The sequence below is a fragment of the Dromiciops gliroides genome, chromosome 6 (assembly GCF_019393635.1).
Source record: "Dromiciops gliroides isolate mDroGli1 chromosome 6, mDroGli1.pri, whole genome shotgun sequence".
Taxonomy (NCBI): domain Eukaryota; kingdom Metazoa; phylum Chordata; class Mammalia; order Microbiotheria; family Microbiotheriidae; genus Dromiciops; species Dromiciops gliroides.
This window is the reverse complement of record NC_057866.1, coordinates 86,269,456-86,341,544: the sequence shown is the minus strand read 5'-3', so window position 1 is coordinate 86,341,544 and position 72,089 is coordinate 86,269,456. Positions and strand designations below refer to the sequence as shown.

General features: G+C 42.4%; 1 protein-coding gene across 1 annotated transcript; it reads right to left on the bottom strand.

The window, feature by feature from the left end:
- Nucleotides 1–38,228: 38,228 nt before the first annotated feature.
- Nucleotides 38,229–42,231, bottom strand: MSX1 (msh homeobox 1). The gene is made up of 2 exons (XM_043971607.1): nucleotides 41,521–42,231; nucleotides 38,229–39,345 (listed from the first exon to the last, which is right to left on the bottom strand). The coding sequence occupies exons 1-2, from the start codon at nucleotides 42,029–42,031 to the stop codon at nucleotides 38,909–38,911; spliced, it is 948 nt and encodes a 315-aa protein (XP_043827542.1). The 5' UTR covers nucleotides 42,032–42,231; the 3' UTR covers nucleotides 38,229–38,908.
- Between the last annotated feature and the right edge of the window lie 29,858 nt (nucleotides 42,232–72,089).

Sequence of the window (72,089 nt, the reverse complement as noted above, 5' to 3'; positions counted from 1 at the left end):
GGGGACTGAGGCAGCTAGGTGGTACAGTGGATAAAACACTAGCCCTGGATTCAGGAGGACCTGAGTTCAAATCCACTTGACACTTGCTAGCTGTGTGACCCTAGGCAAGTCAATTAACCTTCGTTGCCCCACCAAAAAAAAAAAAAAATGAAAAGGGGACTGAGATCAAGAAAGCTTGAAAACTATTTGTCTAAAGTAAAAACCTTCCTGATCCTGAAGAGATTAAGAGGAGAGGAGGGGGACTGGAATCTAAGGGAGTGCCCATAACTGAGAAAATTGTTTTACATGAACATAATGGAATAAAATTGCAATGTAAGAAGTGAGGAACAAGAAATTATTTCAAGGAATCCTGGAAAGTAGGAAGTGAAAGTAGAATAAAATGAGCAAATCCAGAACAATTTGTATGTGAATGACATTTTAAATAAAGCCAACTCTGAACTCTGACCAAAGCAAGGACCAACCAAGCCTCCAGTGATCCTTTATGTTACTCATCTCCTCTTAAGAAGGATGGTGATACAGAAGGAGGTACAGAGATATTTGGAGCCATGGTGATTGTGTGGATTTGTTTAGTTTAACTATGCTTATTTGTTTGAAAAAACCTATGCTTATTTGTTACACAGGACTTTTTGTCCCCCTAAATTTAAGAGAGAGGGGTTGTGAAGGAAAAGGAGAGGTTAGCAATAGTGATATCAAAAGGAAAGGGTTAGGGGCAGCTAGGTGGCGCAGCGGATAGAGCACCAGCCCTGGTGTCAGGAGTACCTGAGTTCAAATCTGACCTCAGACACTTAAAACTTACTAGCTGTGTGACCCTTGGCAATTCACTTAACCCCAATTGCCTCACCAAAAAAAAAAAAAAGGAAAGGATTAGAGAAATTTTTTTTTCTTCCCTAATGCCCAGAAGAGAACAAAAGGAAATTCAGAAGGAAGGACAGACAGGCTGGAGGGTTTTAAAAATAAGATGTGAAATTTATTATTTTTTAAAAAGCACATCTCTTTTTTAATTCTGTGGTATCTACGGAAAAGTTCTTTTGTTTATGTTTAAAGCTCAGAATAAAAAATTAGTTTTTAAAAGTCTGGTCAAAAGTCAGCCACTATATGTCAGAGTTGAGACTTGAACACAGGTATTCCTTGCTTGTAGGCAAGCTCTTTATTCACCATTCCTTGTTGTCTCTCAATAACCACAAAAATGTAAATGAAAAGATAAATTAAAAGAAATTAAACTCCCAAATTACTTGCATGTGTTTTATATATACTAAGTTGACATGGCTACGTTGTCTCCTTCTATAAAGTGTAAACGCCTTAAGGACAGGAATCATTTCATTTTTTCCACTGTATCCCCAGTGCCTCAGTAGCAAAGTGGATAGAGAGCAGGGCATGGAAGGCCCGAGTTCAAATCTAGCCTCAGACACTTACTTAATTTCTGTTTTCTTCAATTGCAGAATAAGGATGAGGGCAGCAGCTATCTGTCAGGGTTGCTGTAAGGCTCAAATAAAGATGATATTCATAAAGCACTTAGCACAGTGGCTGGCACATAGTAAGTTACATATAAATCCTTATTCCCTTCCCTCTCTGTCTAACAGTGCCTAGAACATGGCAGCACTTCAGTGTTCATTGATTGACTGGTTGATCAGAGGAAACTAAAGAACCAATAATGATCTTGCACACAAGACAATGAAATTCACCACCCTTCTCTACATAGATATCATTTGGGTTGTTTTTGCTTATCTGTTTTCTTTCGTTAGAAGGGAGGGTTTGGTTCTGAGGTAACAAGATTTGACATGAAGGGAAGAAGCTAGTATGGGGAAGAAATGATACTTGCTGTGGGTTCTGGAGATGGCTGATTTCTGCTTCCTCTTCCCTGCTCGATGAGGGTTTCTTTGGCCTTTCCTCTCACCTTCCTTGCAGGGTGGTTTAGAGTGTGATCTTTTAGCAAATCACCACTCCACTTTTCTATCACTCTTCTCTCAAATCAGTCGTATCTAATTACAACAATTAGCTCTTTTTAGCCTAGGGACATTATAATGATCTTCAGGTGCCTGGTCCTTTCTATTTTATGGATTCCATAACTGATGAAAAGTTATTCATATCAGCTCAATCGTTCAGAGGCCTCAGTTAGGAAAACTATTTCTAATTAGATTCTCTGCTCTAATTTAAATGTTTGCATACATCTAGTCCACTACCAGGTGGTACAATGGATAGAGTCTGGGCCGGGAGTCAGGAAGACCTGAGTTTAAACCTGGCCTTAAGACACTTTATTAGCTGCCCTCAAGGAGCTTACAATCTAATGGGAGAGACAACATGAAAACAAATATATACAAAGTAAGTAAACTATACACAGGATAAATAGGAAATAATTAACAGAGGAAATAAATTAGAATTAAGAAGCATTGGGGATGACTTTCTCTAGAACATGGGATTTTAGTTGGGATTTATTGTTTTTTGTTTTGTTTTTGTTTTGGTGAATGAGAGAGTATCAATATGTATGTTTAAGGCTAGGAGTGGGGAAGACATAGAGGTTGTGAGGCACACACTGAAGTCACTGAGAAAAGAAGGAGAGTGTCCTAGAGGTCAATGGCTACCAGAATTTTGACTGAGTAGTTGACATGGACTGAGTGAACCTCAAAGGAAAGATTACTGGGGGCAGCTAGGTGGCACAGTGTATAGAGCACTGGCCTTGGAGTCAGGAGTACCTGAGTTCAAATCCAGCTTCAGACACTTAACACTTGCTAGCTGTGTGACCCTGGGCAAGTCACTTAACCCCAACTGCCTCACTAAAAAAAAAAAAAAAAAAAAAAAAGGAAAGATTACTGAGTAAGTATCAAGGAATGCTCCAACTCTTCTGCCTCCTCTAGCCTCTAGCTAAGGAGGCTGTATCATGAAGGAGGGATTCAGATATCAGTCAGGTATCGACCAGAAGATGGAAGGATAGGTAAAGGCAAAGATTTAAGATGAAAGTAAATTTGTTATTTCTGGAGCAGACATTCCAGAGAGCAGAAGGGCTGGGGAGCTGTAGAATGGAACATTATGGCATTTGGGTTGAGAAGGATGATAATAGGGGCAGCTAGGTGGTGAAGTGGATAGAGCACCAGCCCTGGAGTCACGAGTACCTGAGTTCAAATCTGGCCTCAGACATTTAACACTTACTAGCTGTGTGACCCTGGGAAAGTCACTTAACCCCAATTGCCTCACTTAAAAAAAGAAAGAAAGAAAGAGAAGGATGATAATAAGGGGCTCAGCAAACTCCCAAACTGCTGGGAGTTTATTCATCTAGAGGCAATTCAAGCAAGAAGACCAGTTTGGGGAGCCAATAGAATAGCCTTTCTCTCCTTTCCCTGCAGGCAGGCCAGGCCAGGAGACAGGGAGAGGAAACTGGGGAAAGAACAGATTTGGTTTTTTGTCTTTTTTTTTTTTTTTGGAGAACTTCATTAAGTTCCTGAAAAAGTTAGTACACTCTAAAACTGAATCTTTTCAGGATCCTATAGCCCATATTGATATCTTCCTTCCTTTTCGTACCTCAGTCATATTTTCAGTTTCTCCTTCCAATTATTGCCCTGTACTACTTTCTTAGTTCCCTAGGGGCAGCTACGTAGCACAGTGGATAGAGCACTGGCCTTTATTTATTTCCCCTGACCTATGCTTACACCCCACCTCATCTACAACAGAGATGGCCATACCTTAATTGTGTGAATTGTAATGGTGACTTCCATGTTCATGGACTTTGATGTTTCTTTATCTGATTAGAATCTGTCAGGAGTCAGGAGGACCTGAGTTCAAATCTCACCTCAGACACTTAATAACTGTGTGACCCTGGGCAAGTCACTTAACCTCAATTGCCTTAAAAAACCCAGGGCCAGGGGCAGCTAGGTGGCACAGTGGATAGAGCACCAGCCCTGGATTCAGAAGGACCTAAGTTCAAATCTGGCTTCAGACACTTGACACTTACCAGCTGTGTGACCCTGGGCAAGTCACTTAACCCCAATTGCCTCACCAAAAAAGAAAGAAAGAAAGAAAGAAAGAAAGAAAGAAAGAAAGAAAGAAAGAAAGAAAGAAAGAAAGAAAGAAAGAAAGAAAGAAAGAAAGAAAGATAGATAGATAGATAGATAGATAGATAGATAGATAGATAGATAGATAGATAGATAGATAGATGCAGGGCCATCTCTAGTTATCCTGATCTATATCTTGCCACTGGACTCAGATGTCTCTGGAGGAGAGAGTAAGGTTAGTGACCTTACACAGCCTTCCCTCACTTAAATCCAATTCAGTGGAAATCATGACATCACCCTGATGTTATGGTCCTCTACAAGAATGAAGGACAAACAACAATCTTAATCCCAGGCAGGGTTGGGATTCCATCTACTACCACTATAGGTGCTAAACCTTTTGTAGCCCCCACCCATTCTGGTCTCTTTCAAGGTTTTGTGGGCCCTTCTAAAATCTGCTAGATGTGACTCAAGTCCTCTTTTCAGATCAGGGATTACAATTACAATAGTGAAACTCAGTCTCTGGGCTAAGAGAAAACACTTGTCCCTCCAAACTACCCAGAATGCCATCAGTTTCCAAACCACTAAAAACAACAGTCATATTAAAAGAAAAAAAAAAACAAGCATAAACAAACCATTGGGAGGGGAGGGGAGAAGACACCTGCCCTGCCTACCTAACAGTGTTGTGAAGAAAGAGCTTTGAAAAATGCAAGACTCTCTGTAATCATAACATACTCTTAGAGTTTAGGAGAGTATCTTTGAATACAGAAGTCTTCAAGATACAATGGAAAGAAGCTACAAGGAAAAGCGGTGAAATTGATATTTGATGCAAGAAGCCCTACCTAATGCCCCTTCCAGTCACACCATGTGGCCAGCCAACTCTACTCATTAGACCAACTGTGAAAGAACATTTGACTGCATTTTTCCAAAGTATATATTCAATTCTGGGATCATGTTACCATTTCTGATCCAGGACTCTGATCATTTTTTGAAGGAGACGAACTTATTTTTCTTTAATCTCGATTTAGCATTCTTCTCCGAGTTGTAGATTTGATACCATGAGACCTAGGATTTAAACTCTTGCTTTAACATTTACCATCTGGCTGAACAGGGACAAGTCATTTGAACCACTCTGAGTTCCAGTTTCTTCATCTGTGAAATGGGAATAATACTATGTATACTTCCTATCCAACAAGGTTACATGAGAAAAATTCTTTGAAGTGCTAATGAGTAAGAGTTTGCATCATAGTCATTATTATCCACAGCTAAGTATTCAAGTTTGGAGAACTTCAGCACCTAAAATTAAAATTCTAAAGATTTTCCCTAGAAGGCCTTGAAGCTGAATTTTTTTAATGGCCTGAAGGATGGAAAAAGTCTCAGAAACAGAGACTGGCAGAAAATACTGGCCCATTTCTGTCTGATATTTCTTTCTCTATTTTCTTGGCAGCGACTAGCTCTTTCAGCGCCAATGGAAAATTCCCAAGTGCCAAGCCATTTTCAGATAATCTGTGCACACACATACACAAAAAGGCTTTCAACTGGTATAGCTCATGGGGGATTAAGACACAGCCTCAGCCAAAACATATATTTTTAAAGATTCCTAACATCCTTTTCATGCCAATTAGACAATTCACACTCAGCCATTACCCATAACTAACTTCAAGATGTCACCGAGACAGGGCTGGGGCCAACCAGAGTCAGGCCTCCAGGAAAAGAAGTCACTCAGCCTACTGAGAGTGTAGTCTTCCCTCCTCCAAGACTGGAATCCACCCTAGGGAATAAATTAAAGGCCCCCAAATACTGGAGATGAGAATATTCTCCCATGATCATCTCCAGTTTGCTGGCCCTTATGGTTACTGACCAGAACATTGAAATAAATGAGTGTAACTTTCATACAAGCTTTTAAAACAGTTGGTAAGAGGGTGAAAGAAAGACAGAGATTGAGACAGAGACAAATCTACAGAGAGGTTAATAAAGATAAAGAAAGAGGGGAGGGAAGAGAAGGAGGGAGAAAACTTTGGAACTAGAAATCTTATAAAAACAAATGTTAAGGGGCAGCTAGATGGCACAGTGGATAAAGCACTGGCCCTGGATTCAGGAGTACCTGAGTTCAAATCTGGCCTCAGACACTTTAACACTTACTAGCTGTGTGACCCTGGGCAAGTCACTTAACCCCAATTGCCTCACCAAAAAAAAAAAAAGACTCGTGATTTTTATACATGTAACTGGAAAAAAATAAAATACTTTTATTAGAAAAAAACAAATATTAAAGACTATATTTAGGGGCATCTAGGTGGCTCAGTGGATAAAGCATTGACCCTGGATTCAGGAGGACCTGAGTTCAAATCCGACCTCAGACGCTTGACATTTACTAGTTGTGTGACCCTGGGCAAATCACTTAATCCTCATTGCCCCACAAAAAAAGAAAAAACAAACAAACAAACAAAAAAACCACTATATTTACATGTAACTGGAAAATAAGAAAATACTTTTATGATTTTTTTTAAAAGATAGAGAAAGAAGAGGATGGTCAAGTGTCTTTAGCTGACATTGATGAAACCTGGTATGTTTTTTTTAAAGTTCTTATGATGACCATGGCTTTGTAGCCTATAAAAATTGCCCATGTAAAATTTATTTGGAGAAAGGCAAAGGATAATCATCTTAAGCTTGCTCTTAGTAGTAAGAGGACTACATTCCAAACATTGCCTTCAGAGGTAGCCCTTTCTTAAAGACAAAGATAAAAAGGCATGTGGATAACTTAGAAGATCTAACCTCTTAGATACCATCTCCAGAATTTATTAGCTGTATGACCTTAGGCAAGTTCTTCCCCTCTTCAAGTCTCAAGTTCCTACTCTATAAAATGGATGTATTAACATTTGAACTAGCTCCTTCATGAGGCTATTATAAGGAAAGTGCTTTGTAAACCCATAAAGTACTCTCCAAATGTGAAATGTCCTTCGAATTCTTATTCTTTGCAGTTCTGGGTCACTCCAGCTCTGATATTCCAAAGTCTGTCCCAAAAAAGAATAGAAAGCCAGTTTAAATGGAAGAAGAGAAGAGATACTGAAGGGGACTCTGGAAGGAGAGAACAAAAGAGACAAGGAGGAAGACAGTACAGAAAAGGAAGGCAAAGAAAAGCTTTCCCCTGACATAATTACCAACTTCTGTAACCATGACTACTAACATAATCTTCTGTTTTTGATCCACTCCCAGCCACGAGGTAAGAAGTCCAGACATATAGGACTAGGGGAAAAGAAAATTGAGTCACAGGATCATGGGCTTGAAGGGATTGGCTACTTCAACACCCTCATTTTACATATGAGGAAACTGAGGCCCAGAAAGAGGCAATAAGTAGCACAACTGGGACTCAAGATAAATCCTCTGGCTACAATTTTGTCATCTGGCTAAAATTTCAGTCATCTCCAAACTCTTTGTGACCCTGTTTGGGATCTTCCTGGCAAAGATACTGAAATGATTTACCATTTCCTTTTCTAGCTCATTTTACAGATGAGGGAATTGAGGCAAATAGGGTTAAGTGACTTCCCTGGGGTCACACAGCCAGTAAATGTCTGAGGCTGAATTTGTACTCAGATCTTCCTGACTCCAGGGCCAGGGCTCTATCCACCGTGCCACCTAGCTGCTCCCCCCCCCCCTGCAATACACCTTTAAACTTAATGTGTATTATTTATGTTTCCTCAATTACTTACTTAAGTCTAGACCAAAGCTTCTTAAACTGTGGGTCTTGACCCCATGTGGGGTTACATAACTGAAAGTGAGGGTCATGAAAAATTTGGCAGTGTTTGATTTCTATACCTATTTTGTATACCTATTTACCTGGGGCCACGGAAAAATTTCTCTGGCAAAAAAGGGGTGATGAGTGGAAAAAGTTTAAGAAGCCCTGGTATAGATAATCAACAAAACAATAAATCGCAAGCTGATTTGTACCAATTTGCTAATTTTGGAGGTGTAAATGCTCACACTGAATATTTAACTATCGGCCCAGTCCAAACTGGCTCCATGCATAACCCTGTGTTTCCAGACTACCAAAGGGTACAGCACCTAGAATCTGGGTGTGTGTGTGTGTGTGTGTGTGTGTGTGTGTATGTGTGTGTGTGAGAGAGAGAGAGAGAGAGAGAGAGAGAGAGAGAGAGAGAGAGAGAGAGATAGAGAGAGAGAGGAAGGGTCTTCTATCCCTGAAATAACAATAATAGCTAGCCCTTATATAGCACTTTGGCAGGGGGGGGGGGCAATGAAGGTTAAGTGACTTGCCCAGAGTCACACAGCTAGTAAGTGTCAAGTGTCGGAGGCTGAATTTGAACTCAGGTCCTCCTGAATCCAGGGCCAGTGCTTTATCCACTGCACCACCTAGCTGCCCCTATATAGCTCTTTTAAAGTTTGCAAAGCACTTTATAAATATTATCTCATTTTATCCTTACACAACTCTGAGAGGTAGGTGCTATCTCTTTTTCACATGTGAGGGAATTGAAGAAGATGGGGTGGGGTGGAAAGCATGTTGTGCTTTTTTTTTTCCTTCTGGGGAGCTGTTTGTTAAACATTTTGTAGCACACCCCTGTGGTGACATCCATGGATCCCTTATCAAAATGATGTTTTTTTTCATGTATAAAATAAAATGCATTGAATTCCAAGAGAAACCAAAGGTTAATGAAAACAAAGATGTAATTTTTCTCTTCCAACCCCATGGGCTCCCTGAAATGTATCTATGAATTCACCAGAGCTGAGAGAGGGAGGGGGTGTTGCAGACTTCTGCACTAAGTGGAACTCTAGGGTTCCCTTCTACCTCTAAAATTATAATCCTATGATCCTGGCTAATGAGGTCATGATACCTGCCCTGTGGGGATGCCTGAAGGATAAGCCTACATCATTCCTGTGTGGTGTTGTTCATCCTTCATTCTCAAAGAGCACCAATGACAACAGGAGGGTGATGTCTTGACTTGCAAGTGAATTGGATTTAAGTGAAGCAGGGCTATGTAAAGTCATCAACCCCACTCTCTCCTCCAGAGTCATCAGATATTATTCCTACAAAAGAAGGGAGGAGGAGCTGATTTCTAAGGTCCTCTCCAGGTCTAACATTCTCAGTGATCTGGTGGGCTGGTGATGCATCGGGCCAGACTTTCCAATTGCACCCACTGAAACCACACTCTCCTGAAACTACACAGTGCATGACATCTCATGCTCTGATCATATCTCCTCTTATATCCAGGCAGTGGAGTGCAATGGAATATATACTAGATGGGGGGGGGGGGGGCGGGGAGGGTTAACCAGAACTTGTTTTTTAGCACTGGGACTGAAGTCAAGAAGACATGAGTTCAAATCCAGCCTCAGACACTTACTAGATGTGAGACCCTGGGCAAGTTACTTAAACTTTGTCTACCTCGGTTTCCTCATCTGTCAAATAGAGGTCATAATAGCATCTACCTCCCAGTTATGTTGTAAGGATCAAATAATATAATTTTGTTAAAGCACCTGGTATGTAGTAAGTACTATATAAGTGCTACAAATTATTATTAATCACCATTAAATATTTGCTAATTTTATTTCAACAGAGCTATTTCTTTTATAACACTATATATTTTATAACATGCATTTTATTTATTTTTGGTTTGGTTTTTGTAGGCAATTGCGGTTAGGTGACTTGCCCAGGGTCACACAGCTAGTAAGTGCCTGAGGCCTCATTTGAACTCAGATCCTCCTGATTTCAAGGCCAGTGTTCTGTCTACTGAGCCACCTAGCTGCCCTTATAACAGGCATTTTAAAACATTGTGGGGGCAGCTAAGTGGAGCAATGGATAAAGTATCGACCCTGGATTCAGGAGGACCTGAGTTCAAACCCAGCCTCAGACACTTGACACTAGCTGTGAGACCCTGGGCAAGTCACTTAGCCCTCATTGCCCTTCAAAAATAAAGTAATAAAAATAAAACATTTGGGGGGAGGGTCCATAGAGTTCACTGTCTTAAAAAGTAGTACATGACACAGAAAATATAAAGAAACCTTATTCCAGACTCACTACCAGGAAACACAGATGCTAGTCTGAGCTGTACAACTCATTAGCCAAACAACCTTGGGCCACTGACCTGACTCAGTTTCCCCATCTGTCAAATGGAGTTAGTCATCTCTGCCCACATCATAGGGGTCTTGAGGCAGAATGGTATAGAAATAAGAACACTTGGCTCTGCCACTTAGCACCATGGTGACAATTTGAAAGTTGTCTAACCTCTGATCCAAAAAATGATTAGGGTAGGGTCACTGAGACTTCACTGAAGGCAGTCAAAATTTAGAAGGCACCGAAAGTCTCTCTTTCTCCCCCATCTGAGGGCTGGTTTTCAGTTGTCCTCCCTCTTCTCCTCTCAACCCAGAGCACAGACTCCTTACGACTACGTTGCTAAGCCTGTTTCTTCATCAGTTCATCAAATGATAGACCTCTGTAGAAGTCTCTGCCATTCTCTGATTCCATAAATTAGGTAAAATATGGGAAAATTAAAAATTACTATGCACCTGCATTGTGCCAGACTCTTAGGATACCAAGAAAGGCAAAAGCAATCCCTGACCTCTGGGATCTCATAGTCTAATGGGGCAGCCAACGTAAGTTCCTAGGGACATATAGACAGAGCAGGTGGAAAGTAATCTCATGGAAAGATACTAGTACCTGGGGCTGGGGAGTGGACAGAGAAGACTTCCAGGAGAAAGTGACATTTGAATTGACTCTGGAAAGAAGCCAGGAATAGCAATAGTAGCAGCAGCAACAGCAGTACTAGACACTGTGCTAAGCACAGATAGGAAGGGGCCATGGAATGAAATTGTAAGGCATTATTATCATAATTTAGCCAAATAACCAGGTGTCAGGAAACAAGTGCTATCAATTAATCAACAAACATTTGTATTGTTTCTTTTCTTTCTTTTTTTGTGGGGCAATGAGGGTTAAGTAACTTGCCCAGGGTCACACAGCTAGAAAGTGCCAAGTGTCTGAGGCTGGATTTGAACTCAGGTCCTCCTGAACCCAGGGCCGGTGCTTTATCTACTATGCCACCTAGCTGCCCCCAAACATTTGTATTGTAATAGTATTCTATGCCAGTTTTATTAAGGCATGCTCACATGGGCTCTGGATGAAGGATGATACTCTCGCCCTTTCCCAGTCGTCAATAGAGTAAAGTAGGTCTGTGTGCTTGCTCGTATGTTTTTTAGCTTGATGTTTTCAATGATGTTGTTGGACACCTTCAACAAGGACAGAAACAGCATCAAGATCAGCCACCTTAATGGTGGTAAATTATTTAACTTGAAAAGGCTAACAGCCAAGACCAAAGTGGAGGGACAATTGGTGCATGACTTTTTATTTGCAGATGATTGGTCTCTCTGAAGTCTTTGAGGCTGAGGTGCAACAAAGTATAGAATCGATTCACTACCACTTGTGCTAATTTTGGCCTGACAATCAACACCAAGAAAACAGAGGTCCTCCACCAACCAGCACAACACCATCTGTATGTGGAACTATTGGTTAAACAGTAAATGGAGAAATTTTGAATGTTGTAGATAAATTCACATACCTTGGCAGTATACTTTCCAGGAATCTCCACAAAGTTGATGAGGTTGGTGCAAACAATATCAGAGAGAGCTAGCTCATCGTTTGGGAGGCTCCAAAAGAAAGTATGGGCAAGAAAAGGGATTAGGCTGCCTACCAAACTGAAGGTCTACAGAGCTATTGTTCTGACTCCACTGTTAGATATTGGTAAAACCCGGACAGTCTTTCAGGGCTATGACAGAAAACTGAACTGCTTCCACTTGAATTGTCTTAGGAAGATCCTGAAGATTATCTAGCATGATGAGGTACTGGGCCCTGGGGTCCTCCCTCAAGCAGAACTGTCAAGCATTCAAACTCTACTGCAGAGAGCGAAACTTTGATGGGCTGGCCACATACCCAACTGCCCACAAGGCAAGTGCTTACACAGAGGTCAGAAGAAGCCCTACAAGGACACTCGTCTCTCTGAAGAACTTAAGGATCAGTTGTGAAACATGGGAGATGTAGGCACAGGATCACCCAGCATGGCGTGCCTGCATCAAGGAAGGTCCTATATTCCTTGAGCAAAGTAGAATTGCAGTGTCACAAAGGAAACATGAGCTGCTCAGATCCAGAGACATCTCCAGCCCAAATACCCTAATGAACTACTTGGGTCCAACCTGTGGCAGAGTCTTCGCAACTTGTATTGGATTGATCAGCCACAGCAGAACACTGCACCCTGACCCCAACATCTCCATGTCATTGGCCCTCTTGGAAAATGAAAGACAAACAATAATGTTAAATTCCTAATATATGCCAAGAGTTGTGCCAAGTGCTGGGGGTACAAAGACAACAGCAAATTGGTCCCTGCTTTCAAGGATCTTACATTCATTTGTGTGTGTGTGAAGCAATTGGGGTTAAGTGACTTGCCCAGGGTCACACAGCTAGTAAGTGTCAAGTGTCTGAAACTGGATTTGAACTCAGGTCCTCCTGAATCCAAGGGAGCTTACATTCTAATGGGGAAGATGGCATACACAGATATAAGTATATACAAGCAATATGCTAGTGAATGTTTAACTGCCAGCTCTACAGGGGGAAAAGATGTGGGCACAAGAGACTTTTACTCCACATTTTAGCATTTCCCCCATCACTTGCTTAAGTCTAAATTAACAATAGAACACTAAATCAAGCTCTCTGGTTACCCCAGCACACCCCTAAATACATATACAAATGTATATACGAGGTCAACTTGGGAAGGAGAGGCATTAGCAATTGGGCAGGACCAGAGAAGGCAGAAGATGCTGCTTTAGCTAATGAATGTTGAAGGAAACCAGGGATTCCAAAAAGAAGGAAGTGCTTTGAAGGCGTAGAGTATGGCCAGTCCAAAGGCGAAAAGACAGGAAATGTCATTTGTGAGGAAAAGAGCAAGTTTCTGGCCCATAAAGTGATGAAGAGGAGTAATATATAAAGCTGATTGAGCCAGGTGGGAAAGTTTTAAATGCCACACAAAGCAGTTGATATTACCTGGAAGTAATAGGGAGCCACTGGAGTTTACTGATCAGAGGAATGACATGGTCAAGCCTTAAGAAAATAACTTTGTCAGCTGTGTGAATGTCAGATTGGAGCAGAGCAAGGGAGACTTGAAGCAGGTGCAAGCAATCTTTTGACAGTGAAGAGAGACCTGTAGATTCTCCACATCTGCATTTCTTCGAATGGGTAGAAAGTTTCTCTTACAAAAATATTTTTTCAATCCTTTTCCCTTACTAATTATTTCATGAATCAAATGGAGAGAAATGAGTGCAATTAAAAAAAAAAACCACCATCCTTGAAAATTCTACCTCATGCCTGATGGTTATTTTTAGCATGGGGCTTGATGACATAAGCTTCAATAACAACAGTACATATTTGTAGAACACCTAGGACTCCCCGGGGATATGTGTTACAACACTCCTAAGCTTGGGGCTGGGGAGGGAAAACTAAAGAAATCTCAATTAAAGTGGGACAACTTCCTTCTATAAATCACAGCTAGAGGAAACCTCGGCTAAGATGGGAGAGTGGTCACCTGCCTGTGTGAGGACCTACCCAGACTGCATTTTCTATGCCCCCAAGAAAAAAATTTAGCATTCTAGAACTGGAAATGGATTTATGAATTGGGGGCAAGATTCATGTCCTCGACCCTACTCATTACATCTGGAGAGACAGCTTTGAGAGTAATAGAAAGGATCAAGAGCACTGAGTTTGTATCCCAGCCCCATTCTGACTAGCTACTTGACTTCTGCTCCTTCGAAAACCACCTGTATGAAAATCAGTTTCTTCATCTGTAAATTAGGTGCAATAATTCTTTCACTAATAATTTCCCAAGGTCATTGTGAAGGAAAGCTCTTTGCAAATATACTTTTTTTGTGGAGCAATGAGGGTTAAGTGACTTTCCCAGGGTCATACAGCTAGTAAGTGTCAAGTGTCTGAGGCCGGATATGAACTCAGGTCTTCTGGAATCCAGGGCTGGTGCTTTATCCACTGTGCCACCTAGCTGCCCCCACAAATCTTAATAGTGCTAGTGGAATGGGAGTTATTAAATCTGAAATATGATATTTCCCTCCAGGTACCACATTTCAACAGGGAAAATGTCTTCATTTTCTTGCAGAAAGAAGGACTTTAAGGCTTGAAGGAAACCAAGAAGCAGAGATGAGGAAGGAGAGAGTTCTAGGCATGGGGAATGGCCAGTGAAAATGCATGACATCTGAAGATTGATCATCTGATGTGAGGGACAACAAGGAGACCAGTGTTACAGGATCAAAGGGTATGTGGAAGAGAATCAGGTATAAGAAGACTAGAAAGGTAAGAAGGAACCAGATTTTGATGGGTTTAGAAACAAAACAGGATTTTCTATTTGATCCTTAAGGTAATAGGGAGCCACTGGAATTTATTGAGTAAGAGAATGAGTGATATCATTAGACTTGCACTTTAGGAAGATCACTGGGGGCAGATAGGTGGCACAGTGGATAAAGCATTGGTCCTGGATTCAGGAGAACCTGAGTTTAAATCCAGCCTCAGATACTTGACACTAGCTGTGTGACCCTGGGCAAGTCACTTAACCCTCATTGCCCTGCAAAAAAGAAAAAAGAGAAAAAAATCTAGACAAAGTCCTGGGGAAAACCCATTCTAAGGTGGCAAGAGAGAGATGATAAAACCAGCCAATGAGACTGAGGAGTGTTCAGAGAAGTAGAAAGTGAACCAAGAAACAGCAGCGTCACAGAAGCCAAGGGAAGAAGAAAGTATACAGGATTGAATGGTAAGTCAAGAGTATTAGAAGTCTTGTAGATGTCAAGAAGGGTGAGAACTGAGAAAGAACCATTGCATTTATCAGTTAGATGATCATTAGCAACCAGGGAAAAAACAATTTAATCAAATGGTAGTGAAAGAGATTAAGAAGTAAGCAGATAGTGAGAAATTAGAGGTAGTCAGTGTAGATGATTCCTTATAGGAGTTTAATGGTAAAAAGAAGAGCTAGATGGAATGGTAGTGCCTAGTGAATATTTTGTTTTTGTTTGGTTTTTTCGCCTAGCATACCATAGGCCTTAGTATATTTCCAAAAATCATGGGAAAGAGCTAATAGAGTGATAAGTTAAGGAGAGGAATTGGTTGGTGGGGCAAGCTACTACAGGAAAAAGAAGGAAGTGGGATTATAAATATTATAAATATATTATAAATATTATATAATTATTATATATTATATTATATAACTATAAACAATAGAGGGGTTAACCTTGGCAAAGCCATGTGTTCCTCAGAGATAGGATAAAGGAAGAGAAAATGATGAAGATGTAAAAGGATTTTGAAGTATGGAGTAGAGAAGAGGAGGGAGCTCAAGTCAAATCAACTAATTTCTTAATAAAGTAGGAGGTGAGAATGCCTCCTAAGAAAAAGGTATTGGTGGAGTCATTGAGGGTTGGAGAAAGAAAGAATAGATTTTTAACAGCCACTGAAGGAGGTGACTTAGAGCATCAATCAAAGAAAAATAAAAATTTTATTTTTCTGAGCAACATAAAAGGAACAATTGAGATTATAGTGTTCCTAATTGGCACTGAGGTCTGCCTTCCTCCATTGGAGATAAATAATCAAGAGTGCAAGCGGGGAAGGGAGTGTGAGATGATATAGTTTTAGGACAAGCAGGACCAGAACAATGGTGAAATGAGGGTTCATAGGATATTTCAATAATTTAAGGACCTGTGTGCTACCTTGGGTAGCTCCAACCTGGCAGATCCTAACCCTTGACACCTTAGTACATGGTCTTCAAGAAGCTTACAAATCTATTTAATAGCAAGCATGAGGGGCAGCTAGGTGGCGCAGTGGATAAAGCACTGGCCCTGGATTCAGAAGGACCTGAGTTCAAATCCGAGCTCAGATACTTGACACTTACTAGCTGTGTGACCCTGGGCAAGTCACTTAACCCTCATTGTCCTGCAAAAAAAAAAAAAGGAGGTGAAATGAAAACAAAAAAAAATTTCAATTAATAGCAAGCATGAGCATGCAAAAAACATAGGCCAGTAACCTAGGGCATGCAACTGACCCACACTCAACATACTTGCAAATACCAATAAGGGTTATATACATCTTTGTTAGGTCTTTATGTTGCATGTGGGAAGATAAGATACATGAAGAAGGTAAATATATGAAAGTACATAGTCCCACCACTAACATGCTCATCCAATGATTCATAATATAGAGAATATACCATGTTATAGAGTTTTGGAAAAGGACATGCCAACCTATGGAAAGTCTTACCAAATGGGAAAGGCTTCAATCCTAGCAATGGACTGAGTCTGTCACCTGAAGCCCAAGCTAAGTTTGGAGAGGCTCATCATCTCTTCACCAGGTAGGCCACCAGGTGACAATTTTCTCCTTTTTTGACTATGACAATTGATGAAACCATCTAAGTCAGGTTTTTGCTGGTAGAAAGAGCCTCCATGGGGGATGAGACCATTAATCTTTGGGGAAAACAACATATATCAATTTAGGAAAATCTGTGGCCCAGATGGCTTGGTATAGAAGCTGAAAACAAAGAATTCTATATAGATTGCAGAAAGTTTTCCTACAAGAAATGGGACTTGAATTGGGCTTTTAAAAACATGCAGAATATGGATAGGCAGCAGGGAGGGCATTCTGGTCTGGGAGAAAGCAATAAACATTTGCTCCCTAGTAGCTGGCAGAAAACTCATCACTCATAAAATGAATATGATGTTCAACTTTGGAAAATGTATTTTTTCATCCCTAATTTATTTTTTTAAATGGATGACTAAGAATTGTTCAAAATTAGATTTTAACAAGAAAGAAACTAATAACGTTTCATTGGGATTTTTATGGGCACATTATTAACAAGTGTTAGTAACTTGTTTTAAGAGGCTCTATCCTATTATATGATGTCTCCAATGACTGAGAGGCATAAAAACCCAGAGAAGGTTGTGGTGTCTTCTTTTAGGCATATATGTACACATGTATAGATATACGTGTACATAGATGTACACCTAAAGATGTATACATATATACTCACAGTCATGCACGTATTATATATATTTTGTGTATGTATGTATATATGTATGTATGTGCGTATGTATGTTCCTGTTTATTCCAGTAAAGATTTTACATGACTTCTATATTTTTAAAAAGATTCCAAGGTCTTTTCAGAATTGATGAATATGTTGAAAAAGCAGATTACACTGGCTTAGATCTGGCTTCTTTGTAAACTCATCCAATGCAGCTATTTCCTGCTTATATTTAGACCCCATGTCAGTGAGTCTAACAACTTGGATGGAAAAAAATCACATTTTTATTTCAATATAATTTGTTTCCTTTGTAATAGTCTTCTATATTTCATGCTTATATATATCTATATATATCTATATATAATTTTAATTAATGTTAAATATTTTTATTTATAGTTTGGGGTTTCAATTTTTATCCCTTTTCCCTCCCTTCCCTCCCCACTCCCTGAGGTGGCAAGCAATCAGATATGGCTTATACAAGTATGATTATATAAAGCATTAACATATTTGTCATTTTGTACAAGAAAACTTGATTTTTTAAAAAATGAAAGAAAGTGAAAAATAGCATGCTTCAGTCTGTGTTCCATCAATATCCGTTCTTTCTTTGGAGGTAGATATTATGTTTCACCAATAGTCCTTTGGAATTGTCTTGGATCATTGTATTGTTGTGAATAGTCAAGTCAGTCATTTCTTCATCAAACAGTATTGCTGTCTCTGTGTACTATATGCTCTTGGTTCTGCTCACTTCACAATGCATGTCTTTCCAGGCCTTTCTGAAGTCATCCTGCTTGTCATTCCTTATAGCACAATAATATTCCATCACCATCATATACCACAGCTGGTTTAGCCATTCCCCCAATGGATGGTTATTCTTTGATTTCCAATTCTTAGACACCAAAAAATTTTAAAACACTATTCTAAAAGAATTTTTTTAAGAATTTTTAAAATTTTAAAAATAAAAAAAAAACATTGTTCTGAGAATAGGCTTCACCCAACTGCTAAAGAAGTCCACGTCATAAAAAGGGTAGGAGGGGCAGCTAGGTGGCGCAGTGGATAGAGCACTGGCCCTGAATTCAGGAGGACCTGAGTTCAAATCTGGCCTCAGACCCTTGACACTTACTAGCTGTGTGACCCTGGGCAAGTCACTTAACCCCATTTGCCTCACCCAAAAAAAAAAAAAAACAACATAAAAAGGGTAGGAATTCTGATTCTAAGTGGTTTTCCCATAATTGCATTCAAGTCTAATTTGATTCAACTGCATTTTAAATTCCCAGAAAGACTCATTAATAGTCATTATTAGAGACTAATGATGCAGATGAAGGTTTCTTTAAGAAATGAGTCTTGGAGACTGCTTCTTGAAGAGTCTGGCAATGAACTGAGTCACTATTAAAGGTAATAATAGTAACCATTGACATTATAGAGCATTTTAATAGTTTGCAAAGTACTTTTACATCTATTATATCCTTTTGATCCTTAAAACAACCCACAAGGGGGGGGGGAAGGGAAGTATTACTTCTCCATTTAAAAAAAAAAATGTTTATTTGCAGGTGAGGAAATTAATCTAGGGGGAAAGTTCACCATATTTTGTGACAGTGATTTAGATACAATTCTCAGCTCTGCTACTTATTTCCTATGCTCCCTAAAACAAGTCATTTCACCTCCTTGAGCCCCAGCTTCCCTACATATAAAGTGAGAGGTTGGAACTAATTAAGTACCTTGCTGTTCTAAAATCTGTGATGGGGAAACTTTAGTGAATCTCAGTGAAGACCGAGCTGGACTTTGGACCTGAGCTGAAACCCTTGTATCAGACACTGAACTGGCTGCATGATACAGGGCGAGGCACTAGCTAAGCAAACACAATATAATCAAAGACATTAATTTAAAAACAAAAAACATCCTTCAAAATGGCAAAATGAATGAAAAGTTCAGGATCCACCTAGGCATCAAAAAGGGGATTCTAGTTTGTGAATATACTTCAAGGTCCATTTCCAGGCTAATGTCATATGATACACTTCCTAAATACATTGTTTCAACCAAACTGAGCTCTTCTCTATTCCCCTTTCTCATGCTACCTTCTTCAGTCTCCATATCACTCATCACTGGAATGAACATCCCTCAGCATCAAGTCCAGTCCTTGCAGAGAAAGTTCTTTCCTTCCTAAAAGGCCTAACTCAAGCACCATTTTTTTCCATGAAGCTTTCTCTCCCTGTCTTCTTCCTTTCCCCCATTCCAGGGGAGTAGTTTCTCTCTAATTTCTTGTCAGTCTTTGCCTGGTCAGCTAGGCAACATAGTGGAGAGAACCTTGGGCCTGGAATCAGGAAAATGAGAGTTCAAACCTAGCCTCAGACACTTACTAGTTGTGTGACTTAACCCTGTTTACCTCAGTTTCTTCATCTATAAAATGAGCTGGAGAAGGAAATGGCTAACCACTGCATATCTTTGCCAAGAAAAACCCAATGGAGTTATGAAAAGTCAGACGTGACTCAACAACAGGCCCTAAGCAATGGAGTAGGCATTGATTTCTGCTCTGTGGAATGTAAATTCCTTGAGGGCAGGAATGGTTTTATTTTTGTACATATATCTCTAGCACCTAGTTCAGGGTCTGGCCCACATAAGTGCACTAAGTACTTTTCCAATTATTAAGTAAACATGAACTGCCTTAAAGTATTAACATCTTTCCATGGTAGTGAGTCTCAAATCATTCTCCTTTCCCCCTTCCCCATTAGTTTGAAAGTTTGACTGCAGGATCAGTGATGAGTCTACCTTTATGTTTATGACAGGGTCTTGTATACAGCAGGCACTCAACCAGTGCATATGGCATTAAAAGGTCCTGCTACTCTCTCCGGTCAGCATTGGGAAGCTCTATGCCAGACTATAATAGTATGTTTGGCAGGACATGGCAGCTGGACTCCAGTTGGACAGCAGATGGTGTCATTCCATAATTCTAACCATAGGTCCCAGATGGAGGTGGGGGGGGCGGGGGAGAAAGAAAGAAAGAAAGCTTTGAGGAGTTTCTGGACTGTTCCCATTTGTGTTTAACTTCATTACACAATGAAAATGAATAATCCCCACATCAGCAAATAAAATTAAACTGTTTGTTTTCGGATCCCATCATATCCTCCACAGTGAGCTCAGTACCTTATTGTCTTAACAGGGAAAAACAGAAACCACATGGGCAGTTCTCAGAGGAACATAGCAAAACTTTAGCATCTAGCATTTCCCACTTAGCATTTCAGGACACTTGTATTTAATTTCCCAACATCCCCAGTCAATACATCTTTGCAATACCACTGCTTTAATTTGAGCTCTAACACTAGCCAGCTGTTTGACCTTTTGCAAATCACTCAACTTCACTGATTCGTTTCCTCATCTATAAAATGGGAATAATCAGATTTGGACTATTCACTTTGGGGTTTTTATGAAGAAAAAGTTTTGTAAACTTGAAAGCACAATATAAATGTAATTATTATCATGATTGCTGTGAGCTATTGATGCATAAATATATACATCTATATAGAAACATCATTTTAAATTCTATTTTCATTTGTTGAAGTGAGCACTCAGTGTAAATAAGAACATGGTGAAAGCAGTTTGTAAGCAAACTGTTGTCTCTTCTTGTATATTACACATTAAGCTAAGTGAAGCACCCATCTTCTGCAACCAGCTCTTAAATCCATACCCTGGGCCTGAAGTTGGATGGAGAAAACACTATTATAAGCTAAAAACTGGTGGCAATTTGGGTGTGTTCTTGCAATGCTGGCCCTTGACTCCACCACAGAAATCTGTTTACTTGCCACGCGTACCTCATAGGCTTTCTATAAGCAATGCACTCTATATACTCTAGGTAACTACATAAATAGGAATAATGAGGAAGAGAAAGAAGGGGATGGATTAATGTTATTCAGATCCCAGGATGAAGAAATTTAAAATTGATATAAATATTTCTGACCCAGACACTCTTCTGTGGAGCAACATAGCAAAGTCTGACAATAGGTACATACTCTTGGACTTATTAAATGACACTAATAATTGTTGATATCCAGATAGCTTATGAAAGGGGTTTAAATACATCTGAGGAAAGAATCAAAAGACCCTCCATGGGCAACACCAACATGAACTCAACCAATAACATTTTGGCCAAAATGTACTGAACAAATGACTGCATCGTTGAGTCATGTTAAAGAAACAGAGGGTTTTATGATCATGATATGAAGTTGTCATTGCTACCAAAAATTATAGAAATGACATCCTTAAGGAGCTCATAATTATTGACCGATGCAAAATTTGCAAGGAAATGATTGAAACTGTACACCATGGGGGGCAGCTAGGTGGCACAGTGGATAAAGCACCGGCCCTGGATTCAGGAATACCTGAGTTCAAATCTGGCCTCAAACACTTGACACTTACTAGCTGTGTGACTCTGGCAAATAACTTAACCCCCACACCCCCATCATCCAGAAAAAAAAAAAAGAAGAAAGAAACTGGACACCAGAGATTGCCAAAATTTTCACACCTACTGAAAACCTACCAAGATACAAACTTGTGGCCAAAATTATCCTTTATAAATTAACAAATGACAAACCCCCATACAACAAACACTAAACCCAAAATATCCTTAAGAATTCAACAAACAACTGTATTGGAATTTCAAGCATAATCACAGACAACAATGTTGCATTCAATCACCTGGTTATGACATCTATACATTAAAGTTTAAGAATAATGTTTTCCATAAATCTTGCTATATTAGATGTTTATTTATAACTTCTAAATTATACAGAATGAAAAGCTTTCAGAATATAGAGACCTAGCAGAAGAAATTGAAACCATCTTAGACCAGGATGAAGTATATATTTTCTCTATCCTCCTATCTGCTACTGAAGTTGGTCTGAAAACTTTTTTGTGTGTGAGTCTACCAAGGATGAGCTTATGTTCCCACACTTTGATTCAATTACCAAAAAGCAAACTTTGTTTCCATCTATGCAATGATGCATCTGTGTACCTCACTTTCAACATAAAAGAAACAGTGAGATAGTGACTTGTCCTAGAGTTGTTTCTACCTGAACTCCATTGAATATGAAATAAAGACAACAACAGTAATCTTAGAGTAGTGGGTTTAGTGTTGGCCTTGGAGTCAGGAAAACCTAAGAACAAATCCTGGCTCTGACACAAGGTATTTGACCATGGCCATATAATTTAATTTCTGTGGGGCTCAGTTTCTTCATCTGTAAAATAATAATAATAATAATAATTAGAACTGTGATACCTACTTCACTGGGTTATTATGAGGTACAAACGATATAACATATATAAATGACTTACAAGCCTTAAAGTATTTTATAACCCATCAATTGGGGACTGGCTGAACAAGTTGTGCTATAGGATTGTAATGGAATACTATTGTGCTATAAGAAATGATGAGCAGGATGGTTGCAGAAAAAATCTGGAAAGACTTATATGAACTGATGCAAAGTGAAGTGAACAGAACCAGGAGAATATTATACATAGTAACAGCAATATTTTATGATGATCGACTGTAGTCATTCACAGAAATAAAATGATACTAAGACAATCCCAAAGGACTCATGATGAAAAATGCTATCCACATCCAAATAAAGAACTGAAGAAGTCTGAAAGCAGATCGGTGCTTCCTATTTTTCACTTTTTTGTGTTTTTTTCTTTTAATGTCTCTTCTTTCACAACCTGACTAATGTAGAAACATGTTTTATATGACTGCACATACATAATCCATATCAAATTGCTTACCATCTTAGAAAAAAGAGAGGTGAGAAGAGGGAGAAAATTTGGAACTCAAAAATAATTTTTAAATGAATGTTAAAAATTATCTTTACATGTAATTGGGAAAGAACAAAATACTATTTTAAAATAAAATTATAGCTATATAAATGTCAGACATTATTATCATAGGATCAGAGCTGGAAGGGACCTCAGAGGAATGGAGTTCAATCCCCCACTTTAAAGATTAGGTCATTGAGGTCAAAGGAGGTCAAAGAAGGCTAAATGACTTGCCCAAGTATTCCACACAGGTATAAGATACTGGAAATGGAATTTTAATCTGGGTCTTATGATTCCAGAGTCAGGGGTCTTTCCACTGTACTATACAGCCTTCTCCAATGTACCAGAATGCAACTGTAGAGAATGAAAGCACTTTTCCTTTCTGGGTCTGTTTCTTATTTGTAAAATGAGAGTGTGGAACTGACTAATTTCTAACATCCCTTTTAGCATCTAGCATCTCATGGACCTAGGTGAGATATTTTCACATAAGGATTTGTTGTGTGTGTGTGATTCTTTTATTTCAATAACACAAAGAAACTATTTTATTAGAATTAGACGTTACTTACAATTCTTGGGGGGGGGCAGGGCAATGGGGGTTAAGTGACTTGCCCAGGGTCACACAGCCAGTAAGTGTCAAGTGTCCCAGGCCGGATTTGAACTCAGGTACTCCTGCATTCTGGGCCGGTGCTTTATCCACTGTGCCACCTAGCTGCCCCCAACTTACAATTCTTTTGAAGCTTTAAAAACAACTGGGGAGGGTGCCTTTTTCTGAGCTAGACAATTCCCATGGTCCATTTGACCTCAGAAATTCTACTATTTTTATTGAACCAGTAACATTTTGTTTCTATTTCAAAAAAGCACTTTTAAAAATTATAAAATTATTTTATTATTTTCCAGTTATATGTAGAGATAGTTTTCAACATTTGTTTTTTATAAGATTTCTAGTTTCAAATTTTTCTCCCTCTCTCCCCTCCCTCCCCCCCCCTCCCCAAGACAGCAAGTAATCTGATATAGGTTATATATGTACAATCACATTAAACATATTTCTGCATTAGTCTTGTTGTGAAAGAAGAATCAGAGCAAAAAAGGAAAACCTCAAAAAAGAAAAACAACAGCACCAAAACCAAAAGAAATAGTATGGTTCAATCTGCATCCATATTCCACAGTTCTTTTTTTCTGGATTTGGAGAGCACTTTCCATGATGAGTCCTTTGGAACTATCTTGTACTGTTGAATTGCTGCGAATTAATTGTATCACAGTTGATCAACACATAATGTTGATGATACTATGTATAATGTTCTCCTTTGCTCATCTCACTCATCATCAGTCCATGCAAGTCCTTCCAGGTTTCTCTGAAATCTACCTGCTCATCATTTCTTAAAGCACAATAGTATTCCATTACATTCATATACCACAACTTGTTCAGCCATTCCCCAATTGATGGGCAACTCCTCAGTTTCCAATTCCTTGCCAACACAAAAAGAGCAGCTATAAATATTTTTGTACATGTGGGTCCTTTTCTCTTTTTTATGATCTCTTTGGGGATAAGACCTAATAGTGGTATTTCTGGGTGAAAGGGTATGCACAGATTTATAGCCCTTTGGGCATAATTCCAAATTGCTCTCCAGAATGGTTGGATCAGTTCATAGCTCCACCAACAATGCATTAGTGTTCCAATTTTTCCACAGCTTCCCCAAGATTTATTATTTTCCTTTTTTGTCATATTAACCAATCTGATAGGTGTGAGGTGGTACCTCAGAGTTGTTTTAATTTGCATTTCTCTATTCAATAGTGATTTAGAGCATTTTTAAAAACACTTTTTATTGTTGTTTTCAGAGTTGTACAATGAATTACCTCAATGATATTTGTTAATATGATTCCACTTGACTTTAGTTAGCCTTTCTGACTTTTCCTTAGGAGAACAATCTATCAAATGAACACCAGGAACAACTGACTTCTGAACATTAAAAAGAAAGAAAGAAACAAGTCGAGGAGACTTACTTCCTGGCTGTCAATAGAAGAATTTTGGATCTGGAAGAGAACCTGAGGATATGTTTCATTTTATGCACAAGGAAAATGAAATCCAGAAAAGTTGAATGATTTGCCCAAAGTCATATAGCTAGAGCCCTGGATGTAACTCAAGTAACAGATTCCCAGTCTAATGCTCTTTCTACTGGATCATGACAAATTTTGGTTTCTTTGTATAAGTTAAAGTTTCTAAACGTTTGCTTTTATTTTCTTCTTATTTTTATGGGGGTTTCTTTGGGAAACCTTTTAAGGATGCCTATTCCTCTCTACCCCCACCCCACCCCTTTTGGTTAATTGGTAACGAAATGTCCTCATCAAGGTAAGAAGGAAGGACCAAATATGTATTAAGCACCTAGTATTGCTTTATAAATATCTCTTTTGGTCTTCAACCTGAGATTAGGTGCTGTTATTATCCACCTTTTACAGATGAGGAAACTGAGACAAATGGATGGATTTACCCAGGGTCAAGCAACTAGTATTTGAGGCCTGAAATTTAAATGGAGTCTTCCTGACTCCAGGCCCAGCTCTCTAATCATTGCATCATACAGCTGCCTCTGATAGATCATAGCTTGAAGAACCCAAAGGCACACAGAAAGGGAACACATGAATGTTTTGCATGTCATACCAGGAAACTGGAGGAAAAGGAAGGAGGACAGGAAAGAGTAATAGAAGTGGGCTGGGAAAAGAACCTAACTAGACATCAGGAGACCTGGGTCTGGTCCTGGATCCACCATCAATTAGCTATATGCCCTTCAGGTAAATATTTTGTCCTCTCTGGGCCTCAATTTTCCCATCTGTGAGGAACTAGGGGCAGCTAGGTGCCGCAGTGGATAAAGCACCAGCCCTGGATTCAGAAGGACCTGGGTTCAAATTCGGACTCAGACACTTGACACTCAGTAGCTGTGTGACCTCGGGCAAGTCACTTAACCCCCATTGCCCCGCAAAAAGAAAAATGAAGGGAAGGGAAGGGAAGGGAAGGGAAGGGAAGGGAAGGGAAGGGAAGGGAAGGGAAGAAGAAATGAGGAACTATGTGGACACTGGGGATAGTCTTAGATTTAGATCTAGAAGGTACCTTAAGGTTATCTAGAGAAACTCGCAGCCGCACCCCACTCCACTCCACCCCCATTTTATAGAGGAAGCAAATGAATCCCACAGAAGAGCTGAAGCTATGTTTTCTGGCTCCAAACGTATACTCTTCTGCACGACGTGAATTTTTCCAGTTGCATGTACAAGATGCACCCACACACGACAGCAACGTTGTTTTTCTCCTGTGGTCTTCCTTTCCCCTACCCAAACGGTTGCTGCGATGAGGGTTCCTGGATACGACCAATCCCCATTCCAACTCTCCTTTGCTGGACAGTCAGGGTTGGGGTGGATAAACCTCTGGAGTCAGTAGGCAGTAGACCGGCTATCCTTTACCCCATTACCACCATCCATTTACGGTTTATGTAAACGAGCTTTCAGGAGTCAGTCGGCACTCGGGGATCACTTTCCCGAACATTTCAAAGCCCTTTCACATCGAAAAAGAAGCCGGGGCCTTGGGCCCTAGTCCACGCTCGCCGAGGCCTGATTTATTGCCCTTCGGGGTTTGGGGGAGGCGGGGGACACGCAGGGAGGCTCAGAGAACCGAGCTCCGTCGAGAGACCAGTCCTTCTAATCTGTATTTTACAAGAAACGGATGTGCTAAAAGAAACAGAAAGCGGACGGGCTTCTGGTTACATTTTCAGCCTGATTTATGGGGTAGTAAAGTTCTCCCGAGATCAAGTGTCTCTCGGCCCTGGCCGCCCCTCGTCTCGTCCGGCTGCGCTTACAGCGGAGAGAAGTACGAACTGCCCTTATAGACCCTGCCTCTCGGAGCTGCCCATGCTTGGATTGACAAGGGGGTGGGGGGTGGGGGGATGCCAAACCTGGGTATCCAGCAACGAGAACGGACGTGGTTGGGGAATGATCCCAAGGCACTGAGAAGCAGTGTCGAAGTGAAAGTCCAGAATTGGAGAAAGGGGTCAAAGCACTGGATTCGAATTCTGATTCTGCTGCTTGCCAGAAGTGTGAATTACACAAGTTATTTCCCCTCTTTCCACCTGCGTTTCCTTATCTGCAAAAGAAGGAAAATAGTACTTACCGCACAAGTTTGTTTCCAGGAAACGAGAGTTGTCATTAGGAGTGGAAGGAGAAGTTTAAGTGTAAGTAGTCCAATCCTCCCGTTCATTTTATAGGCAAGAAAACGGAGCCCTAGGGAAAGGAAATGACTTGACTAAGGCCACATGGGGCTAATTGCTAGCAAAGCCTGGGAGAGAACTGTTCTTCTGGTTCCTAATCTGGTGCTCTTTCCACGCTTCCCTTTAACTATGTGACCTTGAAAAAGATTTGGCTCCCCTGCGCCTCAGTTGCCCTCATCTCTAAAATGGGAATAAATGGTACCAGCACCGCTGACTTCCTAGGGTAGTTGTGAGGAAGAAACGGGATGAATGTGGACGGGAAAGTTTTTGCCGACTGCGCAATTGTCCGCGGTTCAGGGATTTCACAGCTGGCCCGCATATGGAGCTCTGTCCGGGAGCTGCGCTGGGTGTCGATGGAGAGGGAGGTGACAGACTGAATGCTGAAGTTGGGAGCTTAGGTTTGCGCGGTAGCAGCCCCGGGAGATTGTCTGGGACTGGCCTCCTCCCCAGCTGGTACTTCAGCCGGTTGAGCCCGACCGTTTTCGGGCTGGTGATGAAGATGCGCGCCCTGGGCGCCTGAGCACAGCTCGAAGCGCCGAGAGAGCGCTGGGGGCGCTCAAGGACCCGAAGATGGGGAGAATGGAGGCAGAGCCTGGAGCCTTCGACTAAATTAAAACTAAAATAAAGCTGGAAACTCGGGACTGAGAATAATAAGCTCGAGACCGGAGTAAGAGGGTCAAAGCCTCGTTTCTGTTTGAGCAGTTTGTTGGGGGTGGGGGTGAGGGCGGGAGAGATAAGGGGACAATCAATCAACCTCACTTCACAGATTCACATCATAACTGTGGGTCTGGAAAGGATGTTAGGTAGGAATCATCTCTAATAGGATGCCAAGTTCACCCCCACAGGATGCAAATTAATTGTAAGAGCAAGGATAATTTGGATTTTTTTTTTAATTTTTGATCCCTCCCCTCCCTCAGCTAGGATAAATGCTTGTTAATGAAACAATATGGTCCAACCTGATCGTTTTTACAGAAGAGGAAACTGAGGCCCAGGAAGGTTGTTCAACCTCACTGGCAGGAGTGAGTAAGCGATAGAGCTGGAATTTAAGCCTACATCAACTACCAGCTCATCTTGGAGATTCAAAAGAGTGAAATGGGATGCTCGGGAAGAAAGGGAATTCCTTCAAATCCCTCAGTATTTCATATATTCATCCTAAACAGGGAGTGTTGGTGGTAATTATGGGGTGGGGGGAACTTTTAATTCACTTAAGAAGAAATTGTGGTGTATAGAAAAGAGACCATAATGGGGGAAAGGGGGGGGTCTTTCCACCAGGCAACCTGGTTTCTTTACTGCTTTCTGGCTAAGTAACGTTGGCCATATCCCTTTGAATCTGTAAATGGAAGGATACTTTCCTACAAAATGAGAAAATTGGATTAAATAACTTTCAAGGTTCCTTCTTTTTCTAACTTTCTGTTCTTATCATGGAAGGCTATCTCTCCGTAGTATTTAGGGAAGGCAAACATCCCTGGGCACACCAACAGCCTGTATATCCTTCCTCTCTACTACTCCCATAACAACAAGAATTTCAGCATAGTTATCATAGGACACATCCCAGAGAGCATTTCTTAAGATTTTATGAACCTACTGGTCTGCTGCGTGAGAAAAGGACTGGGCTTCTCCTGAAGGCATTGTCCTTGCCTTCCTCACCCCACACTCACAACCTCCACCAGAATCTCCCCATATATATATCCATTGGAAAGTATGGTCTTATAGATCGGTTTATCCTCATCATAGAATCATGATAGATCAGAACTCAGAGTGATCTTAGAACATGGAGCATAGAAAGTTCATTTGAACCTAGAAGGGACTGTAGGAAAAAAACACAAAATATTAGACCTGAACAGGACTTTATCACACAGAATATATATTATCATTCAAAAGGAACCTTTGAATATAAAACTGTCCTGGGAACCTTGGAACATTAATTATTAAAGCTAGAAGTGATCAATCCTAGTTTGCCTCTTAAACTCCCATTTTAAGGATGAGTAAACTGAGGTCCAAAAAATGGAAGGGATTTGTGCTCCTTATCTCCCTCACCAAACACTTGTTTGAACACCTGTTATGTGCAATGATGGTATTGGTTTGATTCCATGAAATGAAATCAATTGTTTTTGATTGTCAGGTTTCCTGAGCCGAAAGAACAAAACAATTATGACAAAAGCAACCCTAACACTCTTCCCTGCCTCATCCAGCTCCCTATTTGTAATTTTCTAAATGTCTTTGGTCACACTTTTCTTAAAAGAAAAAAAAAGAATTAAAATGCTTGATTTGATTGCATATAATAAGCTACTTAGTATAGTGGAAAGAGCCATTCACTACACATTAGGAGACCTGAGCTCTATTCCCTGCTGGGGACACTACCTGTGTGACTGTGGAAAAGTCACTTCATCTCCCTAAGCCTCAGTTTCCACAACTATAAAATGGGGTTAATAATAATCTAGCTTGCTAAGCTTACAAGAGCCTTATGGGAAAAATAGTTTTGTAAACTATTCAGGTGCTTCATAAATAATAATCATAGTAATAGCTGAATATATACATAAAGTTTATGATTTACAAACATACATCTCATTTGAGTCTCACAAACATGGAGTGAGCTGGGTAGTAGTTGTTATTATCACGATTTTTCAGGTGAAGAAGTTATTTTTTTATATATTAAAGTATTTTTATTAGTAGCAGAACAACTTGTGAGGGGTTGTTGCAACAGGTGAGAGTCCAGCTATCTCAGGAATTCAGAAAGCTATAGTTCCAACCAAAATGTTTCTGCTCCTTGGGATACTTTCTCCCCCTACAGAATACCCACAGGTGAGAACCGACTGCCTCAAGGGATGTTGGGTCTTCTTCCTGGAAGGATTTGCTAGCAGGATGTCTGATACTGACAAGTGTCTGCCAACTCAGTTGGTAAATAGTATTTTGGCATCACAGGGCATCCAAGGAGAGAGCCCCCAAACTCTGGGGAGTTTGGGGGATCTCTTTTGATGAGCTTGTGCCAGCCCAGGGCTGATTTACCCAAGGTCTGAATAATAATAACATGGACCCCTGGGAAGGAAAGGGTGATGACTTTTATCTTCAGGTATGAACTTCATCTGAACCTTGAAATGAAAGGAGAGTAAAGAGATTTGTGCTTAGGAGAGACAAGGAACTTTCCTGAGGTGGGATGACTCATCGAATGCAAACTCAGAATTACAAATTCATTGAATTTATGTAGAAGTTTAGTGGACTGATTTAAGACAGCCCAAATCACAGGCACCTCCCCTCTATACTTTTGAATAGCAAGTGTATATGGCATTTCACTTGATCATCCCAACAGAGCTCCAACAGAGTTAGGGAGGGTAGGTATATGTTGTCCCCACTTACTGACCAAAAACAAAACAAAACAAAAGAAAACAAAAAAACCCGAAAAACAAAAAAATAAAAAACAAAACCCGAGGCTTGGGACACCGGAGTCACAAGTTACATGGGAATTAGGGTTAGAACTTGGACAGGAAGCCAAGTCTTCCTCTAGAATCAGGCATTCCTTCTCCTATCGTACTTGGTCGCTCATTTTAAATGTCCTAATCCTAGTATCATAGAGCTAGAGCTGAAAAGGATGGGGGGAGGGGTCATCTAACCCAATCTCTTCCTTTTACAGATGAGGAAACTGAGGCCCAAGGAAGTTAAATAATTTGCCCAATAAAATAATCAAACAACAAACACTTATTAATTGCCTACGTGTCAGCTACTACATTAGATGTTAGGAATGCAGATACTAAGCTGATCCAAATGAGCTTACATTCTAGTAGGGGACCACAAGTACACATGGAAGTATGTGGACAATAAATATAAAGAAAGTAAATACAAAGTGATACAAAGTAACTAAATATAAGACAGTTTGGGAGGAGGACACTGTAAGTGGGATGAAGATGGACTTCACATAGGTCGTCTCGAGCTGCATCTAGAAGGGATTCTATAAGGCAGAGATGTGGAAGGAGTGAGTTACAGGCAGGGACCTGGAATGTAATGGGCAGGAGGCAGATTAATGCACAATGACTGGATATGGAAAGACAGACTAGGGTCAGGTTGGGATGGGCTTTAAATGATAACATTGAAAACTGCCAGGTGATATAGGAGACTTGAAGTCAGGAAGCCCTAAATTATAATGCTGTTTCACTTATCCGTGTGATGTTGGATAAGCCACTTAACCTTTCTGAAACTTAGTTTCCCCATTTGCAAAACCGGGTTAATAATAGCACCTACCTCCCAGAGGTATTGGAGGGATATGAAATAGCATGGAACGTTCTTTTAAAATCTTTTTTAAAACCCTGCAGAAATAACCTACGTTTCTGTAGCACTTTAAGGGCTTGCAAAAAACTTTGATCACCAAAGCCTGGAGGCAAAAGGAGCTACTTAGGGTTTCACAGCTAGTAAGTAGTAGAGCCAGGTTCTGTTCCTCTGACTCCAGATTCATGCTCTCTTTTTCCTACATTAGACTGTCTCTCACTCTAGCCTGTAGAAATTGTCAACCAAAAGAATCCAAGACAAATGCTTTAGAATTGCCCAGTGTCCTGGCCTTAGAATCTTTACACTTAGACATCTAATCCCCATTCTTAAAATTCAACTCCTATTGGTCCTTAAGGGCAGGGGGTGAAAAAAAAAGGCCCCAGTGCTGTCTACTGAGACTCTTGACCAATCCCTCCCTGCTGGCCCCAAGACAGTGTAAGGGTCTTGACTCCTGGGTGAATTCTTTGAAAGAGGTCTAGGCATAAAGTCAAGCTCCAATGGCCCCGGGTCTCATCGGCCTCCAAGTACCCCCTATAGCCAGATCTCTAAGAGCTCTTCTGGAATTTGTGAGCCCTTGGTAAAGGGTTGGTGAATGGATTGCATGCTTCCAGTTGCCATTTTAAAAACAGCCCTCGGTTTGGGGAATGCTCCAACTAGATAGGACCTCGGAACTCAGAATGTCAGAAGCTGAAGCGACCTCAGAATATAGAATGTTAGAGCTGGGTGGGACTTTGGACATCATCTAACTCGATCGCCTTATTTTAGAGAGGTTAAAATTTAGACCCAATAAAAGGAAGTGACTTCAAACTAGTGACATCAGTTTCAAACCCAGGCCAGCTAACTCCCAGTCCGTAGTTCTTCCGACTAGAATTCTCTGCCCTGGGAATTCAGAGAAGATCAAAGGCCCAAAAGCTGCTTCTCAGCACAGGAAAGATCCAATTGCACTGACCTGATAATCTTGGCCCTGTTTTGCATTAAGGACTCAGTAGTGAGCGAGGGCAGCTAGGGTTTTCTGAAATGTTTTGAAGCTTCTCACTGCTGGAATTCTTGTAGCTTTGCAAATAAAGGGGTGGGGTGGGAGGGAGCTCTCACCGGACAACTGAGCAGCGAAGGAAAGAAGCAAGCCAGAGTGATTGGGGGGTGGGGGTGGGGGGGGCTAAGATTTCCTTCCCGCAGTGATTACTGGAAGAAAAGTGGAGCAAGAGAATCCGATTCGAGTGCTGGTTCTTCCACTAATTCTTTGTGTGACCTCCGGCAAATCACTCCCCTTCTCTGGGTCTCAGTTTCCACATCTACTAAAATCTAGGAACTGCACTAGGTGATCTTCCTCTGCTTAAGTATTATGGTTAGAAGGAAAAGACAAGGACAGTCAAATAGGGAATTTGAAGGATTCATCACATGAACTTTGTTGTGTATTTTTAAAATGAGTCCGTTGGAACTGAGTTAACAATCAAGAGATTGGGATTTGGAAAAGCCTGAAATTCAGTCGGGAATATTTTAAGACAGAACAGGAAGACAGTTTGAAGTAGCTTTAAGAAAAGTGAGCTCCAATTTCATCCTAGATAGAGTGTGAATCTTTGCCATCAGTTTCCCCAGCTGTGATAGAAAAGTGGGAGTGGACTAGGTGATTTCTAAAGTCCCTTCCAGCCCTACTGTTCTATGCTCTAAGGTCTCTTGGAGCTCCGACGTTATTTTCTGTGTTGCAAATATCCTTTAGCTTATGTTACTCCACCCAAGACTTTTCACTCTTACCCTGGTCTTTTCTGAATAAGTCCACAAACACCCGAAACCCAACTCACACCCCACCCACCTCGGCTTCGGACAAGCAAAGAAATAACTTCCTAGCCCCGCCTGATATGAGCCTTCGGGTCTCAAAATTTAGACTCTGCTGGATTCTTACAATTGATCTCCTGAAAGTTATACTCAGGAAGAATTCTCACATTCTCAATTGGCTTCTCGGAAACATGAAAAGCCAGCTGGAAGTTCCTCCAAGTTTTCAAGACGGTTGCTTATTCCTCTCTGATCCTTTCGAGCATTCCCATCATCCCCCTTTTACTTTTTCTCTAAGTTGTCTCTGAAACGCAGCTCTAACCGATCTCGCAGAAACTATCCAGCTATCTGCGATCCGTCTTGAAAATATGACTTACTCCTTTCCGTCACTGTTAGCCTGAGATTTCTCCGACAGCAGGAGATGATTGAAAAGGTTGACTAACTTACTCCATCCACGCTTGTAGTTTAGGAGACTCTGACCCGCCGGTAGCAGATCGTTCTTCCAGAAGTTCTCAAACGTCTAGGTGAGGATGAAAGTTCTTAATGATTTGACAAAATAAAGAGGAGGTTCCTCCCCTCCTCAGTTACTTCATAAACGCTTCTTTAATATGCCTAGACGTGCGTTAAAGAAGACATTCCTGTCTTTGAGGGCTATTGTAAGGAAAACACTTTCTAGAAAAGCTAAGTGGTAATAACAGTTGTCATTTACAAAGCACTTTCTTACGCAACACCCTACGCAATTTGCATACAAATGGAAGGGAAAAGACGGAGAGGAAAAAGTAGAGGAGAGATAGAGGAAAGAGGGTGGGGAAGTCCGGGGAGATGGAGAAACGGGAAGGAAGGAGAAAAAGAGAAGACAGAGATGAGTGAGAAGATCATCTTTTGTAAGAGGTTAATAAGTCTTTACTTTCTTTTGTTAGACGTTTCTTCCACTTGAATTGATGTTAACCATAAAACGCTATGTTACGTGAGGAATTATGAAATATCTTTGGCCCAATTTTCAGATTTCTTGATAAGTTTTCAAGTATCTACGAATTCCTTCTCTGTGGGTTCCTTTCTTACTCTGTCTCCGTCTCTGTTCTTAATCTGGGGATCTCAGCTCAGTCTGTCTCCTCTGACTATCTCTCTTCTCTCTTGCTGCATCTGTCTCTGTCTGCCGGTCTGCACCTATCTCCCACTCCCACCGGCCCCTACACATTCATTCCCCTCCGCGAGCATCTCTCAGAGCTCCGAGGTTGTAAGGTTATGACCGTGGAGGTTGTGTGTGGAGATAGGGGATCGGGCAGGCGTTCGGGTAGGTGTGGCCTGATTTTGTGTGTGCCTGTAGGTCTGCGTGTATTTGTGTTTCTGGTCGGCTTATTGTGCTTGGAAGAGGGAGGATGTGTGTTTTGTGTGTGTGCACTGGGACAGAGAGCCGGGGGACAGTAGAGGTTAGGAGAGGAGGAGTGTGGACCTGATTAGGACCCTTTGCTTGGGGATTCTCCACACAGGGGCTCGGTGGCGCCAGCACCCTCCAGTTGAAAGCCAAACACCGATTCTCACTTCTAACGACCCACTGAGATGCTCCAGGCGACAAAGGCACAAAAGTGAGTTTTATTTGCTGGTGAGCCCGAGGCCAGAAAAAGAAAAGCCAACCCTCCCGCTTTAAAAGAGCCGCCAAATCCTTTTTCCCTCTATTGTGTGAACTTTTACCATTCACATGGACCGTTCATCCGTGTGATTCTCAACTTATTGTCATTACTTAGTTATTAATTGTTCTCATCTGGGTTTAATTGAGCAACTAGGGACTTTAGCCCAAGGGTCAGGGAGGGGAGAAAAGAAACTTAAAACAAAGGCGCATTTAGTGAGGACGGTCCTCCAGCCCCGGGTCCTCCCAGTTGACCGGAATGTAAGAAGTCCAGCCTCTCCAGCTGCGAGCGCTGAGCAGCGCTGCCGCCTAGATTCGCGAGCCGGAGCGCGAGCATTGTGTGCCCTTAATAGCCGTCTCCGGCGCTAACAGCCCTGAAAACCGAGCCCCAAACGGTAAATAGATTGCTAGCCGAAGACCCTGGGATGACTCCTGGTGTTTGATCTTTCTAAAGCTTCGCCAAGGTAAATTTGGTGAGAGAAGCTAATCTCTCCTCCCCCTCTCCACCATAGCATTAGTCTCCAGCCTTGCTTCTCCCAGACCAGACCGAGAGTGGGGGGAGGAGGGCTAAAAAGGGAGCCTCCCCCCATCCCCTCCCGGACAGGGGAGTTTGTTGTGGTCAGGGACACATAAAGACAAGATTTTAGCCAGCTGGAGCTCTAAGTGACCCTTAGTCCACCTTTCTTACATTACAGAAAAGATTGAGGCCTAGGAGGGGAAGTGACTGGTCTAAGGTCACACAACAATCTAACTAGAGACAATAGAAAGAACCCTAGCTGACTCTCAGTCACTTCTCCTTCCTCTACAGCAAGACGTCACCGGTGGGAGAAGGCGAAGAGGGGAGTGGACGGGAAGGCAGGAGGAAGGTAGAGAAAGGAAGAGTCTTGGGAGAAAGGGGTGAAATCTGGGGAGAAAAAATAGGAATAGAAGGGACAGGGTGAGAGATAATGATACTGCCCAAGTAAAGGAAACGCACGAGATAAAAAGTTGCGCGCACTAGAGGCCGCATGCAATCTGCAGTGTCTGTGCGCTCAGGATGTGAAAGGAGAGACAAGAGGATGAGGAGCCGCAGAGGGGGGCTGCAGGTAGGCAAGGCTGACTTATTGAAAGCCTGGCTGATCTTTAGAGGATGATAAGGGTTCCGCCTCGCCTCCAGCTACAGTCTCGCTGGAGCCTCGGCGTGTCTGCTGAAGGTTTTGCAGTTGTTCATTATAGCAATTACTCTCCCCGACCCTAAATTGCCAGGGTTCGGAGCCAGTTAAGTGTACCCATTGGCACAGCCAGAGAGAGATACCAAATCCTGCTCCAGCTCCCTCCAGAGTCTTGGCAAACAGTCGTTTCCGAGGGAATGGGGGGGGGGGGTGCGCTAGGGTGACTAGAATGTAGAAACAACCCACCCTTAAAAAAAAAAACTCCAAAACTTTATCTACTAGATTTAGAAAGTGGGAGAAGACCAGAACATTTCACAAGTGTAGAGAAAACTGATTCTCCGATTGGTACCCTCCTCCTCACTTCAAATGAACTTTGCTGACCGATTGTCCAATAAATACGAATTGCTTACATATGTGCATATGAATTCTAAACGTATACATATTTCTTTCCCTGGGGACCCAGCTGCTCCTGGAATAGTATTGGCATTGAGAGAGAGAGGGAGAGGGGGAGAGAGAGAGAGAGAGAGAGAGAGAGAGAGAGAGAGAGAGAGAGAGAGAGAGAGAGAGAAGGAAAAACCAGAACTCTTCGTCAATGTCTTTTACAGGTCCCCACGGTGAAATTGAATACCCTGTAATGCCTTCTAATATTTTCTGCTGGGTAATTCTAACAAGTTCAGACTTCAGTCAAAGCCGATGGGATAATGACCTCTGTCCCTCTAAAAGTCCAGAAAAACTAGCGCTTAGCTTCGTGTCCTAGGCTCTCCAAAAGTCAGAGCAAAACTCCGCTGGGTTTAAGGTGAAACTCATTCATTCCTGCACAGGGCAGGAGCAAAATTCCTGAGCGAGTGGGAAGCAACACCGCAATTGAATTCCCCCTCTCCCACGTCCTATCTCCCTATCTGAGCCACTGCCTATATTTACCCAACTACCCAAGAGGAGTTCAAATCTCTCCTCCCTCACACCAATCTCTCCAATGGTTTCTGCCTTCATTCAAAAGAATTCTATATAGGTCCAGTCTACCTCCTCTTGACAGACCTCTTCCCTTTCCCTTCTCTCTCCTTAAACCAAACACCTGGCTCCTGGCCAAGTGGGCAAAGGGACTAAAGAAACATACCTCCAGAGAAGGGAAAAGATTTTCCAACATTTCTTAGATTTGAAAGATGAGTCTCTCTTCATGTCAGCATCCATACAAAGTCTGGTTGCTCTCCTCAAACCACCCTCTAGATTTGACTTGGGGTTGTAAGGACCAAAGAGGGACAAATTAGCTGAAGTTCTCCCCCTCCTGTAGAACCCTGGGCAGATCTGATGATAAAACTGGTTCTCTTTCCCACCCAGACTGTGATGGGGGGGGGGCGTGTTTCTAGGCATCAGTTTCCTCATTTGTTAAAGGAGAAGCTTGAACTTCTAACATCCTCTGACTCTCAAACTTAATCTACCTACTCCACCACTTCCCATGGAAGATAAAATGGTAGGGTCAGATGAGACAGTTAGTTATTCAAGAAACCCTCACGGAGTACAATTTATCAAGGATATTTCCTTAAGAATCAAAGGCTAAATTTAGGGAGGACCCCTCAGTCCTTCAATGGGCCTAGCTTTTAAATGACAGATATCCTGGAGCCAGGCTTTCACTGGAAATGTACTTAACTCACAAGCAGAATCAGTATCATTGTCCTAAATTTTGGATTTAGGGGAAGCACTGTGGGAAAGGAATGAAACTCTGCACTCAGTCTAATCCTACAAAGTTGCATCTACACAGGTGAGTTGTAGAGGCTAGGTAACTATGAGAATCATTCCTGTTTCCCTTCCCTCTCAAAAAGAAAAAAAGTTCTGAATAGCCTATCATTGAATAAGAATAAGAGGTTTTAAAGTATCTTAATAGGTTCTCTATATCCTAAGGATTTGGTGTCAGAGAACCAGTTGCTTCACTATTCTTGACTTGTTTTACTAATTAAAAAAAAAACCCTCAAAGATCCTTTCCAAAATTTTAAAACAAAAAAAGAAGTTATTGTCCTTTTAGCTTTCCATAGGCAAGTTAAGAAAAATAAAATACGACTTCTAGTCCTGAGAACAAATAAATCAGCTAAAAATTACCCGTGAAAACTTAAATTACATTGCTCCATGAGGCCAAAATGAATTATTCCAGGAAATTGGTTTAATATTCCACTTTACCAATGGGAAAACTATTCCACTGTGTTTAAAAAACACACACACAGCTTTTCTCCTGCAGAAGCGGATGTCACCACTAACATGACATCAACATTGGTGGGGAATTGGAGATTAAAATATCGTTAGAGACAAAACACTACAGAGAAAACAATGAAAAGAGAGCAAATCACTGTAGCTTAAAATTAATTTATTTAACAAATATAGCTATAATATAAATGATAATAAAATTTCAAATATACATTATATTACATAGTACATAGAGTCCCTTCCAAAGGGACTATTTGGGAAAGAAACAAGTGGTGTTGCTTAATAGAAAGTGGAAATGATTCATATGTTGGTAGGAAAGAGATCCCTTTCATCCGGCCTTTATCGTTTTATCTATTATGCATTATTTTTCCCCAAAGCAAATTTTGCCCAGGACTCCAGACTTTTCTTAACTCCTCCACCAAAGTCTCTAACTTGGGAAACATCTCTCTCACAGACACCCGATCTCTCAACTCCCCTCCTATTGATGAAATTAGCCTGCCCCCCCCCATCTTTAAAATGAAGAGGTTGAACTAGAAACTTTCTAAGTTCCCTCCCAAAGCTTTAGCATTCTAGAGGAGAAGGGAAGAGTGGGAAAGAGAATGTCAAGGTCGTGGGAGTTTCAAAAGGATCAAAGAGATAATGGGGATGGATTGTTCCTGCCACTTGTGGTAAAGGAGATGGGGAAGGGCGGGAGAGAGGAAAATCAAGTTGGGAGAGAGAGGGGAAACCTGGAAACAGGCACCTTCTGTGGGTGCTCCAAAGGCTCTCGCTGCTGCCTGGCTGAGGGCCGCTCGAGGTCCGGTGGGGTCAGGCCCCTCTTCCTCCGCCCCTCTCTTATGTCAGATGATACATGCTGTAGCCCACGTGCGCCGTGTACAGTCCCACTGGCGCCACCGGCAGCCCGGCCCGCTGGAAGGGGTTGGAAGTGCCGTAGAGTGAAGCTCCTGCGGCCACAGCTGCCGGGCCTCCCAAGGGGAAGGAGATGCCGAAAGCAGCGGGGGGCAGCATGGGCTTGGCTGCCATCTTCAGCTTCTCCAGCTCGGCCTCTTGCAGTCTCTTGGCCTTGGCACGTCGGTTCTGAAACCAGATCTTCACCTGGGTCTCGGTGAGGCTAAGAGAGCTGGAGAACTCGGCCCGCTCCGCGATGGACAGATACTGCTTCTGGCGGAATTTCCTCTCCAGAGCCAGCAGCTGCGCCGTGGTGAAGGGAGTCCGAGGTTTTCTGTTGGTCTTGTGCTTGCGAAGAGTGCAGGCCGGAGGACTGAGCCGCCCTGAAAGAGGGGAAGGGGTGGGAGAGAGGGAGAAGATATGGGGGGGGGGGGGCGGGGAGAGAGAGAGAGAGAGCACTGATTAGTAACGCACAGCAAAGGGTACAGGAAATTCCCACCGATTCCCACGGAAGCTTTGACCTCCTTGATGTCTCCAGTATCCTCCAGGCCTGGCATTCCAAGGGTCCTACCACTTATCCCCTGTGCCCCGAAAAGAGACCTAACCGGGCCTTCTTTTGGCCTGTGTAAGGAAGACAGGAGAGGACCCCAGGGGAATGAAAATGTGTTCTTTCCTTTCTGTGTAAAATCAAATAGATTTAAGGAGAGTCAGGGAGTCTGCAGGCCGGATCAGAAAAGCCATAAAGAGACAGTTCAGGAAATTGTGCTGCTCAGAAAATCCTAGATTTAAGCAGAGCCAACTCTGGACATAAATTGGACAAGTCTAGTACAGGGCACATCCCCAGCCCGTTCTGGCCCATGAGAAAGATGTGAAACAAGTAGTGGATTAATTAAGAGTTCTATTTGAAGAACTCTTGCTTTTCTGGTTGGGGCGCTGCACCCTAGCCGACTTGCCTGAAGGCTTCTCTAGGAAAGGTCGCAATTCTGAAAAAATCAGACAACTTTGTAAAATGCAGAAAATAAAATTCTAATTTTAGGGGTCATAGGAAACTTCACTTCTAAAATGTCCTTTGAATTGTCTGTGTGGGTAGAGATATTGAGCAGCATTAAACTATCATTTAATACCACCCTCTTTTCCCAGCTGAAAGGTATTTTTCCAAATACCCTTGGGGAAAAAATGGGCGAAGAGGATATTTAAGCATTTTAATTCAATGAAAAATTCCCCTAACTGAGTTTTAGTTAAAAGCGGAGAGGCCATTGGAGTCTAGTAAATGCAACATAATTACCCTGCAGTGAAGTCATAACATTTTTGTCGGCCTTCTTTAGTCATTAAATGAAGGGAGGGGCTTTCATTTCAAAGAATTTTAATCCCCAGATAAAATCGTTCTTAAAGATCACGGCATTGAATTCCTTCTATTATTTCATACACACACAAAAATAATAATAGAAGGAAATGAGGAAAACTTGGGAATTTCCCGTGCTATTTAAATCCTGAACACTTAACCATCTTTATAAGTTCAGGGCGTGTGTACAGGAATGACCCTTCACCCCCACCCCCATCTCCCAATCGTTCGAGCTCCATTTAATTGAAAGCAGGTTATCAGAGTGCTAGAAGACAGTTCAAGGCAAAATTGGGTGCTCACTGGGTTCAACTTCCTGAACCAAAAAGCATTTTGGCAGCAGGAAACTAAATGGAGTGTAGACCGTCTCTGAAGTACCCTTTGAACCAAAGTGAGTGCCCTCACTCCCTAAATAGCGTTCTGACTTTCAGTTAGGAAAAACTAGCAAACACTCCATCCGAACTAGATCCAAAGGGGTTCTTTTAACTGGTGGAGGCGGCGGGGGACCGGGTAGTGTGCCGAGGTGGGGGGAGGGAGACTAGGGACGTGGAGTGCTTGAAGAAACAGACCGAAGCATCAACCAATGTGGAAAGTGACACAAGCAACTTCAGATAAAGTATGTGATAACAGAGGTTCCCCCTTCACACACACACACCCAACCTCCCTTTCGGTTGTTTTGGGTCTGGGAGGAGAAAGGGGACAGTGGGGTAACGAAGAATAGGGTGTTCAGGAATGATTTACCAACAAGTGGGATCCACCAACAACCATCGAGTTCCTGGGCGGAGGCTACATTCTCAGAAGAGTCTGGCCTCCCCTCAAGATTCGGACTCGAACGCTCCCCCTCCCTCATTTCGAGAAAACGCAAAGCTCCGTTATAAATGGAGAGACGAAGTTGTGTGGACTGTAATTAGAAATCTGGAGACGTGGGTTTTCTCCATTCACTAACACTGGACATGGGGCAAGTCACTTCTCTCTGGGACTTAGTTTCCCCATTTGTAAAACGAAAGGGCAGGACTCCTAGGTCTTCAAACCCTGAAACTGTAATTGTAATATACATACCCGTACATGCCTACGAGCAAAAGCAGTAATATACATACCCGTGCATGCCTACACGCACACTGCATGTCTTTTTTCTGATCCCCTCTACCTACCTACCCTTACAAAACAAAACAAAACAAAAAAAGAGTTCAAGGACCGCCACCCCAAGTTCCCTACTTACTAGGGGGAGGTGGGGAAAATCTGGAATTCTGCATCCACGGGGTCCTCTCCTGCTTCTCCGGGCTTTCGGATTTGACAAGTGCATCTTCCGGCAGTTTTATGAGTCCTCCCACCGAAAAATGGCTGTTGAGAGACAGCGGGGAAGCGGGCGTTTCTGGGGCAGCCCCGGCGCTTAAGGATCCGACCCTGGTGCCCAGGGACTGAGCCGAAGTTCCTGCTGCCTGGGGCCCGTCGGGACCGGGGAGGGCGTCTTTGAGCCCTGGCTTCCTGTGGTCAGCCATGAGCGCCTCCACGCTGAAAGGCAGGAGGGAAGGGGGCACTTTAGGCTTCTCGCCCTCTTCCTCTCCCCCCATAGCGGCCGCCGAGGCACTGGGAGTCTGGCCGCCGCCGCCGCCGCCTCCCGAGCTGCTGCCACCGCCTCCTCCGCCGCCGGGCTTGCTGAAGGCAGACACCGGAGACTCCTCGATTTTGACACCGATTTGTAAAGAAGTCATATCAACAGCCGGGGCCATACAGAGCCGATGTCCCTTCCAGCCTCAGGACGCAGCAGCAGTTGCCACCGATCATGGGGTTGGGGAAATGTGCGCGAGTGGGGTTTTTACTTAGAAACGTCTTGGCTCTCCAGTCCCCCACCCTTTCTTCTGCTCTCTTCCCAAAATGCCAGTCTTCAGTGGCTAGCAACTCACAGCTCTCCGTCTCTCGGTCTCAGGGGTTTGGGTACTGTCCAGTCCCGGCTCCCAGTAGGACTTGTTAATAAGGCAAAGCCAAGCGCGCTCTCAGCCAATCAGAATAAAGAGGGGAGGAACAGGCGCTCTCTATTGGTCCTCGGGCTCCGGGACTTACCTACCGAAAACCTTCTCCAGTCTTCTTGTTCGGGATGGACTAAGCTGTAAGAGTGGGGGTGGGGTAGGGATGAGGGTGGGGGTATAGGAATAACAGAAAAAGAAGAGGGGAAAGGGTATTGTGAATGAGAAAGTTAACTCCGAACTAGATTTTTTGCGTCTTTTCTCTTCTCCTCCCTTTCCTTTCCTCTTCTCCGGCGTGTCTCCCTTTGTCTGTCTCTTTTCTTCCAACATATTCAGGTGTCCTCTCTTTCTTGGATTTGGTTTACCTTTTTATCCAGATGGTGAGGTACATTCCCTCTTCTGACACAGCGGTCCCTGCCTTTGCTCGGGTTTATTAAAGCAGAACAAGACCAACACCAACCAAAGTCCAGATTCCTAGATAGAGATGGCACTTTTTCTAAACAGGACTTTACCAGAAAGGAGTGGTTCGCGTTCTTTTTTTTTCCCTCGGTTTTAATTTAATTTTTCCCTTCGTAAACCCGCTCTTTTGGAATGAGGTTACATTGCAAACAAAGTATTGAGGGGATTGTGTGTGCGGGAGTGGTGTTAGGGGTGCCTCATTTCTATTTTGACTTATCAAAATAAAACCAGCATCTATGTCAACAAAATCCAGGGCTGTACTCAGTGCGACCTCAACTGCAAGTCTTTTGAAATAACTTGATCCTATCAGCTTTCTGCATATACATACATACTTAGGGTTTGGGGTTTTTTTAAGTTCTTCAAGTGGGGTGGAAAATAGTGCAGGATGGGAAAATAGCGAATTAAATATCGCCACATAACGTTGATCATCCCTTGTGCTTCGTGTGAAATGGTTTTATTTTTCCATTTAGAAGGAAAAGTTGGCTTATGTATATATACACGTGTGTATATATTATATGAATATATACATATAACCTTAATTTAAGATACATGTATGTGTATGTGCGTATGTATATATTTATATATACATTCGTGTGTACATACATGCATACACCATCGTCACCAGAATTAGGACTTTTCCTGGCTCTGCTCGGGAAGCACTAGAGACCTGGCTATTCTATTCTGTGGCTCCCCCCCCCCATTTTTATGATCTCTTATCCTTGTGACCAGGATGGACCGGCACTAAAACGGAACGGTTCTCTAATAACGTGATTGGCCGCTCGCTGAGAAAAGTTTATTGATGGCTACAGGGCTCTAATCTCCTAGAAACACAAGAGGCTCTAGCAGCCATTTAGGGGTAATTATCTCTAAGGCTGTGGGACAGAGAATTCCCTCTCCTTTTAACTGGGCCCAATAAAGGCTGTAGATTATGCTCATAGAGATTAAGAAAACGGATGGATGAGAGCAGAAACTTTAGAAACACAAAAGGAATCAGGTCTGGGAGAAAGGTATAATCTCGTGCACTGTACAGGGGGTGTGAATAGCCACCATTCCTGTTTGGTTTTTGGTGGGGGGAGGAGTTGTTGTTGTTTTTGTTGTTGTTGTTTTAAAAGGCGAGAGTACAAATCCGGTGGGATATTTTTAAAAGGCCTTGGCGCCTCTGTGTGTAAAATTCGCCTATTACCCTAACTGGAAGTTTACATCATGTCTTCTGATTCGTTACATACCTGAAACATAGAGGAGGAAATGTTGGGTCTTTGCGTGCCTACGGGAGGGAAGGTAGAAGCTTTCACCTTCTCATTTAAATTTAAACGGGGTTTGGGGGATAGGGACCCAAAAGTCTGGGAAGTTTGGGAGCCTAAGCAGTCACCCAGACAGAATGTTGGGGGACCCAGAGGCCATCCATTCTCCTAAGAGCCCTCCAGTTCCTACGGCTAGGTGAAAAACCCCTTTACTCCAGGTTGGCCGGCTCTCTGCCCCGAGGCTGCGGGGTTGGGCCGATCGGAGGAGCAAAGAGCAGCCTCTGCTCTTTCCTAGAAGCAGCAGCATTGCTAATTGCGAGAATAAACAATCTGTCCCGATTAGTCAGTGCCTCTAATAGGCAGACAAGTGATGTTGTTTTTAGGCGCCAGCAGCGGCCTGATCAAAGGCTTCAACTGGAGTGGGACTGTGGAAGACTTTAACCCGCCTCCAGGGAGCAAACCGCCTTAGCCTTGAGACCCCGGCCCATTCAGCCTGACAGCTTCAGTTTGCTCTACTCCGCCTCAGGACATTTCCCCCAAATTCTGCTTTTATTTTTTATTTTTCGGTCGAGGCTGGAGAACAAACAGGATTTCCCCCGGCCTTTTGCTTTTGTTTTAAGTAGGAATGAGGCTTGTGTATCAATCAGTGTGGCAGAGAAATATAGAGATAGGAATAAATTCCAAGTACCCATCATAATCACTGTAATAATAGAACCCCTTCCGCCTATTGATCTTGGGCTGCACCCTCTCTGAATGGCGCTGCCCGCCTGCTGCCGGCTCTCAGAAAAGAGTTACTGGAGAGAAGAATAATGTGCTGTTGGAGTCGTTGATTGCAACAATCCCTCAGGCTTTCGATCGCATTGTTTCTGGTGGAAATATGAATGGGGCGGGGAGGAGAGGAAGGGAAAAGATGTATCTAGATTCATGTGTGTATGCATGTGTGTATGCATGTGTGTATGCATGTACGTATGTATGCAATTTTAGCTTTAAGGGGGTGTTGATGTGGTTTTGGCGAAGTTAGAGTAGCTTCACTTCTCAAGACTGAGCTTTGACTGCAAAGCCCAGAGTGGATGACAGGATGAGATGATTATGCCATATTTATCTCGCAGTAATGAACTTCAGTGTTTACATTTTTCATACTTCATGGTATTTTAATCATGGCATCATCGGAGAAGCGACTTGATTGTAATTCATATGCTGGCAAGGGCTTGTCTACACAGACAATGTACAAAGATTGGGCTTTCTCCTTTCCTTTATCCTATTGCATCCCTTTTAACTTCCTCAAGCCCCGCTGTTGTAAGGGCACTTTAAAGAAGACTTGGGTTGGCTAACCCCGCTGCTGTCACAGATTTTGAACACCTAAGCATTGTCAGATTTTCTTGTATGAACATCTATTTCTGTCTCTCTGCCCCTCTGTCTTCGATTGTCTGTCTTTCTGTCTTTGTCCCTTTGTGTCTTTCTTCATATCTGTCTTTATCTCTCTAGCTCTCTGTGTCTCTCCTCTCTGTATTTCTTTGTCCGACTCTGTCTGTTTCTCTGTCTCTGTCTCTATCTCTCTCTGTCTCTCTGTCTCTCTGTCCGACTCTGTCTCTCTGTCTTTGTCTCTCTGTCTCTGTCTCTCTCCCTCCTTCTCCCTCTCTTCCTCCCTCCCGTTCTTCTCCCCCTTGTCTCTTGAAAGCATACTTGTATGTCTGTCTGCAGTTCGCAAAGGAGATATTTTTCACATATACCCTTCCAAAGCTCTTTCCATCCTTTCTCTAGGTTAGCTTCTTCTTATAATGAATCCATAGCAAGGAAATTCCTTCCTGGAAGGAAAAGAGATAGACGCGGTTCCTGCTCCCTCCGTTTTTAGTTTTCCTATCACACCCCCTACCCCCCCCCCCCCCGGTTTTGTTTTTAATTTGCTTTGTTGCAGTTGTTGAAGTGCTTGTGTGTGTTTATTTGAAACTAGCAGCTCAGTGGGGCACTGGCGCTAGATAACGATATTGCGCAATTAGCTTCTCAAACAGTAACCGTTTAATATAATGAATGTGCTGTGAAAACCGATTACCCATAGCATTTTATTTTGGTGCAAATGCAGCAAAGGAGTCTAGGGGATGAGGAAGCCGGGAGGCAGCGGGAGTGCTATGGCCCCCGCCCTTCCGAGGAGCTACTTTGGAATTCGCGTCGGGACGCGAGGAAAGATTGCAGAGACAGTGGCTCTGCCTTAGGTTTTTAGGGTATTGAGAGGGCAGCCTAAGCGCCTCTAAAATGCTTGGTGGAGGAGGTATGCAATTTAAGAGGTGGAAAAGAAATTATTGGAGCTTTGCAAGTTCTTTGAAAGCACAGTACGCGAAGTTTCAGCCAAATGGGAGTTGAGAGCAGAAGTTTTCCTGCCTCCTCAGCTCCGCACCATGAACATTTGCCCCAGAACTGTATTGCATTTAAAGGGACCAATCCCTTCCCCTCCCCGGTACCTTGGACAGACCTGAAGTCTGGGCTTCCGTTCCTTCTCTATCGTGGAGATCTCAAAATTCCCAACTCATTGCTCTGTAATTCCTATCATCTAGTGGGGCCGAAGCAGGACACTCCACAGTGAAATCCACCAAGTCACTTGGGACTCCAGGATTTTAAAAGGCGCCGTCGCAGAAATTGACCTCAACCCTCCCTTACCTCCTTTACTTCTCACGTCACCCCCCCCATGCCCACTCCTACCCCTCTTGCCCCATTCCCTTCCTCCCCGTGGATTAGTCGCCTCGTCTCTTTAAAGTTGGGGGAGCCGTAAGGGTAGAGGATTGCAGTGGCACGGGAGTAGAACCGACTGGGCTAGAGGTAGAGTGGGGGTGGAGGAGGGGAAGAAGGGAGGCACTATTTCAAATAGCCCAAATTAATTTGATCGCGACATTATGATGCACTTGGAAAAGATGAAAGCGGAGGCTGGCCGTCTCCTCCTAGATCTCTATAATTATAGATAATATATCCTATTTCAAAGCAATTAGCCCAATCAGGCGTAACGAACCACTTTGCTGCCAACCAGTAACAATGCCTTACGGTTATTTAAGCTTCAAGATGTCAAGCAGACCCTGGGGCTGTGGGGGCTCAGTCCTAAAGCAAGCTCTCTTGCTAAAGTGCTGGATAAATGGTCAGGGCCAGGGCACCCTCTCTAAATCAGCACCTCTTCTCTCCGTCCTTAGGGACCAAACCCAAAAGATTTACCTTGTGAGCTATTGTGGGGATAGGGTGTGTGAAAAAAAGGGAATTACTATTAATAAGCAGGATGCTGCGCGTTGGGTGACGATCAGGGGACCCTCCCCGCCATGTAAGGGGCTTCTGTGCTTTCTTTGGGGACCACATTTTTTTTCATTTCCCTCCCATCCCCAACTACCTTTAGATTCCATCCAGCGATTTTCTGATTTTATCTCGTCATACTTAAAAAATACAGAGGAAGAATACTTTAAAAATACATAGGAAGAAACACTTCCCTGTTTTCTGCCAACCAACATAGAACTTAAAGCTAGAAGGAACCTGGAGAAAAGCTCTAGTCCACCTCTCATTTTGTAGAGAAGGAAAATGAGACTCAGGGGGAGAGGTGACTATTCCAAGGTCACGAAGCTACTACTTTAGCAGAATAAATGGTATTCTAACGGTGCTGTTCTGTAACTCCGTGATCTGTGATCGCCACCATGTCTAGTGTGTCACCAATATGAAATTCAACGTGAAGTTTGGGGTTATCTCCTATGTATACCTCCTTTCAATACACACTGCAAACTCTCCCCCAGGCCCAGACAGTTCGAAGGCGACTGGTGGGTGAGGGTGGGGGTGGGGGGATGGGAGAAGAGGGGTGAAGGTCAGAGAGCGGAAGCTTTAGAGGCTCGGGTAAAAACCTGGGTCATTCAATTAAGAATATTCATTGCATGGGTGGTAACGATTCAAAACTAAATAAACATTATTTCCAAGACGAACTTCTGGGTACTAAGAGAGGATCAACCCTAAAGGTGTTATTTGCTCCTTGGCGCTGGTGGGATTGAAGCCTTAAGTTGCCAACCCTTTGCAAGGATTTTGTATTTGTAATACGTCATACTAGATACGGAAGGGTTGGCTGTCAGGAATTCAGAACCCCAGAACCAGGGAACATGGGAAATTCTTTAGGGAGGTTCTAGAAGAGAAAACAGTTCTTTAAAATCACGGCCTGCCCCTCCAGTATCTGGATAGGAATGCTCTCTCAGGCCGTCTCCATCCGGGAGAAGGTGGGAGGGAAAGACAAACCGACCGAGAAAGACAGACATACGCGCACACACACCGAGACTAGAGGCATTCTGAGAAGAGGCAGAGAAAGGGGAACAAATTTGTTTCCTTTGAAATGTATATTCACAGATTTCAGATCTTCTCACCTAGAGGACCGGGTTTATCCCTAGCCAAGCAGAATCGGGCGCAGTTCTAAATTTAAACCAATCCTGTGGAGAGGGAGGGGGAAAACCTGGGTATTGAAAAGTTTTATATGGAAAGAGTGGAACTTCCCATCTGCCCTGGTCCCCGTCTTTTTTCTTTTTCAGGCTTCTTTAGACACTATCACTGACCTAGGAAATATTTTAAAATGGGATTTACGAAGCTCAGAACTTGGTTCTCCAAAACATTAATGAAGGAAAATGACTGTATGGCTGCACTATTAAGCTGTCAGCGTCCCTTCCATGACCTGAAGGGCTCTCCATCTTCCAGGGAAGGTGAGCTTAAAAACGCGAATGGAGAAACTTTACACCCCGCCTCTTGGGAACTTGGAGGCTAGGCAATTCAAAGCAGCCAGAACTCTCATCTTCCTGGACAGTCCACAATCCTCCTCCTCCTCTTCCTCCTCCTCCTCCTCCTCCTCCTCCTCCTCCTCCTCCTCCTCCTCCTCCTCCTCCTCCTCCTCCTCCTCCTCTCCTTCCTCCTCCTCCTCTTCCCTCTTGTTCTCCTCTCCTCTCCTCTCTTCTCTTCGCCTGTCCCCTCCTCCAGCCCCATTTAAATGGAAGCTTTATTGAATGATTCACTCTGAATCACGGACTTGAATGTGATCATTATGAGTAAATGGGGCCCCACTAGTCTCTTTCTAGAGGCAAAGTTATAAAAAATCTAGAGATGAATTGGATGCATCTCACAGAGACTGCCATCCTCAATTCCCACAATCCCAGTTTACAGCCGCTGCTTTCCTCTCCCTCCCCCCCACAAAAAATTTATTAACTCAAACTCCTTTCCCCGAAATCCTTTTCCAAGAATTTTGAAAAAGACAGCACTGCAGGTAGACGCTGAAGCAAGGGCTGACTCTTTAGTGTTTGTTTATTGATTCCGGACTGTAATGAAATGCAATTTGTCCCCAGCTCTGCAACATGAAAATATCAATTTCCAGCCTGTGGTTTTAGAAACTCTTGTTATTATTGTCAGTAAATATCACAGGCTTACTGATACTATTTTTAACCCCCTCTTTTCCCCTCCCCCCTCAGTCGTGGAAAGAACAGGGGACCATGAGTCAGGAGGTCAGGATACTGGTCAGGCTTTACCAGCTGCTTAGCCTTAGGCAAGTCTTCCAATTTATCTGTGCCTCAGTTTCCTCATCTGTAAAATGGTCTAATGATCTCGAAAGTGTCCCCCAGCCCTTATATTCTGTTTTCCCTGTTCTAAAGTTTCCTTCAGTCTTACCTTTCGAACTTCTTGCTCTATTGGTTAACTATAAATCACTCCCGCTCTCACATTCTAGGCTCTAAGGCTTTAATTCCTCTCCTATTTCCTACCCTCCACTTCGAAACAGTTCGCCTGTCTTTGCCCAAGTCGGGATATTTCACCAGATCCCTCGCTGAGTTATAAGATTTCCTACATTTTTATAAGCACAGCGGTTCACAAGGGCTGTATTGTTTGGTTCTGAGCTGATTTCCATTTGGGGTAATTATTGTATTCCCAGTGTTCTGCTAATCATTTGCTTTCAAGGACACGAGGTTTTTTCCTCCCTCTCTTTTGAAGACGGTGAAACACCCCAAATGGCTCGGATGAATATTGAAACAATCCCTCGCTCCTGTGATCTCCGGTTCTCTAGTTCCAGAGTTCGTTGACAAGAGTTGGGGGGGAGGAGGCTGGGGGGCTCATTGGTGAGGGGGAGGGGCAGGTCCCTCTAAAGAATTCTGGGGGGAACACATCACAGGTAGGTAGTTTGAGAAACACAGAATAATAATAGTTCCCATCTCTATAGAGTTTTTACCGGTTAAGGAGGGCAAGAATTACCATCATCATTTGACAAACGAGTAAACTAAAGCGCAGAGGGGTCCGCGAGAAGCAGAGCAAAGACTCGAACCCACTTCTGCTGAGGCTAGCTCATTAGGAGCTTCTGATCCAATCCTTTCGACCCTGGCCTGCCAAAAGCCCTTAGCGTTCTCCTACCCAAGAGAAAGTTGGCTCTTTCACCAAGTCGGAATTCAAAGGAAGGTTTCCATCTAACAGAGCCAAGGCTCTATTCAATTTCACTGTTACCCTGAAGTAGATGAAGAGCAGAGGGAAAGGAGGAAAGGGGAAGGGGGAAGTTGGAGTCCGCTTGTGATTGTCCCCCAAACAAGAAAAAGCCTCATTGCTCCCTGCGAGGAGATCCCCTGCTTCCCTGTGCTTGGAGGGAATTCGAGTATTTTAGTGTTCGAAGTTGGACTGGACTTTAGAGATCAGCTGGTTCAATACCTTTCTTTTGTAGACTAAGAAGCTGAGACCTGGATGGGTTTGAAAGTGACTTGCCTAAGGTCACAGATGTAGTAATAGGGAGAACAAGATTGACACCTAAATCTTATAATTCCAAATGCAGTTCTCTTTCTACTACGTTGTAATACCCAGAAGTAGTCTAGACCCATATCCTAAAAGGAAGCTTTGAAGGAAAAGAAGCTAAAAAGGAAATCAGTCATGGCCACTTGCAGACTCCCTTCAGTCTCTACCAGGATCTCCAACTTCCTTGGAATCTGCTGGTTAGGGTTTAAACCGGGTTGATTGCTCTTCATCCGAGTCAGCTAGTTTCCCGAGAGGGGACAACTGAGGGAATGACCCAGAGGTGATGGGATGTGAGCCTAGATTTACCAAAACAAGTCTCTTACTTAGGATGTGAACAGAGGAATTTGGAGTTCTCTCTGTGCATGTGTTTTAATCTAGTTTCATTTTCCCCCCAAAATAAATGTTCTAGTAAGGATTTAGGAGACTGTGGTCTCTTAAAGGTGCTATAGATCTATCTGCCACAGATGAAATCTGTGACCTTGGAAAAGTTACTAGTAGCTTTCCTCTACCTTGGCCACTCATTTCCTCACAGTTTTGAGGGAAATGGAGTAGATGAGATCTCAGATTCTAACAGTCTGATTCTGTGGTTCACTCACAGACCTTCCAAGAAGTACAAGCCCAGACACAATCCAAACTACTCTTTGGCTTCCCCAGGTCTTTGGCATCGACAACTTGGGTGTGTATAGGGTGGGCCTGGGGAAGGGAAGGAGTGACAGGGCTGTTCCTCCCTTCCTGAGGTCACTTTCCTACCTTACTTTTGGGCACAATCTGTCAGTTGGAAAATGTAGATTCCTGGCCCAGGGGCCATCACACCCTCCCAGAGATCATGAAAAAAATTTCCTAGTTGCTTTCACAGGAAGAGCCTGGAAGGGGTTATTATTTAAGAGTCACGGAAATTAAATCATCTAGTCCAACCGTTGCAATTTTTTTTGCAGGTAATGAGGGTTAAGTGACTTGCCCAGGGTCACACAGCTAGTAAGTGTCAAGTGTCTACGGCCGGATTTGAACTCAGGTCCTCCTGACTCCAGGGCCGGTGCTCTACCCACTGCCCCACATAGCTGCCCCCTAACCCTTGCATTTGATAGATGAGGAAACGCAGGCCCAAGAAGGAATATGATATGCCCAAGGTCACATAGTCAGTAACTGGAAAAGCCAAGAAATAATTCTGGTCCTCATACTGGGTCATACACTACAACTATTACAACAAAAGCAAAGGGACTTACTCCCACACTTATCTAGCAATAGCATGTATCTTTGGTGTGTCCAAGAGTCACAGGAGGGTAGTCACCACTATGTATGAATGAATCTTTATAGAACCCCAAGACACTTGCCAACCCCCAAGGCTTAATTCAAACAGAAGATGTAGCAGGTCAAAGAATTCTAGAGCTATAAGGGACTTGGCTAATACAGTCCAACCCTACCATTTGACAGCTGAAGCAAGAGACCAGATTCAGTGGTGAAATGACTTGCCCAAGCTAAGTGGGTATTTCAGGTCACTCCTTTTTAAAACCCAGGGGAGAACATTAGATTTAGAGTCTGGAGACTTCAGCTGGAGGACTGGTTCCCACTTGACAATAGGCAAGTCACTCCTGCCTGAGAAACAACTTATTCTGTAAAAGGAGGGTAATAATAACTGCTTCACTAATCTCTCAATATTATTTCAAAGATCAAATGACATGCATAGAGTACTTTGTTAAAGTAAAGGATTATCTCTGATCTGCTTTTCTCCTATTAATGGGTTAGAAAGATCTAGGCCTCTGGCTGAGATTGCCTTCATCAGCTGAGATGAAGAGAGAAAGAGAGAATGATAGACAGACTGACAGAAAGCCAGAGCCAGAGTGAGAGACACAGAGAAACAGAGAGGCAGAGAGAGAGAGAAAGAGAGAGAGAAACTGGGAGAGGAGAGGAGAGAAGAAAGAGGGGAGAGGAGAGGAAAGGAGAGGGGAGAGGAGAGGAAAGGAGAGGAATAGAGAGGAGAGGAGAGGAAAGAGAGTAGAGACAGGAGAGGAGAAGAGAGGAGGGGAGAAGAGGGGAGGGGAGAGGAGAGGAGAGAGAGATCACTATTTCTGGGTCAAGTACTTCTTGCAGAGAGTCAGAATGCATCTGGAAATCAGTCCCAGATATCAGAGGACTCAGTACCTTAAGTAGCAAGCAAAAAAAAAAAAAAAGAAAAAATCATTTAAATCTTTCTAGAGTAAGTCTTTCCCCTCCCTCTATTCCCTAGCCATAGTTTCTCTCCAGAAGGAAAGAGGTTTGGTATTAATGAAAGAGCCAATTTTCCCTAAGAGTTCAAAATCATGGACTTGAGTCTTGGCTATACTATTTACTAGCTAACTTACTAGCTTGAACAAGTGCCTTCCCTCCTTTGGCCTTCAATTTCCTACTCTGTAAACGAGGGAGTTGACCTAGGTGAGTTCCCTGGCCCCTTCTAGCTCTAACATTTTAGGATTTTGTAACTGCCACCCCATAACTACAAGATGGGAGTGTGTCTGGTGGAAGCAGCCAGGGAGGTTAGGCAGAAAGCTCTTGGGACAGAAAACCCTTAGCTTGCAGAAAGAGGTGGGAATTTAATGGCTTGGCCCCAAAGCAAGGTGTGAAGGGTCCAGGGAACAGGACTCATATTTATATGGGCTGCCGTGTTATAGAGTACTTTATATCCCCTTTAAGCCTCACATAGCTGACCCTGTAAGGAAGGCAGTGCAAATACCATTAACTCAATTTTACGAAGAGGAAATTAGTTCAGAGAGGTCATGGGCCCACCGCAAAGTCACACAGCTAACAAGTGATAAATCCGAGCTTCCAGGCCAGGTTTTCTAAACTCAAAATTCGAAAATCAGAACTATTGAATTTCCCATGATCTGAAGATTCCTCCAAGATCTATTCTCTTCCCTGTGCCCAGAGATAAGCCACAGAGGAAATATCCTGTTCCAGGGGATAGAAAGTTAGGGAAAATTCATAGGCCAAGAATTCAAGGTAGAGAGCCCTAGAGCCAGGAACCCCTCTGACCCCAGCCCCTTTTACTAACCTTTATCTCCCCACAGGAATGTATTCCTGGGCAGTAGCTTCTGAGGCCCTGTCCCCCTTGCTGCTCCTGCTGCTCCCGCAGTGCTGGATATCCCTGCCATCCCAGCTGGACCAGTCCCTGGCTATCTCAACTGTTCAAATCCAAATCAGACCCTTTGAATCAGTGGTTTAGTTCAGCTCAGATGGCTCCATACCTACCATGAGCCTATCTGATCAAAAGCACCGGCCACTCGGAGGAGCCCAATTATGTGAAAGCGTATCCTAGATATGTGGGCCACTGGCCTCGCTGGAAGAGAAAGGGAAGGAGCTCCCTGTCGGCTTGCTTTTCCTGTTCAGACACACTTGTTTAAACAGACCCCACAAGGCTTTGGGTAACCTTACCCTCACCAGGTTCATAAAGCAATCACCTTGAAAACCCCTGAGCTGTGGGCTCACCAGGTGGGCAGGCTGACATTCAGATGTTCTGTGGGGAGAATGAGATGAGAAGAGAGAAGAGGAGGGAGAGGGGCTAAGGCATGGATGGGGGATGAAAACTAACAAGAACCCTGAGCTGAGGAAATCCTGTTCACTCAGCATTGTCAGGCTAGGAGAATCCACCTCATACTAACCAATCTTCTCAGATATCCAAACGTAGAATTTCCAGCCGTGGATTACTGTTATGAAAAGAAAACATTCCATTTTTTCCTTTGTCCCTGATACCCATCTCTGAATGATGGGAGTATAGAATTTTAGCCTTTCATAACCACAAACCAGGAGCAGCTAGGTGATGCAGTAGATAGAGAGAGCACCAGGCCTGGAGTCAGAAAGACAACTTCAAATCAGATACTTACTGGCTGTGTGGCCCTGGGCAAGTCACTTAACCTTGTTTTTCCTCAGTTTCTTCATTTATAAAATGAGCTGGAAAAGGAAATGGCAAACTACTCCAGTATCTTTGCCAAGAAAACTCTAAATGGGATTTCAAAGTATTAACTAGACAGGACTGAAAAATGACTAAACAACAATCATAAAATATTATACAATTTAAAGTTATTTTTATCACTATCTCCCACTACAGAAAGATTGCAGAGATAATTTAATTGATTCAATTGATTCAATCAGTTTAATTGATTAAATTCATTTAATTAATTTCATTGATTTCGCTTTGCTAAAGGAAACTAAAGCTCAAATTAGGGGTGATACTTTGCCCAAGATCACATAACTAGTTATTGGTAAAAGTAGAACACACATCTAGGTTCTTCTACAGTGCTTTTCCAACAATTTCATCGTTAAATGCCAAATAAGAAAAGCTGTTTCCCTGACCACTCTCTTTGACCTTGCCCTTCTTTCTCTTCTTCCCCTTTCTTCTCCTTGAATATCTTTTATTCCTCCATTTTTTTCTCAGTCTTCCCTTCAACACCTGTTTCCCAGCCTGGCTCTCCCCTAGACTTCAGTGGTACCACATAACACTCTAGTAGGAGCTAATTCACCAAGTTATTTATTGAAGGTCTGCTGCATGCTCACCTGAAGCAGACTGAAGTTAATTGGGGGGAAAAGGTACTTTAAATTCTTATTTTTCCTTTAATATTTAGCATTTTTAAAATAAAGTTTTATTGATGCCTTTTATTTTTGTCACCCCTGAATATACCGTCCCAACCCTTGGAAATTGAGCCCTTCTTTGTTACTGCATAAAAATTGATTCTTTTCTGACCAGAAACTCTGGGGGTCTTCCCTTCCCAGACTAATTCTTTTGTTAAGGCAAAGGAGGCCATCTTTGGCTTCCATTCTTAACTAGGGTTCACTGAGGGTGTTGCCTCAGACAAATTGAGACCTGGGAAAGACCTTAGCTTACAATGGTCACCCACTGCATCCAGGGCCATTGCCATGTATTCCTCACCCATGTCTAGCCACTGTATTCTGGAGAAGAGGGTGAGGCTGATAACTGACTGCACAACTCTACCTCACTCAAATCCAATTCACTTACAAGTCAAGATATCACTCTCCTCATGTCATTAGTCCTCTTCAAGAGAGATGAACAGTAAAAACAGCAAAGAAAACCAGGTTAACATAAGCACCCTGAATGGTGACCAGGTGACCAACAGGAGGAAGCAATGGATCTTATGTCCCTTGGGTAGGCCACAACCTCTGTGGCCCCGAGTTTCCTCATCTTAAAAGATGAGGGGATTGGACTATATGACAACTAAGGCCATTACTAGTTCTGAATCCACTAGTAGATTAATTCCAATGAAGTCTCGAATAGCTGATAACTCCAATCCTCCACCTCTAGAATTGTTTGCACCTTAAGAAGCAAATATGTTAACTCAAAAAAGGCTGTTATGACTATAGTTTTAGGCCCTGTCACAAGGTGAATTTCAAACTGGGTTGGGAGAATGAAGAAGTCACATTATCAAGACTCATGATTTGCCCCTCTTTTTCTCAGAGACTGTGTCTCTTCTGGAGCTCAGAGTTGGCATTGGATAAAGGTGGTTGGTCGAATCACATTTTTCACACAGACATTTTGGAGCTCCCAATCTAAGGACTGGTGCCTAAGGAGGCACTAGCCCCAGGGCATTTGGAGTTGTCCCACAAAACGTAGCTTCCCAGCAATAATAGTTATTAAAGCCTCCAGGCCCCAAGGGCTCATTATCCTTCCCTGTGTTTACTGCCTGGAGGAGCTACAGACAGCTCAGAAGAAAAACAAAGACCAGCAGAACTTTATTCAAAGGGGGTGGAGGGGGTATTTTTAACAAGGGCCCATCTCAGGAGAAATTCCAAGTCCAAACATTTCTCTTGACCCTGGAGTTTGAGAGGCTCTATGAAAACAGATCCATGTCTATGTTTTTCTGAATCGTCAGGACTCCTGAGAGAAGACGGAATAAATGACCCCTGAGCTTTCTTCCTCCACTGTCTCATGGGACTTGTTAATGGTTTTTAGTAGACATACTTAGTCAGAATTGGACTCGATGCTTTCTAAAGTCTCCTCCAGTTCCCCTAGAATCAGTGGGCACAGCTAGAAGGCACCTTCGGTTCAGTTCTTTTGCTTCAAGTTGAGGATAAAAAGGAAAAATGAATAATTGTTCCTGTCCTCTAGGAGATTTCGTTCTATGGGGAACGTGCATCATTTATAAAGATAAGTAAATATGAAGCAATTGAAAAGGAGCCACTGACCACTGCGGGTAGGGGTGGGGAGGATGGGAGCAGGAAGAACAGGACTGCTTTCCTGTAGCAGGTTACACAAGATGGTAGATTTGGATCAAGAAGGGAACTGTTAAAAATGGTGGGAGGAGAATCAGAATCACTTCCATGGAGGGTAGAGTTGCTAGGAGGAGGGGTGGTCAGCAGTGTAAAAAAGTATAAAAAGATCCAGAAGCCAAAATGGAATGAGCCCTGGATTTCGAGTCGGAGGAGCTGGGTTCAAATTTGGACTCTAATAATTGATACCTGGCAGCTAGGTGGCACAGTGGATGGAACACTGGCCCTGGAGAAAGGAGGACCTGAGTTCAAATCTCACCTCAGACACTAGCTGTGTGACCCTGGGTAAGTCACTTAATCCCAATTGCCTTAAACAACCAGGGTCATCTCCAGTCATCCTGATATATATCTTGCCACTGGACCCAGATGGTTCTAGAGGAGAGAGTGAGGCTGGTGACTTTACACAGCCCTCCTTCACTTAAATCCAATTCAGTGCAAGTCATGACATGATGTCATTGTCCTCTTTGAGAATGAAGGACAAACAACAATAAGTTTGAGCAAGATGCTAACTCTCTAGACTTCAGTTTCCTCATTTGTAATTAAGGGGGTTGGACAAGATGATTTATGGCTCTAAATATGTAATTTGTATAAATAATCCAATAGGATTCACTGATTATAAAATCCTTCTTGAATCTTCTTAGAATTAATTGATTATTGTTGTTCATTTGTGTCCAACTTTTCATGATGCCATTTGGGGTTTTTTGGGCAAAGATACTGGAGTAGTTTGCCATTTCCTTCTCCAGCTCATTTTATAGATGAAGAAACTGAGACAAACAGGGTTAAGTGACTTGCCCAGGGCCACACAGCTGGCCCTGTGTTTGAGGCTGGATTTGAACTCAGGAAGATGAGTCTTCCTGACTCCAGGCCCAGATCTCTATCTACTGTATCACCCAGATGCCCCTCTTGGGCAGTTTCAATCAAATGGTGTAGTCAGGCCAGCTTGTAACAGGCTGAGAAGTGAAAAGCAGATGAGGGAGTAGAGGAATTTGGTAGTCTTATCTCTATAAGGCACAGTCTGAGTTAGCGAAAGGGTTAAATGAAAATATATTTGTGTACAGGGAAGAACCAAGAATGTTTAGAGGCAGTGGGGAAGGAGCTAGTACATAAAAGTGTTTGAGGTGGACATTGTCATCCAGGAAACAATTTCTCCGCCCAGGAGACGGGACAGGAGATCAAAATTACAAGTAGAGGGATTGGTCTCTTCAAACAAAAGTTCCACTTCATAAGTAGAGGGGGAAAGTAGCAATAGTATAGGAGGTGGTGTAGAGGGTTTTAAGGAATGACAGGGAGAAAGATGAATTTTCTCATTGGAGTAGTAAGCAAGGTCTTCTGATGAGATAAAAAAAAATGTTGCATAGGATGCTTAAGAAGAGAAATTTTGGAACTATGGTGAACCATCTTAAGAATTAATCAGGGAGGCAGCTAGATGGCACAGTGGATAGAGCACTGGCTCTGGATTCAGGAGTACCTGAGTTCAAATCCAGTCTCAGACACTTAATACTAGCTGTGTGACCCTGGGCAAGTCACTTAACCCCAATTGCCTCACCAAAACAAAAATAATAATAAATCATTAATCAGGGAAAAATAAAATAATTGCCAGGCAGCAGTGAGGGCTCAACTGAGATTAGATCACATAATTATGTAGTTGACTCAGTAATAATTTTCTCCAGCAATCCAGTAAATACTTATTAAGCTCTCACTTTGTGTCGGGCACTGTGCTAAGTGCTGAGTATTCAATTAATTAAACAAATATATACATATTAAAAGAAACAAACAAACTATATATGTATAGTCCTTGTCCTCAAGGAAATTATAATCCAATGAGGGGAAAAACACAAAATAGGATGCAGAAAAGAGGTGGAGGACAGGAGGGGATACCCATTTCAGGAGCATCTTATTCTAGGGAGTTGAAATCATGCAAAGCAGGACATTAGTTTTAAAATGCAATGTTATCTATGGTTTATTGTACTTTTACTTATTTTCTTAAAATTGCTTCCCAATTATGTGTTTTTGGAGGGGAGGAAATTGGGGTTAGATGACAGGACTTCCCTAGGGTCACACAGCTAGTGGGTATCTGAGGTTAGATTTGAGCTCAGGTCCTTCTGACTCCAGGGCCAGTGCTCTATCCACTGTACCACCTAGCTGCCTCCCCCTCCATTTCATTTTAATTTTTTTATTTTTTTGTTGAGGCAATTGGGGTTAAGTGACTTGCCCAGGGTCACACAGCTAGTAAGTGTCAAGTGTCTGAGGCCGGATTTGAACTCAGGTCCTCCTGACTCCAGAGCTGGTGCTCTATCCACTGTGCCACCTAGCTACCCCCCTCCATTACATTTTTATATAGTTCCAGAATACTACAAGCCAGATGGGTATTTGACACCTCTGCTCTATACCACACTTCCCTCATGTCAAGATTCCACGATTCTAAAAACTGGCTGTGTGGATATACAATTTTATTCAAACATTTTGAAAGCTAAATTTCAAATGTCTTTTTTTTAAAGCTAAATTTAGTTTTATAAAAAAAGCACCTGGGAGTGAATAAATCTATATTCTCAGATCAGGTGCCTGTTTCTTTTCTTTTTTTTTTCTTTTTGCAGGGCAATGAGGGTTAAGTGACTTGCCCAGGGTCACACAGCTAGTAAGTGTCAAGTGTCTGAGGTCAGATTTGAACTCAGGTCCTCCTGAATCCAGGGTCGGTGCTTTATCCACTGCTCCATCTAGCTGCCTGCCTGTTTCTTTTTAATGATTTCCCAGAATCACACTTAAAAACAAACAAACTCCATAGCATACTACTATCCACGATGGATGGAGCAGGAAGCATTTTTGTTTATCAGATTTTATCTTTATTGCTTTTGACAAGGTTGCATCTGGGAAAAGTGCTACAGGTGGTACTTTCTAAATTTGGGGAGTGAATTAGCTAGAGTAATTCACTCTTTTCTTTCTGATTTCTTTTGTTGCCTCAGCCTACCCCTTCAGAGACTTATAGACAGTTTAACTAGAGCACAGATTGGAAGGGAATTTAGCAGGTATCTGGTCCAATATTTTGCAGCTGCAAAAACTGAGGGCCAAAGAGAAGAATGGACTTAGCCAGGTTCATCTGGAAAGCCTTGAACCCTGATCTTCTAATGACAAAACCTAAGGTTCTTTCTACTCTACCGTTGCTGACGGCATGGTGCCACCCTTGGAATTCCAGTACAGCTTGGACCACTTGTACCTGTCTGACAATATGTGCTTCCTCATCTCTAAAATGAAAAGATTAACTAGATAGAAGGTCTCTTAAGCTCTCTCTCTCTTTTTTTTTTAAGTGAGGCAATTGGGGTTAAATGACTTGCCCAGTGTCACACAGCTAGTAAGTGTTAAGTGTCTGAGGCTGGATTTGAACTCAGGTACTCCTAACTCCAGGGCCGTTGCTCTATCCACTGCACCACCTAGCTGCCCCTTAAGCTCTCTTTTAGTTCAAAAGCTATGTCCCTCCATTCTGCAACTGTTCTCCAGCCTAGTTTCAACTCTATGGAACAAGATGCCCCTCCCAAGATAAGTCCATCACTTCTACACTCACCATGCTGCTAACTGGAGCCTTGATTGACACCACCTTGCTCAGCCTCCTCTCTCCTCTGACAGGAAGGCAGAGCATCAAACTCCACCCAACACCTTCCTTTATATAGGGGAGAACCCTGGGAGTCAGCTCACTACCCTTTGCATCTGCTCTCCTGCCTGGTTTCAATACCACAGAACAAGATGACTTCCAGTCAGGTATCCCTTGCTGTTCCTTTTCATTTTTCTGTGTGTTGCCTCCCTCTTTATACTGTAAGCTACTTGAGGGTAGAAATTGTCTTTATTGTATCCCTAGTGTTTAACATGGTGTTTGGTATTTAGTAGGTGTTTAATAAATGTTTATGGTATTGGATCCTATGACTCTTCTACTCAAGCACTATTTTTATTCAGTGTACAGATACTTACAGCTGTCTATACAGCGTTCAATTGCCTTCTCTACTCTAACCCCTTCACCTGCCACCTGATCTATTAAACATTTCCCTGTCTTTATCTATCTATCTATCTATCTATCTATCTATCTATCTATCTATCTATCTATCTATCTATCTATCTATCTAATCTTTCTGTCTGTCTGCCCGTCTCAATGGATCTCTTTCTCTCTATGACCAGTTGCAACATTGATGATCCTGCTCTTACTAAAACACTATATAGCTCTTTAAGAGCACTTGATTGTCTTTTATAGTACAATGAATTAGAACCAGTTAGAGTGAAGGAGTCATCGCCAAGGTCTGGAAAAGATGGAGAAGTCTTCATAGTTTAGTTCAGTCAATTGCTTTCTTCTTCATAAGAGTCTTCTCCAGCTGTCTATCCAGCCCACTCTGATGCCTCCTTTCTCACTCCCATTCTATTTAATTTTTTTTTTCAGTAAGGCAATTGGGGTTAAGTGACTTGCCCAGGGTCACACAGCTAGTAAGTGTTAAGTGTCTGAGGCCGGATTTGAACTTAGGTACTCCTGAATCCAGGGCCGGCGCTTTATCCACTGCGCCACCTAGCTGCCCCACTTCCCATTCTATTTAATACCACTGAGCGCATCCTCAACTAGACTTGTAATCAAGACACCCAACTTCCAGTACCAGATCTGTTACTTACTGAATAGCAATATGGAGCTATATAATCTTGGTTTAGTCAGTTTACCTTTTGGGGGCCTCAATTTTCCCTTCTGTAAAATCAGGTGGTTGGTGTAGATCCTAGCTTCTTAAACAGTGGGCCCCAACCCCATATGGGGTCATGTAATTGAATGTGGGTGTCATGAAAAATTTGGCAACAGTAAAAGGTTATGTATACCTATTTTATATACTTATATACTTGGGGTCATGTAAAAATTTCTTGGGCGAAAAGGAATTGTGAGTGGAAAATATTTAAGAAGCCCTGGTCTAGATGACTTCTAAGATCCATTGCAGCTCTAATATTTGTTTAAAATTCGAATCATTTCCTTAACTTTGTCTTCTTAACTATGTTGCAAGATCTTTGAGGACAACACAATGCCTTATACTGTTGCAATGCCCCCCCCATATTGACTATGTAGTAAGCATTTATTAAATAGTAGACACTTGTTGGAATAAGGAAACAAATCTGAGTCCCAGTGCTCCCACTCACTATCTGCAATGTCTTAGAATTTCAAGATTGTTTCTTCATCTGTCAAAAAGGGGATAATGTTGGATTGGAAGACAGAATTCTTGTGTTCAAATCTTGGCTCTGTTATTTATGACCTGTGTGACCTTAGTCATGTCAGTGAACTTTTCTGGGCCTCAGCACAATGAAGGGCCAGGACTAAATAATTCTACTTCACCCTACCTTTGCTTGCCATGTTTTCCCATTACTACCTACCTGACACATGCCCTTCACTCTACTCTGGCCTTTCTCCTCATAGTATCACAAATTCAATAAATTCATTCCCAGTTTTGCATCTTTGTCTTCTTCCTTTTACCTAAAATGCCCTTTTATCCGTCTGTGCCTCCAATTCTACCCATCCTTCAAGGACCAAATCAAGACCTTCCTACATGAAGTCATCCTCAAAAGTCCGTCCTCATTGATCTTGTTTTCATCGAAGCTTTTAATTGGACATGTGAAGACTGTTTGAAGGAGGAGAGGATGTTTTGACAGAGAAAAGAATTGGGAAGGAGTATATGGCAACTATTCCAATGTTTGAAGGACTGGAATTTAGAAGAAAGGTTAGGTATGTTCTGCTGGTCCCAGACCAATGGATGAAAACAAAGGGGAAGGAGAGAGGGTTTCTGGCCCCATGCAAAGAACAACTTCTTAATATTCAGAACAATTATCCCAAAGTGAAATGATCTGCTTAGGGAAATAAAGTGAGTTTTCCATGACTGAGGGCCTTCAAGTCAAGAGACTAAATGGCTAATTATTGGAGATGCCTTAGGGAGGATTCCTATTGAGATATGGATTGGACAAGATGAACTTTGAGCTTCCTTTTGTGATGATTAAAAATATGAGAGATAATTTCTGGGTAATTTAATAATTTTTATTAATGGGCTGGCAGGTTATTAATAAAAGGAGGTCTATCGGCCATCTCTCAGACCAAATGGCGATGGGGTCATACACCCTTCCAACTGTGGGAATTCGATCACATAGCAATCAAATCCAATTGGTTAACAACAACCAAATCTAATTGGTTAACATGATTAGAGGTAGGTTATACTAAAATGAAGTCCAGGTCATGTAGTTATATAGTGATTCAGGTCACTCAATTCTTGGTACTGACTTCAGAGAAAGAATTTAAGACCCCTCACCCAAAATGATTTCCATCTAGGTGTGGTTGTGCAGGACAAATCTTATCAGCAAAGTCCTTCAGCTATCTAGATAAAAGGATCTGTCTCTACCCACAACTCCTTTGACCCAAATGAATCATATTTTCAAGGAGAACTTAGATCTTGGAATGGGGGTAAGAAAGGATGACAAAAGAAGGGGAGATCACTGGGTCCCCCAAGATTTTGATTATTAATAATTATTTCTCACACTTTCAAATATGCCATTTTGTGATTCTAGATCTAGAGGTCCATTAGGATGGTCACCATATTTTAACATGGGTAGGCCTAGCCCAATTTTGGACACACAGGAAGTGATCCAATAAATTCTTCTTGACTGAAACAGTCTGAATGCAAGTAGCTGGGAATGTATTTTGGAATCACATAAGTATTAGATTTCTCTGAACCATATTGATATCTTCAGATTCAACATCCATTCAGATAACATTCAATATTAAGCCCAGAAGTATATGAGGCTCTTGGACATACAAAAAATACAAGACAAGCTTCCTATTCTCTACATGTCTTCTACCACATTAGATGAATTCTTATTCATCTTTTTTTTTTTTTAGCTTTCTCCCAGCGAAGGCATTTATTTCTATCCAACCCTAACCCTTGCTCCAGGCCCTGCCAGGCCTCTCCCCTTCTGTCTGATCCTGGTGTTCAGTCTTCCTTCTTGTGGGGGAAGGAGGCCCAGCCGAGGCAGTAGAAACAGTAGCAAGTGCCTCCAAAGCATGTTAATATTGTAAATTTGAACAGGAGGCCGTCTGTACCTTTACCCTTCAGGCAGATTGGGAGGTCGTTGTTTTCCTGGAAGAGTTTTTGTTTTTCTGCTATTTTATTCAGAGTTTCTGCTACTGGAGCTGAAGGTTTGGATCAAGGTCCGGGAGTGGGACACCAACAAGCCCCTCATGGCGAGTCCTGTGCTTGTCCTGTCGGGTGCCAACAATCCAAGGACATGAGGAAGTCTTATTCATCTTTTTAAAGTCTAATTCAAGTGCTATTTTTTCCATGAAATCTCTGATCTCCCCCTTGGAAATGATCATTCCCTGCCCCCTCCTCCCATCCCAACTTCACAGTCTTCTCAATGCTCATTGCATGCTCTTATCTAATGTATTTAATATCTATTATTGTATACCACAGGTATGATTATATCTTTTTATTTATGAAGTCCATGAGAACAAAAAGAATGTATTTCTTATCTAAACTTTGCATCTTCCTCAGTGTACACTTTGCACAAAATAGGTACTTTGCAAATATTTATGGAATGAATAAGGTGTCCTGAAAATCCTAAAGTTTGGAGGGCTGTTAATAGCTGCATCTAGTAGAATGGTTTGCCATTTCCTTCTTCAGCTTATTTTACAGATGAGAAAATGGAGTCAAATGGGCTTGAAGTGACTTGCCCATGGTCACACAACTAGTAAGTGTCTGAGGCTGGATTTGAACTCAGGAAGAAGAGTCTTCCTGACTCCTGTCCTAGTGTTCTATGTATGGTGTATGTGTTGCAGGAGATAAAGCACTGGCCCTGAAGTCAGGAGGACCTGAGTTCAAATCTCACCTCAGACACTTGTTAGCTATATGACCCTGGGCAAGTCACTAAACCCTGATTGCCTGAACATCCAAGGCCATCTTCAGTCACCCTGATGTATATTTTGCCACTGGAGCCTAAGTGACTCTGGAGGAGAGAGTGAGGTTGGTGATCTTGGACAGCCCTTCCTCACTTAAATCCAATTCAGTGCAAGTCATGACATGGTAGGATGTCATTGTCCTCTTAGCTGTCTCTAAGCACAGGAAGGGCTGTCATATGAAAGAGGATTGGATTGATTCTACTTGGCTCTCGAGGACAGAATTCACAGCAGTAGACAGAAGCAGCAGAGACATAGATTCATGTTTGATACAAGGAAAAGCCTCCTGCCAATCAGAAGTGTTCAAAAATGAGCGGGTTGCCTTGGGAAGTAGTAGGTGGGGTTTTCCATCACAGGAGGTCTTCAAATCGAGACTGTATATGACCCATTAGGGAAATTGTAAAGGGGATTCCTGTTCCTGTGGGGATTGAGCTAGATGACTTCTGAAAGTCTCTTCTAGTGTGGAACTTCTGTAACAAGTTCAGGCTGCAAACTGATCCTCAAATTCTAGGTTACCGGCTGAATCATGGTTTTCTTCCTGCTGTTTACCTGAAGTCATAATCCTTTGGACTTTATCGTGGGGTGTTGCTGGGGAGATGATTAAGATGTCATAAGGGATTATGATGTCAGTGGCTGAAGCCTCGGCATGTGGGTGAGGGTGCACATGCCTAGTAACCAAGCCCTGATATATGTGGTGCAAATCATTTTTACTAAAAACCTCCAGGAGGTTACTCTAGCCTTGCCCTGGAGGCAGAAGGGCTTTGGTGGCTGTTTTAAAGGCTCACGAGAAAGTTTTGCCAACTGATTACACTTGAGTTCAGACTCTTGCCAACCTCGTGTGTCCTCTTTGAAGGAAAAGTCCACAGCATATGAAGGGTACCCCCATTCCATCATGTTCCCCTGCCTCCTTTCCTCACTGCCCTGATGAGGGCCACAATCTCAGGGCTCAAATTTTCTCTCTGCTCTAAATGAAGCGTATTGTGCCACAGAGCAGGTCTTGCTTAATCCCACCAATCCAAACTGATAAGAATTAAGTGCCTACTATGGGCAAGGAAATGTGCTATGGATGCAAAGACAACATGGAATGTGTAAATAAATAATTATAAATGAGAGAGCCTGAGGAGCAAGAGTACTGACAACTCAGGGAATCAGGAAAGGCTTCCGAGAAGTAGGTCAGGACTTCTTGAGCTGGGTCCACACACCTCTTATTTCAGGGGATTCATGAAGTGGGATGGGGCAAAAATTACATCTTTATGTTTTACTTCCCTTCGGTTTCCTTTGTAATTCTTTGCATTTTATTTTATGCATTTAAAATTTTATTCTGAGAAGGGGTGCTATGGGTTTCATCAGATTTTCTTTTTCAAATGAAGATTTGCCTTCTTTTTCTTCTATCTCCCCTCTTCCTTTGAGAAAGTAAGAAAACACATGCTATAAACATGTGTAGTCAAGCAAAACCAATCCCCAAATTGACCATATAAAAAATTGCTAAATTTGAACTCTGAGCCCATTACCTCTCATTACCAGAAGATAGGCAGTCTGTTTCATCATTAGTCTTCTGGAATTTGGGTTGATCATTGTGTTAATCAAAGAGTTCCCAAGCCCTTCAAAGTGGTTTGTCCTTACAGTGTTTTAGGGATAATCATGTTGTTGTCCCCCCTTCATTTTCAAATAGGACCAGTGACATCACAGGGCAATATCTTGATTTGCTCTTGAATTGGATTTAAGTGAGGCAGAGTTATTAAAAGTTATCAGCTTTACTCTCTCTTCCAGAGTAATCAAATTTCAGTGGTAAGACAAAAGTTAAAAAAATGACCCAGAATGACCTTGGCATCTTGATCTTGGACTAAAGGTAGTTAGTGGGGAAGAAAGAAAGGGAGGTTAATGACATTATAGGGTGCAGTGTATAAGCAGCATGGGTAGGTTCAGCCATGAGACTGGTACAAGGGGCATCTCTTTATCAGAACCATTTATAAGTTTGATAAATTCATTTATTTTCCACCCTGCTCTTTTTGGCACCAAGATGCTGATTTTGAAATGTTAGCTCTCATGTACTCTAATATGGAAGATTCAAATCCTCCACTGAACTAAGTAACACATAACCCCATCCAAAGCACTCAAATACTACATTCAGGCTCTGCTTACAAGGAGTTGAGTTTTTGGCTTCATGCAAGAGAATTAAAAAAAAAAAAACACAAGAACAATCAGAGCTGTCCTAAGGGGAAGGGACAACCTTGAAAAGTAGCTCCTCACTATAGGCCTTCAAAGGAGAGGTCAGATGGCCACTGTCTGGGTAGATAGTGAGGGGACCCCTGGACCAAGTCCACATAGCAGTGCCTGTGATATGAGAATACAAACTATTTATGAATAGTCAACTGCAGGCATAAAGGCAGCTAGGGGGAGCAGTGGATAGAGTGTGGGGCCTGGAGTCAGGATGACCTGAGTTCATATCCAGCCTCAGACACTTACTAGCTGTATAACCCTAAGCAAGTCACTCAACCTTGTTTGCCTCGGTTTCTTCAACTGTAAAAAAAAAAAAAAATGAGTTGAAGAAGGAAACTACTCCAATTTCTTTGCCAAGAAAGCCCCAAATGGGGTCATGAAGAGTTGGATGCAATTGAAACTACTGAACATCAGCAGCAACTACAGGCACACAACAGAACAGCTACAGTTGACTTTAGGAGTAAAGGTGTATTATGGCTCCTGGATCTGAATACCTCCATCTAACTACCATAATCTAGCTCATTCCAAATCCTTCCCTGTCTAGCCTCTTGAGAAGTCAGTGTTTGCTTCGTAAAGACCAGGTGGCTTACTGGCTAGAAGGCTGGACCCTGAGCTAGGAAGGCCTGAGTCCAGATCCTGCCCCAGATACTTACTAGCCCAGACCCTGGGCAAGTCACTTAACCATTCTCATCCTCAGTTTCTTCATCTGTAAAACAGGGATAATACTAGCACCTAACTCACAGGGTTGTTGTGAGACTCAAATGAAATAAGTAAAGTATTTTGAAAACCTTAAAGTGTTACAGAGGGGGAAGCTAAGTGGTGCTTGGATTCAGGAGGACCTGAGTTCAAATCCAGCCTCAGACATTTGACACTAGCTGTGTAACCCTGAGCAAGTCACTTAACCTCCATTGCCCCACAAAAAATGTTATATAAACACTTCTACTAGCTTCTACTCCCATGCCTGAGAAAGTTCCTCTTGCCTTCATGACAAACTTTCCCCTTATAGGCCTTAGATCCTACTGAAGAATATAAGACCTTCCCACTAGGCTCACAGCACCCCAGATAGCCTCTTGTGACCCTTCGCCAAACACACACATCCCTTCCTCCCTCACTTCATTATCCCATGTCTAGTCATCCTCTGGCCTGGATTTGGACTGAATATCAACCTTATAAAAGACAATGTTATCCAAAGCAGGTTTGTGATCGTTTTAAGGGACAAGGCTCACAAAAGATAATTGAAAAGATTACCCTGCTGTGGAATAGAACCATGTCTGAGCTGCCCAAATTTATAGCCCATAATTCCCACTTCAAGAGCTTTTATTAGAATTTGAAGAATGGTTTGCCAACTTTGGCCTCCTTCCCCAGTGGGTGTTATGATTTAACCACTACTAGCCATGCAAATTAGTACCAGTCTGTGAGTCCAGGGCCTACACAGAATCACACAGAGAATCAGAAAAACATTGCACAGTGGTACACTAGTATCCAGCACAGTGTTTTGCATGCTAGATGTATTATGTCTGTGATTAAAGTAAATTATTCCTCTATTTTTCTTGGAAATGTGATGCCAAGTCAATTCAATTGAATAAATTATTCATTAAGTGACTACTATGTGCAAAACCTTGTGTTATGGGCTAGAGATACAAAGAAGGAAAACAAAGACCATCCCTTCTCTCAAATGGGTAGGGAAGGTTGAGGATGGATATGATAAGTGAATAAATAAAGATGACAAAGTGCTGGGGATGGAGTCAAGAAGACCTGAGTTCAAATCTTGATCCAAATATTTTCTAGCTGTGATCCTACGCAAGTGACTTACTCCTTCAGCTTTGATTTCTTCTGTGAAATGAGGAATATAATAGCACCTATCTCACAGGGTTGTTGTGAGGATCTAATGAGATAATATTTGAAAAAGCACTTTGTAAACATGAAAATACTATAAAATGTTAACTATTACTACTACTATTACGATGATGACAAGGTAGGGTGAGATAGGAGCACAAAGGGGGAGAGCAAAACAAAATGCTCTAAGAAAACTTGAGGAAGGCAACCTTCCTTGGTCACAGTGACCTTGGTGACAAGGACTTTCACTGGGTCTCAGTTTCCCCCTCTTTCCAGGAAGGGCACTACACTAGGGGATCTCTCAGTTCCCTTCAAACTCTAAAGCATTTCATCTCTTCTTTCTCCTTCTTCTTCCTCCTCCTCCTCCTCTTCTTCTTCCTCTTCCTCTCCTTCCTCTTTCTCCTCCTCCTCTTCCTCAACTACTTCTTTTTCTTCTTCTTTTCAAATTATTAGCAAGAGAGACAAGGGAAGAGTCTATGGAAGGGGTAACATCTGAGCAAGTCCCCAAAGGAAGAGAAGTATCTTGACATGGGGAGGTGAGGAAGAAGACGACAGGAGATCAGAGAATAGCTAACTTTTGTCAGAACACAGAATTGATGACTATGTGATAAGGCTAGAAAAATTAGGTTAAGTTGTGGAAAGCTGAGTTAGAGAAATACTATAGGTAGAATCATAGGATGTTAGGCTCAGAATGGATTTGGAAAGGGGCAGCTAGGTGGCACAGTGGATAGAGCACTGGTCCTGGATTAAGGAGGACCTGAGTTCAAATTTGGCCTCTGACACTTACTAGCTGTGTGACCTTAGGCATGTCACTTAACCCCAATTGCCTCACACACACACAAAAAAAAGAAAAGAAAAGAAAGGATGGACTTGGAAAGATCTTCCAGTGCAATTATTTTACAGAGGAGGAAACTGTGTTTCAGAGAGGGAAAATGAACTTGTCTCAAGCCACAGTGGCTAACTTGAAGTAGAACCTAGGATTCCAGCAGTTCAGTCCTTTGTTTTTCCTTCTACACCATGCTACCTCTCTTTTAAAGGTTATGTCATTGAGAACATGGCTTATCTGTCTACATTTCAGATGAATGTAGCTAGGTGGCACAGTGGCTACAGCGCTGGAATCAGGAAGACCTGAGTTCAAATATGACTTCAGACCCTTAGTAGCTGTGTGACCCTGAGCAAGTCACTTAATCTCCATCTACCTAAATTCTCTTTTCTTTAAAATGGGCATAATTATAGTACCTACATCCCAAGGTTGTTGTGAGGCTTAACTGAAGACGATATTCATAAAGTGTTTTGAAAACTTTCAGGTGTTATATAAATGTTAGTTATTATTTTTTCATATATTATATTATTATTCAAATGAATGTAGAAGTTGATGGTTAATGTGAAATGAAAGATGCTTCTGCTTCCTTTGGAGATATGCTAGATTCTGATTTAACATTGGGCAAGGGGTAAGAAGGGAAGAGAGGAGGAAGAAAAAGCATTCAGTAGAAGCTTATGGCTATAAGAGAAAGTATGTTCTGATAGCAAGAGGATCTTGGTCTGGAATGGAAATAGAAACAAATTAGAATGAACAAAAAACCATTGACTTCTCAGGATACTTAACAAGGAAGGACTTAACAAGGAAGTGAGCTGGACAGAGGTACACAGACCCCAAAGCCTTGATCACACTTGTCCCCTAAGCTGGACCAAGCTGGACCCTATAACCATTCTCTTTCCTTGTCCTCTGAGTCTATCATCTATAGTTTGTACCCTCATATCATAGGCCTCAGAGGATGCTGGAGTCAGAAGGGATCTCCTAAGTCATCTCTGGTCCAATAAACTCAGATGAAGAAACTGAGGCTACGGGGAAGGAAGTTATGGCAGAATTGGTCTTTGATTACCATCTAATAAGTTTTCTAGCACAATGATTGTATTCCCTGCTGATTAAGGGGGGGAAACATATAAGCAATTGTACACAACCCTCTGCAAACCGTTCTAAGACTCAGCTTGCACGATGCTGTGATGAAAAGAACTTTGGGCTGGGCATCAGGAGACCTCATTGTGAATCCCAACTTGGCCACTTTCCAACTGTTTGATGATGGCCAAGTTACTTAATGTCACTAAGCCTCAGTTTCTTCATCTGTAAAACAGTGATTTGGACTAGCTGATGACTTAGATCTCTTCCGGCTCTAAATCTTTTGACAATTGTTACTTCAATTCTTCGATTCAACAGCGCTTACTTCACAGAATTGTTATGAGGAAGGAACTAGGAATGTGGGTTGTTATTACTTGTGGGAGAAGCATACAGTTCATTTTTCAAGTGGCATCCCATGTCCCAGATGCAACAGTAGCCTTCTGCAATATGTTACCCATAGCATTTGGGACCCGAGAAGCCTGGAGTACATCCCAAGACACTAACATGTCCTTTCTAACAACTGCTTTTGTTGATCTCTCCTGTACAGTTATGGCACAGAAGATATTGGCCAGAAACAGGTCTGCGGCAAGAGTCGTGGGCCAGTCACATTCCCCAAACGAGTAAGCAATAATAAAAGCTGACAGATCTCTGAGGTTCTCTTTGCGAGGCATACCAGAATGTCATGTAATGAAACCCAGCCTTATTAGCGTGCTCTGGCAGCCTCTGCCTCTGCTTAAAAGTATTCTGTAGAAACCATGGGAGAGGAGACAAGGGAGAAAGATAGCCATTCTCATGATGATGCCATGTAGAAACAGCATCACTCTCACTGCGGGGCTGGAGATGGTGTCCAGCTTAAGGCACATCAGTAAATACTCAATTAACTTTTTGTTGAATTGCATTCATGGTCTATTTGAAAGAACAATAGATTTGGACTTAGAAACCCTGGCTTTAAATTTTGGCTCTATTGTGACTTCAGACAACTCATTTATTTCTGCATCTCAGTTTCCTCAAATGTAAAAATAAGGCAATTTGATTTCATGATTTCCAAAGTTCCCTGCACCCCCACTTTCTTTTTCTTTGTTTTGTTTTGGGGTTTTTTGTTTTAGGGGGATTTGGGGGCTTTTTTATTTTGGGGTTTTTTTTTTGCTGGGCAATGCAGGTTAAGTGACTTGCCTAGGGTCACACAGCTAGTAAGTGTCAAGTGTCTGAAGCCAAATTTGAACT

Excerpts from the sequence above, each read along its gene's own strand:
- MSX1 (XM_043971607.1), bottom strand. The coding sequence starts at position 42,031 with ATGGCCCCGGCTGTTGATATGACTTCTTTACAAATCGGTGTCAAAATC. Across the intron at positions 39,346-41,520 it reads ATTTTCCCCACCTCCCCCTA|GGCGGCTCAGTCCTCCGGCC; the intron begins GTAAGTAGGGAA and ends CCCCTCTTTCAG.